Raw genomic sequence first — 51101 nt, 5'->3', positions numbered from 1 at the left:
TATCTGCATAAATAGCATCTCTAAAGAAAGTAACATCAGCGCCAAATCCTCGAGTCCCAAGTCAGTCTCTGAGCCGCAGAGGCCGCGCCACTGCAGTCCCTGCCCCGCCTCTCCCGCGAGAACTTGCCCCGCCCCTCCCTCGAGAACTTGCCCCGCCCCCTCCATGCCCATCGCCGCCTCTCTTTTCCTCTTCCCGGGCCGACTTCCGGCGTGGAGGTTTATCACGTGCCGGGATATGGGAAGTGGTGGCTGAACCGCCCCTTCCGGTTTATCGCTCAGTTGAGGGGCGCGTCTTAGGAGTGGTGGGCGCTCCCGCCCGTCCGCGTCTCGGGTTTGGAGGACGCGCCTCGGCACAGCCGGGCTCAGTCCGGCCTTGCGGTAAGCCTTGGGCCGCGGCTGCCCGGTAGTCCCGGCGGGGGCGGACAGACGAGAGGACTGGCGGGAGCCAGGGTGTGAGGCGGCTCCTCGGTCCCCTGCGCTTTCAGCGCGCGGGGTCAGCGCCTCTCGCTCCGCCGTCGGGCCTCCCTTCCTTTCACCGCCTCTGGGTAGGGCGCAGAGTCTGCTCGGAGCATCCCCTGGCTCCTTGCCCTGGGGCCTGGGAGACCAGTCCCCACACATCTCTTTATGGTTCCGCCCATAGGAACCGTATTTCATTTGGGCAACGACCCCCATCACTTCGCTCTTTGGCGTAGACCGGGCAGGAGGGTATGACAGTTGCCTTCCCCTTCTTTGTCCAAATACACATTTTCTTCTAAATCTCTCAAGTATATTCCCCTGTGTCCGTGCACTGTTTTCTCCTCTGGATGACAATGCTCCACGCGCTGAGGTGTCTTGATAGCCAAGGCGGCCCAGCCCGCACGGAGACTCACTCGGACAAGCTGTTAGCCACACGCTGTCGTGGTCGAACTGAATTTAAGGAAACCAGAACCAACGCAGAGGAAGCAGCGGCTGTCTGCCTGCCTCTGGAACGCGGTCAGACAAGGATTCTTAAATCTGAAAAGTACTTTTAGACGATCTTGACTGATGTATTCACTGTCTTAACAGAAAAGTAGGTTGGAAAGACTGTAGAGCAGGGGTGGGGAACTTCGGCCCTGGGCCGTGCAGGGCCACAAGATCATTTGGTCTGGCCCTGCTGAGGCCTCACCAAAGAGAAGCGGCTCCAGCCATCACATTAGGGGTGAGTTAATTAAATGTTTGACCCAATATGACGGGCTAATTTTTAAGTTGATAATTCTGTGTGGCCTTTGAATGATGTTATAAATAGCCAAACGGCCCTCGGCAGATAAAAGGTTCCCCACCCCTGCTGTAGAGTTAGTCACTTGATCCTTACTTAGAATGTAAATGCCACGGAGGCACTAGTGGCCTTCTCATCATGATCATACTTGCCCTTTTCACTGCTGTCGCCTGGAACAGTACCTTGCATTTAGTATGACATCAGTATTTGCTGAGTGAATGAGGGTCAGGTAGTGCCTTTCATTATGCCTAACTCCTTTATGAGGTATGGGCAGTCTTTTTTTTTTTTTTTTTTTAAACCACTAACCATTTAGTTGGTTGTTGCTTTTAACCAAAGAGGGACTGTGATGTACACGTTGGCCACTAATAGTCATTCATTTGACCAGTTTTTACTATTCAGTTCAGGTTGCCTCAAGAAGTATTTGTTGAGTAACTACTGAGAAAGAACACAGAACTATGCCAGTGTGTGTCTTTCCCTCCCTCCCCCTTCCCCTTCTCTCAAGAAAGTTTTTGAGATCTACAAGCTTCCAATCTCTTGAAGCAATTTGCAGCAAGTGCTTGACTGATCAGTAAATACAGTAAGTGCCATAGCAATTGAGAGGAGACCGTTTGGATTAAGGTCTTTACTGAATCAACTTTATGTAAATCATGAAGTGTAATTAGGGTTTGGATAGATGATATTCTCTGTAGGGAAAAGCACCTAAGCAAAGATTTAAAGACCGGAATAAACAACAGGGCTTGGAGTGGAAGGCTTATGTTTTGGAACACTAGTGAAACGTTGAACAAGAGCATGTTGTGATGAAAGCTGTGCTTTAATATTACTTGTTTGTTGAGGTTTTTGGGGTTGTGGAAGCTTGCAAAGTGATAACCAGATACTGTGCTGTTAAATAAATGTAGTTGATGTGAACCTGGGTCGGTGTGTTGACGGGGAACAAAATAGAAGGATAAATTACGTGTCGATGAGGGGAAGTCAGCGGAATGTGGCAGCAGATTTCGTGTTGACAGTAGAGGAGGGGACTCAAATATGACGGAATTTGAACCTGGACATTGCTCACAGACGTGAGAGTTCTGAAGGGGGAACTAACCTTAGGGTAAGAATAGTTGTCCTGTTATTTGGTAATATCATTTTGGTTAATTTATTAGATGCCTGCTACATCCTTGCCAAGTTGCAGGAATACAAGGATGAGTAAGACTTGGTTCTTGTCTGCAAGGAGCTATTTTTAATGCGGGAGAGAATACAGTGAGCTAGAAAATAATGTTTTAAGTGCTGTGTTAGCACAGTAGAGAGGAAATGTTAGAGAAGTAGAAAGGGAATTAGTGTGTGTGTGTGTGTGTGTGTGTGTGTGTGTGTGACTACACAGATTTTGAGGGGCCGGTTTGACTCTCCCAAGGAGAAAAGCATTCCAGAAAAGGAAATTGCATTAACAAAGCCCAGAGATAGACAAGCAAACTGGCCAGTATCCTGTGTGGCTTGGGGATAGGGTGCAGTAGATCTTTTAGCACAGTGTGTAGGCCCTAGAACATACTAAGGAATTGGTAACAAGGACGTTTTGTAATAGGTGGAAGGGAGGTTAAGATGGGTGAAGATGTAGAGAGAGAGAAAAGAAAACAGTTGGTGAAAATTGTACTTCATGGTGCCTACGTTCTCTGCAGAGTAGATGGCGAAGTCACTTGCAGAGAGGTAGGAGGCTGACACTAGAGTTGGGGGTTGGAAGAGAGAAAGAAGGATTTGCAACAACACTGATGGGGAGTAGGAAGAGGAGTCATCAAAGGAAGTGTTAAGAATTGCTGAGCAACATTGAGTCATTGGATTTAGATATTCATGCAGGGAACAAGGAGGTGTGGCCTTCTTAAGTGCATATGGTAGTACGAGAGAAGTGGAGAAAAATATACTGTTTATGTAGCTTTATAAACAGGGTGAACTGGTCTGCAACAAACAAGAGGAAGATAACTGAAGGGATAGTGTGAGTGTAGGGAAATGGACACTGCTTCCAGGCTAGGTTTGAAAAGAAGCTTGGAGAGATCAGATAGACAAAGCAGGAAGGAGAGCAAGGTAAGAAGATTAGAGGCTGAGATGAGATGAAAGAGGGAATATCCGATTTTTGTGAGAAAGACAATTTTTGAGTTGGAGCAAAGATAAAATTTTCACAGATTGAGTGAAATAGAGGAAATACCTCATTTACAAAAGTGTCATTGTGTTATGAAAATTCATTCTAAGTCATTTATTTAAAACATACTTTCTTCATTTTCCCATAGAAATGGTGTTAGAAGTTAATTTCCTAAGCAAGTTCACGTATATGAAATGCTATATTTGCATTGGAAAATAGTGAGATATATATATACACACATGCTATATTCAAAATATAAGATTGAAAAGATATTTTTAAAAATATTTAACTTAAGCTGATATTTTCAAAAAGATGCTGAATTACATGAGAAGGAGATAAGTGGAAACCTATTTTTTATAGTAGCTTTATTGAGGTAGAATTCAGATACTATAAAATTCACCCTTTTCAAGTGTATAATTCAGTGTTTTTTTAGTATATTCACAGGGTTATACAACTGTCACTACTATAATTCAAGGACATTTTCATCACGCACAAAAGAAACCCCATACCCATTAGCAATTACCCCCCCCATTCCTCTTTCACCCCAGCCCCTGGCAACCACAAATCATTCTGTTGCTATGGATTTGTCTACTCTGGACATTTTATATAAGTAGAATCATAAAATATGCAGTCCTTGGTATCCCTCTTCTTTCACTTAGCATGTTTTCAGGACTTATCAATGTTTTAGCATCTATCCGTACTTTGTTCCTTTTTTTGGTTGTGTAATATTCCACTGTATGGATTACACGTCAGTTTGTTGTATCAGTTCGTGGATATTAGAGTTGTTTCCACTTTTTGGCTATTGTGAATAATACTGCTATGAACATTCATGTACAAGTTTTTGTCTGGACATAAGTTTTCAGTTCTCTTGAGTATATACCTAAGAGTGGAATTGCTGGATCACATGTTAACTCCATATTTAACATTTTGAGGAATCACCACACTGTTTTCCAAAGTGGCTGCACCATTTTACAATCACTAGTATGAGAGTTCCTTTTTCTGCACATCTTTACCAACACTTGGCTTTTTACTTTTACCCATTCTAGTGGGTGTAAAGTGATAGGTATCTCATTGTGGTTTCAATTTACATTTCCCTAATGTTAGTGATGTAGAGACATTTTTTCATGTGCTTATAATCCTTTGCTCAGTTCTTAATTGGGCTGTTTGTCTTTTTACTGTTGAGTTGTAACTGAGTGGTAAGAGGTCTTTATACAAGAAATTTATATTTAGAGATTGAGCATGTGTTTTAAAATTTTTTTCTCAACTCTTTTTTTTTTTGTATTATAATCTTTGGTGAGCACTTCCAAAGACTTTATAGTTTGCTAACTGCTTCTCTAATTTCTTTTCCAACTATACAGCTTTTTATTTTTATGATGTAGTTGTATTAATGCATTAAATCAATCTTCCTATGCTTATTAGCCATAGATAAGGTCATTGTAAATCATAAACAGAACAATGTAAGAGAATGATTTTGAGACTGAGCTTAATATCTATATTCCGATTTTTTTCAGCTGAGTAAAGATGACAGCAATCAAACATGCGTTACAAAGAGACATTTTTACACCAAATGATGAACGCCTGCTGAGTATTGTCAATGTCTGCAAAGCAGGAAAAAAGAAAAAGAACTGTTTTTTATGTGCCACAGGTGGGTATTTAGTAAGAAAAAGTCTTGTTTGCCATTCTTTTATTCCCACGGGGACTTTTCTTCTGTATTCTAAATATTCTCACTATCTCTCTAACTGGAAAAACTGTTGGACCAACAAATTTATTTAAAACATTTTTTTAATTAAGTATTGTGTAGGTACAAAAGAATTCCTATAACATACGGTATGAAGACTAACTATACCGTGATACTTGGGTTTTGACAGACTGCTGACATTTTCAGTCTGGTGGGTTCGAAATAAGATTTCATTGTGGTTTTAAATTGTATTTCCTTAATAATGAGATTGAGCCTCTTTTTACAAATTTATCAGCCATTTAGTTTCCTTGCCTAAGAAATATACCTGCTGGTTAGAGTGTTGTCTGAATATGACAAGGTTGTGGGTTCAATTGCCAGTTGGGGCACTTACAAGAATCAACCAATGAATGCATAAATACGCTTCTTTGTGATCTGTGTCTCCTTCTTGGTGAGGTGTCTGTTGAGGTCTTTGACCCATTTTTTAATCAGATTTTTTTCTTGTTGAGTTTTAAGAGTTTTACTTCTCAAGTACTCTACCTCTGACCCTCTAGTATGATTTAGAATCTTTCATTAGTATTCTGAGCATTCCTCAGTCATAGCATTTGTTATGAAATATTATTCCTTTAGCATTGGGTACAGGCACCTGATAGCTATATTTTAATGAGTGAGTGAATGAAAGAAAAATGAGTAAGTGAATGATATTTCTATTGAAAGTGTGTATTTTATTCAACAGTGACAACTGAACGGCCTGTGCAAGTGAAGGTGGTCAAAGTCAAGAAATCTGATAAAGGAGATTTCTACAAAAGGCAAATTGCGTGGGCTCTTCGAGACCTTGCTGTGGTAGATGCCAAAGATGCTATTAAAGTATGATTTTTTTAGGGTGTTTTTTTTTAACCTGTATTCAAAAAGTGTCTTTCATTTTATAGTGTAGTATTATGTCTTTTAAAATGATCTAATCTTGTTATTTTGTAATCCACTGGTCCATCAACTAACCAAGAATTAGTCTAAACTGTATCACTCAAGCTTTCATTCTCCCACTCCCCACTCTTAGGCTACTGAAAATAGGTACATATGTATGTTTCATTGTTTTTGTTTTTTTTGAGCTACAGTTATGTTTGTGCACAAGACATAAACTAGAGCAAAATAACCTTGACTCTATGCATTTCAGTATTTAAGTCAGGTATACCTAGTATGAAATCCATAAGTTAGTACAGATTTTTAAGTGGTGTATTGTTTGAGTAGTTTTTAAAAAATCATTGTTCCCGTAAAACCTAGTTCAGAAACCACATATAATATAGCAAAGTGCGTCTTTCTTAGTCCTCATGAATTAATATAGAATTGCTAGCTGAGGCAGCCAAGCTGACCTTTTTTTGTTATTGTTAATCCTTACCTGAGGATATTTTTCCCATTGATCTTTAGAGAAAGTGGAAGAGAGGGAGGAGGAAAGAGAGAGAGAGGGAGAGAAAGGAAACATAGATGTGAGAGAGACACATAGATCGGTTGCCTCCTGAACGGGCCAGGGATCAAACCTGCAACCCAGGTATGTGCCCTTGGCCAGGAATCAAACCCAAGACCCTTTAGTTCACGACTAGCACTCTAACCAGTGAGCAAAACCAACCAGGGCCCAAGCTGCCCTTTTGAGGCCATGGTCTGATGTTTGTGGCTCAAGTAAAGGAAATGAGAGTGAGTTAAACACCTTATTTTAAGGAACTTAAAGAGTAAGATATAGGAATACAAATCTTACACTTGTCATTTAAGCCAATTCAAACTCCAAGAAAGGTGAATGAGATCACAACCATGTTAAAGGGCCACCTTTATTCCTGACAATTCGAGGTTTTCCACAGCATTGCCTTTTTCAAAGAAATCAAGTAGAGCTCCTCTGAGTAAGTGCTGCCCCCTCCTCATCTCCCTCCGCAGCCCAGAGGCACCTCCAGAGTGCCAGGGCATGCATAGTACACATCTGCTCATGCTGTCGATGGGGCTAATAGCAAGGCTCATGTCATTACAGGTGCCCTTTGATTTAACTCCTCATGTCTTATACATTTATTAAGAAGGCACAAAGAAGTAAAAACTACCTTTGTAGAGCAATTTGATAACATAAAATTCTGGTTTTACTCTAACCCTGGTACAAACTTGTGAGGAACTAAAAACTAGACAAAATGACAGGCAGTTGAGTCAGGTGCAAAATAATTTTTTAGTGAAGCAAAAACAACTTTAGAAGAGCCCTGTGTATCTGTAGAATTCAGGTTTCTTTCAAATATACAGAATGCCTTTTCTTTAAGTATTTTTGGCAAACTAGGCCTTTGCTTTTATCCCTAAGGAGCACCCAGTTTTTAGAAAAATGTGGAAACAGGGTTTGGCAGGTGCTTTGAGTGTATGTGCTTTGAAAGAATTAAAATGTGATTTTAAAGATACTTTACTAAATTATTTAACAAATAATTTCTGTTACCATGGGGAAGGATCAAGCGTAGAGGCTTTTTTGGTAGGTTTCTGTTTAAGAGAAAACACTTTAAGGGCTATTTAGAAACATAGCTTTATTTAGAAGCCCTTTTTCCTTCAATAGTTTTGTACTTCGTAACCCTGTTGACTTGCATAATTTGCTAACTTGGCTGAATGCTTATTGGAATGCTTTCTCATGGATGACGCCTCATTGCTGACTTGCTTAATGGATTTTTTCTTTTCATTTTATGTAGGCACCTTGATGTGTATATGCTATATATGGATATAAAACATAAAATTTTTATACATAGCCTAACATTAGCAATTTAGTATCACACATTGATTTGTGTGAGTGTTGCCACTGGAGCACTCAGCTTGTTTTATGGCATTATGGGAAATATTCCCAGGGAAGAGACCATTTCCCATCAAGTTTCATATTAGTTGCCAATACTCTTAGATTTTTTTATAAGTAATAATGCAACTATCTATTCATTGTAAGTGTAGGTTTTTAATCTTTCAATGCTCAATTCTGCTTATTGATATATAAATTAAACAAATTAGTAGTTCCATGCTACCATAATATGATTGTGCCACGTACTGGTAAAGTTCTGATCCCGAAATTATCCCAAGTCTTCACAGTATAAGTCTGATATAACTTCCCTTGCTTTTAAGGTCTTTATTTACATTTTGTTCCCCCTAAATAACACTTTAAATTAATTAAATATATTATTAGCCTTCTGTAGAATATTGAGAATGTTTGAGCCTAGATTTTAATTCTTTGATGTGAAGTAAAGTATATGTCCATCTGTGTTCACTTTTTATATTTATGTACTAGTCAAGTTCTACATTCAGGGGACAATTAGCCTGGCATGAAATTATTGCTATAGTGTGGCTCAAGAGACATGTAGAGAGCATAGTGCAATTCCTTCACATCAGTTCAGCTGCTTTTCAACTTTTGAGACACCTTTAATCATTCTATATTTTCAGAATTGAAAACAGTTAGGGGCAGTCTCTGCCTTTTACCAGATTTGTTCTTGAAAACCGCACCAGGATATAGATTGTATTTTTTTCTCATATGGTATAATTAGAAGATATATTCTTTATCAGGAATTAGTGTCAAGTCACAGTTATAAATAATAGTACATCAAAGAAGAGGTATAACTCTAAAACCCCATAAGCAATTTAAAAAGAAAAATTAGTTCCACATCAAAACTAGAGGCCATTGTCATTTACAGATTAGGAAGCTGAGACACAAAGCCTATACTTTTACTCATAGTCTCTGGGGGGATAGGAAGAAAATTACCAAAACTATGTTGTTTTTTATCTTGCTTCTTTTGGGAGGTAAACAACATTTTTGCTCTAAATTGAATTTTCTGAGCCATTCTCTGCAAGTCACTTAGCTGATTTTTAATGGTGATTTCTTTTTCAAGAACAGCTTCAATTTCTTTTTGTTTTATTGAAATGCAGATTTTACAATAATGAAAATGGGATATGATCAAAACAACACCTTGTATATTTTTTTTTTTCAGGAAAATCCTGAATTTGATTTACATTTTGAAAAAGTATATAAATGGGTTGCCAGCAGCACTGCTGAGAAGAATGCATTTATTTCATGCATTTGGAAATTGAATCAGCGCTATCTCCGGAAGAAAATTGATTTTGTCAATGTCAGTTCACAGCTTTTGGAAGGTAACAGTTAAATAAAAATGTAGTAAAATAAAATAAAAGTGTATCTATAACAGAATATATCATTTGACATTATTTAAAGTAAATAGAACACAGTTATCTTTTTTGTAAAGGAATTTAAAAATAATTTTATTGCAGAAATGATTATTCATTATAGAAAATGGTACATTAAATAAATAAAAATTGCATAGATACTCGGAGATAACATTTTGTTAGAATTCTTCTAGTCTTTTCTTCATCCAAATTTAAAATACTCTTTCAAATGAAGAAATTTACATTGTTTTCTAACATACTTTTTTGTATAATGTGTCATGAACATTTTCCATGTTATTAAATTCTTACACAACATTATTTTTAATGGCATCATAGTATTCCATCATATGGGTATGCTGTAATTTATTTAATCATTTATTTTTAATTTTTCAATCTTTGCTTATTTTAAAAAACTCTGAGATGAATACCTTTGTAGCTGTATTTTTGTGCAGAGTGTAGGTGTAGTGATTAAGTACGCAATCCTGGCGGGAGACTGTCTGGGTTCAAATGCTGGCTTTGTCACTTACTAGCTATGTGACTTGAGTTATTCTATGTTTCAGTTTCCCTTATAGCAGAAATAGAGATAATAAAAGTATTTACCCCATAGGATTGTTGTGAGGATTAAATTACTTAATATCTGAACATGATGAGAGCCATGCCAGATATATAGTAAGTACTCAATAAATATGAGCTATAATTATATTATCAGGATAAAAATCCTTAGACTTGAAGTTAATTAAGATAATTTTGATCAGTTATCTCTTCAGAAATGTTACTAGAGATTATTTTATGTTACAAGGCAAAAACTCTGTTGTTAATTATTGAAAATATATGAGATTTTATTCTTTTAAAAACTTCTTTCATCAAGATATAAACATTGTAAGAAAATGGTTCTGTATGCCTTGTAGATGTAATTTCTTTATTTCAAAGCAGTTGAAAGAACAGATTTGTTGCTCCTCTTTATTGAGAAAAAAACTTAGATCTGTCTTAAATTATAAAGAAAACTTAAATTTGGCCTAAGTTGTATATTAACATTTAAAAATAGAAGCTTCTATTCTGTCAGGTGGAAATACCTGAAATTGCCAATATTCAGCCAGTCTGACCTATAAAAATAGCAGTTTCAGATATTTCAAACTATTCCTTTTCTTAGTCACTTGCCTCTGTCTTTTCTTTTTATTGTTTTTATTATTATTATTATTATTATTATTATTATTATTATTATTGGCCATGGATCTTTCTCTCCTTAAATGTAGTATTCTTTCTTATCAGTTATAATTAGTGAGCCTGATAATAGTTTCAGATTTACTGCTTGGAACTGGCAGAGGCAAGTCACACCTGTCAGGCCCTGTGCTCCTCCCCGCAGTGAGGCTGGCCTTGTGTAGGAGCCCTCAGTGTTGACCTCTCACCAAATCAGACCCCAGTGTCTTGGTGACTGAATATGTTGCAGAAATGACCTTCAAAATATTTATGGTAGTTTTTCATGCCTTAAATAGTGGTTTAAATTTTTTTATTGGCTTTTATTTATTTATTTTAATTACAGGGTTGAATATTCTGTTAAGTGAATTTAAAAGCTTGCTGTCCTCTTTTCAAATATTATGTATTTCCAGATGTTATTTATTGCCTAAAATGTATTTTAAACCAATATATTTTATGAAGTCAACAATATAGGAAAATATATACCCTGTCATTATTTACCTCATTAAGAAATATTACCAAACTCAATGAGAAGAGTATTACTGTTATTGAGAATGAAGTGTCTAGCTTAAAAAAAAAAAAGACAATTTTTCAGGGCCTAAAACAAAGGTGTAGATGTTTTCATTTTTATAAATATTAACCCAAATTGAGATAAATTTTAAGAATACTGAGAAGATCTTTTTGGATCTCATTTTGAAAATCACTTTCTATAAATCAAATAACCATTGCTTTGGTTTAGCGGAGTTCACGGAGTAGCTTTTTTAAAGTTTCCAAACCTGTTTTAATGTTTTACTGGACTTTAAAATCATGGCTAAGTCCCATAAAAAAAGAATAGATGTCTCTAAGCTTTGAGTTATGTTAGAAAACAAGTAAATGATCACCATCTCCTGTTAAGAGATAATCATTCAAGTAAGTAAGACTGTTCATTGTGAATGTTAACAGTGGTGACTTTAGTATTTATTGGTGACAGTTGAATGTTCATGCTAATAATTGGGGCTTCTCAGCAGAATATGACTTGTAAAAGAGGACTTTGTTAGCAGCTGAAGTAGACTGAAGTTTTGGTTTGGCCTTTTCTTTTTCTTTTTTGTAACCAGATTTTTAAAAATCTTTGACTTAAATCCTTAAATACCAGCTTGAACTGGTATCTTGGGTGTTTTATAATTGCTTCAATTTTGTCCTTTCTAACAGTGTTTTATGACTAATCCATTGTGAGGGTGTGTCAGTCCGGGTAAAGGTTTTGGGCCTTGAGTGAAAATAACTAGACTAAATGCATGAGTCACAACTGACCTAAAAATCCCCAGGAAGTGGATCTGTTTTCCAGTTTTCTCCTTCAAGGACCAGTCAGTACTATTCCTTAAAAGACTAAGAGAAATTAGAAAGTTAAATGTATTTTTAGTAATTGTCTGAAATGAATTAAAAAAATGAACGCTCGAAATTTAGCTTCTTATGGATCTTTCCACTTTGTAGTTAATTTTGACATTGTCTTTTAAACCTTGATTTAGCATGAAGTTCAAATGAAATATGGGTAGTATTTTAAAATTTTAAGCGTGTATACTTTTCTACCCAGCTAATATTCTTTGCTTACTTTCCTCTGCTTTTTTCATACCTTTTTACTCTCCAGAACTGCCTAAAGTTACAGAAGGTGCGTAACACCTTTTCTTCTTATTCTAGTCTGTATATTTTTATTACTTGCCATTGTTATGTACTATTGGTTGCATATTTTATGAAATTGTGTTCAGGGACAAGTTTATTACTACAAAATCCATACAGTGATAAAATTAATGATACTATTCATTTTTAATTTCCAAAGAACTGTTTCATGGGAGAGAAAATACCTCTGAAGCAGTTATGAACTTTTAAAGTGTTTGTTCATTTTAAATGTCTACTTGTGTAAATAGCTGTACTGAATGTTTTGGGCAGCCCCTGCTCCCTAGTGGCTAATAAGCTGTCACACATGACAGTTTAACATTTCCACAGTGAACTGAAATGGACTCATTCAAAGGATGAGGAGCTTGGTGATGCCTCTCTAATTATATACTGTAATCTGCAATTGCCTGTACCAAGAGTTTTACTCTCTCTCTTTTTGGTCTGGGATATTATATAAATCTGCCTAATGATCAATTCTTAAGAGTAAATACTTTGTTACTTTGAAATAGCTCTTTTTTGTTCTAGGATGAATTAACATGTCAAGCCATACTGAATGTAAATATTCATTTTCATAGAAAATAATGAACATTTAAAGCATCCAGAGTTTGTGATTTAAACTGTGTACCATTAAATTTATGAAAATCAGTACCTTTATTTAGAGATTTATTTAGAGGTTAAAAATTATTTTTTTCATTTTGCCTCTTTTAACCTCAAGCTTTATATAAAATCTCATGTGTTAAGTGTATTAAAAAAATTGAACTGAAACATTTATCTAGAAAGCACCCCAGATTTGACCTCTTGGTCCTTTATTAGAAGCTTTGAAGACTCATGTAAATTTCTGTAATGTCAAGCTCTTTTTACTATAGAGTTGTTGAGAAAACTTCTATGGCTGATCTTCAGAAATTTTATCAATGCGTGTGAATATTTTTAAACAAAGAAATGGAAAATTCAGTTAATATTTTCAGTGTCCAAAATAAATTGTGTATTGTAGCTATATATCATTTCAGTGAAAAATTACTGAAAAACACACACGAAACAAACATTACAAAGATGAAAAGAACAAAAATAACAGAAGAAAAATGTTACCTAGGGAAAAAAGGAAAGCAAATTGTTTTCATGTGTCCTAAATTTATAATTGTTGTTTTGTTAGAGCAACAATCACCTCAGGTAGGAAAAGAAGGTTAGGCTTGTTTCATGTGTTTTGTTTCTGTTTTTGTATTTGTTTTTTAGTTTAGTTGTGTTTTGGGAAATTGTGACTAAAGCCTATTTTAACACAAGTCTGTGAACTAGACTGCATGTTTTTTATTATAATAAACATTAACAGATTCCATTTTTATAAAAATAAGGTTTTTTATTATATTTTGAATCATTTTTTCCTATTTTCCAGCCACTAAATGTGACGTGTACTTATAATTGACCTTACCTATAAGTGCCACTTACTGCCCTTCCTACTGTTTTACTATTTTATTTTTAATTTTTACCCTGTTTAAGAATCTGTTCCAAGTGGAGAAAACCAGAGTGTGGCAGGAGGTGATGAAGAAGCAGTGGATGAATACCAGGAGTTAAATGCGCGAGAGGAGCAGGACATTGAAATAATGGTGGAAGGCTGTGAATATGCAATTTCTAATGCTGAGGCCTTTGCAGAGAGGTTGTCCAGAGAGCTGCAGGTGCTAGATGGGGTAAGACTCTTCTATAATCTGTGATTAGTGCTGTGTAGTGGATTGAGAAGACTGGGGATAATCATATTTTACTGCCTCATGGTGTGATTATTGCTCTTTTTCTATAAGCGCGTTACCAGCTGCCATCAGTTCTTGATCAAATGGCAGAACCATTTCTCTTAGGCCAGTGAAGGCAGTTGGCTAAGGTTCTGGATTTTGAGAGATTCTTGATATGAAATGATGGAAATAAAAAGTAGCCAACCAGAAACTAATTTGGGAGTTGATTCCCCCAGCCTCTGAAACACCTCAGAATAGTTCAATGCAAAAGAGTAGCATTTTTGTGGTTTGAAAAAACAATAGGTGCAAATTAGAGAGAAATTTGGCTGAAATAGATGAATCATTTACCGAAAGGGAGCAGAATAAGTGTGGTGAAAACGGGAGAGTCAGGAGGAAAGGATGTTTGAAATGTTTTGGGATAGATTCTTTAATTTGTATGCATAGTTTGTGAGTCAACATCTAAAATGCACATCTTTTAGAATGGAGAGAGCTAAAAGGAGCAGTGCTGATGTGAAAAAATCTAATATGAACAGTTGGGTTTTTTTGTTTTATTTAGATAAGGTAAGCATTTAAGAAAAACCCTCAGAGAATGAGGAATATTTTAAGGGTTGAAGAATTTTGGTATTTTATACTTGAAAGGTAGAGGAGTTATGAAGTTGAACTCAGGTCCAGAGATTACATGAATAGTCCAAGCTGCCAAGTTTACAAAACTCACTGGAAGTAAAGGCCTAGAAGAGACTTCAAGATGTTAAAGTGGGAATTGTCCTGGACAAATTTAAGCCCCAGCTGTGCTACTTAAGAGGTATCAATGGTTCTGAGCCCTTCTGACCTTTTTATTGTTGGGCTGTACTTATAGTTGAGTTGTTATGAATACTGTATAAAATAACACATATGAAATTACAGCATCAGGTGTACAATATATTCTTGTAATTCTTTGTCCAGGTTTTTTCCTCATGTTACCTGCCTTCTTAATGTGGCTTAGTGGTTTATATTTTCCAATTAATATTGCAGATATGTTCCAAGTCATATTGCTTTGCAGTTTAATTTTGGATTTGGGAACTTCTGTGTTTCAGGGAATTGAAAATTGGTAATCAGGAACGTTTAGAAAACAGTGGTAAGGGGATGGTGGTTTGTTACCGCTTTGCCTAGAGAAAAACATAGTGCAAGCAACAGAAAAAGGAGCGAAGACCCTAGGAGGAGCTGTCTTACACACACCCTCTTCCATCCCATTAGCACACACTGTGTTGGAGTGTCAGGCGGCTCCATCATCGCCAGTGCTCTCCACTAAGGCACTGCATAGATGATTATGCTTTGCTTTAGGGCTTCACGTAAGTGTTAAGTATGGAAAATTCCTAGAGCTGGTAGAATTAGAAAAAATGTTGGAGATGACCTAGTCTAATGCCCCTTAATTTATAGAAATGAGAATATACCATTACTGATGACACGTAGTGAGGCAGAACTGTACTTGTGCAGTCTGTGGAAATAGAAAATACTGAGGCCTTGTCCTTAACCTCAATATAGAGGTAAGTATACCTTCTTGAAATGCTTTGTAAAAAGTGGAATGTAAACATCAAGTGATAAGCCAAAGTAGATTTGTAGATGTACATGTCAATCTTTGTTACTCTGCTGTCAAAGAGATTTGGCTGTATTTCATCTTTATATTTCTTTTACACATTTAAATAATATGCAGTGTTACTTTTGTTTTTAACTTTGCAGGCTAACATTCAGTCAATCATGGCCTCTGAAAAGCAAGTGAACATCCTGATGAAGCTGTTAGATGAGGCTCTAAAGGAGGTGGATCAGATTGAATTTAAACTCAGTAGTTATGAGGAAATGCTCCAAAGTGTAAAAGAACAAATGGATCAGATATCTGAAAGCAACCACCTAATTCATCTTAGCAACACTAATAATGTAAAACTCCTGTCTGAGATAGAATTCCTTGTGGTAAGTGTGGTTATAAATTACCAACAGCAATAAAAAATCTAATCTAATGTGAAACCCATTTGTAAACGTTTTCTAATTTCCTTATGCAAGCAAGATTTAAAATAATTACAAAGACCTAGTGATAGGATTGAATAGCCACTTACCTGTGAATTTCCCAAAATTATATGTGCAAATGTTATATTTACATATATTCCAGAACCACATGGACTTGGCCAAAGGTCATATAAAGGCCCTTCAGGAAGGAGATCTTGCTTCTTCTAGAGGCATTGAGGCCTGCACCAATGCCGCCGATGCCCTTCTGCAGTGCATGAATGTAGCTCTTCGACCAGGTGTGTTCATTGGAGATAATAAAATGTGACCAAGAACCTGAGATTAGTCTGTAATTTAGCAAAATGCTTTTGACAAGAAATAGATGGGGCAAGTGGTTTAGGGTTACATTATTAGCTATCCAAACAAGTTTCACTTACTTCCAAACACTAAGAACTTTTTCATTTCGGTTCCTTCTGATTGACTATCAGTGACCCAAGTTAACACCATGATTTTTCTTCAGCACAGTCCACAGAACCTAGAACAAAGTAGATGCTTTGGTTAGACCAGAGAGCAAATAGTTTTGCTAAGGCCAGTGATTCCAAAACTTGACTTTGCATCAGAGTCACCTGAAAGGCTTGTTAAAATACAGATTGCCAGGCCCCACCCTCTGATTCAGTATGTCTGGGCTGAGGCCTCAAAATCCACATTTCTAATGTTTCTCAGATGATGCTGAGGAAGGACCACTCTTTGAGAACTGCCATGCTATACTATTTTCCCCCTTACCATTCTTTTATAAAAGCAAACAAATCAGTAAAAGCAGGTTCTTCAAAACTGAAATATGGATACTGTTAAATATACTCATGAAACATGGGAGGATCTTTTTTACCCATTAAAGCAAACAAGAAACATTCTGATTTCAGGCCATGACATGCTCCTGGCAGTCAAACAACAGCAGCAGCGCTTCAGTGATTTGCGAGAGCATTTTGCCCGGAGGCTGGCCAGTCACCTCAACAATGTTTTTGTTCAACAGGTAATTTTATTTTATTATTGATACTGGTATGTTCCTGTAGCTTGTTTATATATTACCTTAAGCTTAAATTCCCACCAAAAAAATTAATTTATATCATTGGGATCATAGCATATTCTTCACACATTTATTTGATTTTAAGATTTGTAATTATGTGCATATTTGCTCATAGGTGTATTTTGGGCCTCAACTACCTCCATAGGTAGACAGTTGGTTCCTTTCAGCTAAACGTCTCTGTTTCTAGAAATCACATAAAAAACTATGCTTTCTTACTGTGTATACCATTAAGATAGTCTTATTTATAAAAATAAGTCCAAACTTGTTATATGTTTACTGTTTGGCCTGTTTTATTTTTCAGTATTTTGAGGTGAGAACCAGGACTTGATTCAATGTATGAAACGTTTCATTGGCTCTGTGTCCTTTATACATGAGAAAAATGACTGCAGTGCAATTGTAAATCTCAGTTGATTTCATCGTACATAAACCATTTGTCTACATTTTTATATGGAAGGGGATGTTATAATTAAGGTTGTGGCAATAATATTAAGAGTACCTTACAGAGATTACAATAGAAGGCATTTTAATATCTGGTACAGTAAATTAGGTTTCTTATGTTCTTCCTCTCTTTTATTAGGGTTATTGGGTACGCAAAAAAATTGTGGGAAAGCTTGTTCATCAAGAAATGCTGTCTGAAACATTGGATTCTTATTTTGTTTTCAATTGTATTTACTCTATTTTATTTCTGATTAGTTTACTCAGGCCCTCCTTCAACTCTATAACAGGTCCTACTTTCTTTCGGTGCCTGTGAGTACATCAAATTTGGCTCAAGCTTCTCTGATTTTTTTTTTCCCCATAAAGTTTGCCAAACTTAACAGCAGCAGAATCTTTATAGATTTTAACTTGCTGATTTAAGCTACTTGGTAACCTTATTTGTCGCCGTTTTTTAATGTCCGTAACGAAAGTTTATTTTGGCCAAAAAGGCATTTAATCTCATTCTGCTTGCCTTTCTTCCTGTCATTCTTTTACTCACTCACTCCTTCATTTACTTAGAGATCATTTGCCATTTGATTCATACCAGACATTTATTTGGGATAAACGAGCAGCTGATCCTGCCCTCAAGTAGCTCACAGTCTAAGGAAGGGAGATAGATACTCAGGAAGAGTAAATGTTATGATAGTGGTGTATGGGAGCATAAAAGATGACCTAACTAATAAGCATGCAAGGGGAAAATTAGCAAAGACTCTCTTAACATTTCACTTAACTTGAAAAGTGTCAAGAAAAAAAGTAACTAGAAGTCACATAGGAAATACTAATTCACATTGTTCTTATAGAATGATTTCAATAATATCTTTATCTACACAATTCCTTGGTTTTAAAAAATGACACTTGACAGTGATGTTATCCACATTTGTCAATGGTATTGAAAATACCAGTCCGTAAACAGTAGTCCTTTCTGCACCCTTAATTGTTTGTTGTAACATTCAGATATTTATGACTCTGCTTCTTTGCCTTATAAACTAATGGCTTGTTTAAAATGAATGCTTCGCAGTTCTGAAAATCTAACATGTATTGTTACGTGTGAATGATGCGTGTTAAAAAACATCATGTTGCAATACCTTGGGATATGCTGAAGGAGGTGGAAGAGGATTCCCAAGTACAGAAAAGAGATTTTCTTTGTTTTGAATTCAGTGCATCAGGTCAACTAGCAAAAGAGTCGGGAAACCTAGATATTTCTATTCCTGGTTGTGGGACAAAATATCTGGGAAAATTTGATTACCTTATTATGGTACATTTCTTTGTCAAATTTTCATTGTATGCCTGTTATGTACTCACTCTCATCCATATGTAAGTATAAGAAGTAGCTCCCATCCTCAAGATGCTTGTAAGATTAATGTACTTAAAGCTCTACAGCAATGTGTATATTAAATTGTTTATGTATAACTATGTACCATAGTATGCATATATATAAGTGCTAATGAAGTTTAGTTAAAAGTGAGTTTATTGAGGATCTGAGTAGTTGATGCGGCATCACAGACTTGAAAAGAGTCAATGCAGTGCAGTGTATAGCAAATGTATAGATGTTGTAACATTTATAAGTACTATAACTACTGTACAGAAGAATCCAGTGTAAATAACCTACTGATCAAAATATAACAGTAATTTAAGAGCATTGATTCCCAGTCTTTAAAATTCACACATCACTAATTAAAAGAAGTAAAATTTGGAGACTACGTCACCACTTATTTATTTTACCAAGCAAAAACCTTAAAAAAGAAATACTGCCATCTACTTTTGCATAAAGAATATGTCCTTTTAAATTCTTTTGGTTGTTTTTTGAAAAATTTGTCTTGTCCTCGTCAGTGTGTCTCAGTGGTTAGATCATTGGCACCAAAGGGTCAAGGGTTTGATTCCGGTCAAGGGCACGTACCTGGGTTGCAGGTTTGATTCCGGCCCCAACTGAGGCACTTCCAGGAGGCAACTAATCGATGTGTCTCCCCCCCCCCCCCCCCCCCACACACACACTCTAAGAGTCAATGGAAAAAATATCCTTGGGTGAGGATTAAAAAAAAATTGTCCTGAAAGGATAACTGCTCTCTGCTGTCCCTTCCCCCTCTGGTCCTGCAGAGACCTCATGATTCTGTTCTTTGCTTTTAGCATCATGATGAGACTGATTATGCGCTGAACTAAAAAGGACTTTCAGGAAAAAACTGAAGTTGCAGTGTTTTTTGCTATATGCTTAAGTTTGGAATTTTTCTTTCAACATATATTTATAGAAACATTGTATAGTAAAATAAAACCCGTGTAACAGACCACCAGTGTTCAGTTCATGTCACAAAAATTGTTTCCTTAAGCACATTTCACATAGGTTGTTGATCTGTGGTTAAAAGCTTAGAAAAATTCATTATTATTTAAGATGAGTTTTCATGATGTTTGTTGGAACTTTGCTCAGATTTTCTTTTTTCTTTAAGAAAATAAAAATAAACATGACATGCAATAGATAGAAAGAATTCCCAAATCTTGAAAATATATTTAACATTTCACATGGGCACATTGTTCCTGTTGGACAGTCAGTGTAGCAGTGTGTTTGAGTGTGTTTGTGGACACTGGAGCCAGACTTCCTGGATTTGAAATCCTGACTCTTCTCTGTGACCTCCTCCCTAAGTGATCTTGGGCAAGTTCATTATCCTCCTTGTCCCACCTTAGTTGCTTTATCTGAATGATGAGGTTAATAAAAATACCTACCTCAAAGGGTAGTAATGAGGATTAATGTTGCTGTATGTTTTAAGACAGTGCTTTGGTATAGCAAAGTGTTCAATATTAGCTAATTTTATGTTAATTCTAGTAATACATACATTAACGAAAATTTGTAATTCACTAAGTTTTTAGAAAATATATTAGTCTTAGATTAATTTGAAATTTGGATAAAACCTAATATATTATTTTTAAATTATGGTCATAGTATTTGCTATTTTTTTTAAATGACTTAGAAAAGTACTGCAAGAGGCCTAGCCGGGCTTGGCTCAGCGGTTGAGCATCGACCTAGGATCCAGGCGATCAGGGTTCGATTCCCTGTTAGGTCACATGCCCGGGTTGTGGGCTGCAGCCGATCAGTGACTCTCTCATCATTGATGTTTCTATCTCTCTCTCTCCCTCTCCTTTCCTCTATCTGAAATAAATAAAGATATATTTAAAAAAAAAAAAAAAGTACTGCAAGATTATTGTGAAGATTGTATTTTTATATATATAGTACTGAGCATGATAGTAGGCATTCGATAACTTGTTACTATTTTATTTTTACTAATAAGAAACTTTAAGCAATGTCTTAATTTTAAAAATATATGAAGAATAAAATTTAAAAATATACGAAGGATAAAATTTTTTGCACATTAGAGTTCTAGATATAGTTATCAGTATTATTGATTAATTAAACAATTTAAGTATTTAATTTTTCTATTTTCTAAAGTTATTTTGGAACTTTTTTCTCTAAAATTAAATCTTTTTGTTTATACTAATAATATTTAATCTATCTGAATAGTAATGGTTTGAAGGTAATGATGTTCTTCATATTAGAAGTGAATTTTTCAGGTGATAGTGATCTTAAAAGTTTGTAAAAGAAAGCTTTGAATAATAATATATGTTAAAGAGTTTTGTAAACTATAAAATCCTCTACAAATGTTAATAATGAATTTTCCCATTATCAGGAGAAGGTTTTTAACTGAAGAGCTTTTCTGACACTAAATTAAGTAATGTAACTTATCACATAATGATCTGTGTAAACAATTGTGGAAGTAAACAATAATTTTGAGTCTTGCATCATCTAGAAAAATTAATGGGAAATTGTATTGGATAATAAAAAGATCTAATATTGTTATTAATAATGGCAAACTATGTGGAAAACATTTATAAGCTATAACAAGTCTCAAATATTCTTCCCCTTTCGTCAATGTAACTAATTAAGACACAATTTGGAGACGTTATTTAGACCTAAAACTATTATATCTACCTGTGTTTAGTATCTAATACCTGTGATTTAATAGAATCCCAATCATCCTTCTCATGTGGCCATGAAAAAACATTTCTGGCCCGGCCGGGCGTGGCTCAGCAGTTGAGCGTCGACCTAGGATCCAGGCGAATGGGGTTCGATTCCTGGTCAGGGCACATGCCTGGGTTTCGGGCTCGATCCCCAGTTGGGGGCGTGCAGGAGACAGCCAATCAGTGACTCTCTCATCATTGATGTTTCTCTCTCTCTCTCTCTCCCTCTCCTTTCCTCTCTCTGAAATCAATAAAGATATATTTAAAAAAAAAAAAAGAAAAAACATTTCTGAAATGTGATGCTTGGAATGACCTTTGGCAACTATAATTAGAAGTATGGTATAGCCCAGTGGTAATATCTGCATGTTTTATTTAATATTTTTAATTTTATTCTTATTCATTGTTAGTCTTTATTTCACAGAAAAGATGTAGGTGCCCAGGCATTCCAAATATATAGAATAGTTCCATTTTCCAACACTGTAGCTCTTAGTGCTGGATGATTCTTTGGAGGATGTGATTGTTTTATATTCACTCAGCTATCCAGCAAAGAATGTTCACACAGGTCTGTGCTCCCTTATCCAAACCTCTGGTGTCAGCTGTGTTTTTAGGATTTTTCAGGTTTTAGAAAAATAATACAGTGTATATACTGTATATTATATAACCACTACAGCAGGAGGCTAGAGTAGGGCCTTGTAATCAAACACATAATGTTTCTACAGCAAAAAATAGAAATTGCCACTTTAAACATGTTCTGGAGCAATAAGAAATTATGTTGAAAAAGATGTGTCTAATACTTCCATCTTTCTTACTCTAAGGGTACGTTTCAATTACTAGAGAACTCTGTATTTCCGTAGGCCAGGAATTTTTCTTTCTTGGATACTCTGCATTTAAAAGAAATTGTCTTTAAAAATCCATAAGCACTACATTCTTATTTCGTGTATATAATAAACATATAAATTAGAAGAAAGAAATCTCTTAAATTGAAAGAATTTAAATTCTTTAAATTCTTTTATAAGTTAATGTATGTCAGCTAGTACAGTATACATTGGTTACCTTTAGGGAACTATACCAGGAAATGAGTTAACCAGCCTCAAAATTCCAACGGTCTGTGTCATTTTAGTACAGTTTTCACAAAATGCTAACAAATAATTTCTGACTATCTAAGCAAATCAGATTGAGTCAGAATCATGTCAAATAAATCTTTCCCTTTTTGCCCTTATTCTGGAGAATTTATGCTTTCAAGAGGAATCTACTACTTTTATCTTCCAAATCCTCATCTCTCAGACAGTGGCTTTGAGTTCCATGACAAATATTGACCAAGTAGCAGAGAAGAAGAGCTAGATTGTTTCAAGAGAGAGCTCCGAAGATTTTTATTGTTTATTTTTAGATACCAGTAACTAGGAGGCAGTTGCAACTTTTGAGTCTGGTTAAAATGATTTTGTTTGACATGTTTTTAAAAGAAAATAGAAGTGCAACTCACATGACTAAGATTCCAATTCTAGTTTTCCTTCTGTGTGACTTGAGCAAATGACTTTACTCTGAGTTTCAATTTGTTCTTCTAGAAAGTAAGGTTATTGGATTAGGTAATCTACCAGGTCTGTATTTTCATTAATGAAAGTCAGGATACATCACCTGTCAAAGTCTGTTTGATAACTTACTAATTTACTTATATAAAAGTCTTATCAAGGTTTAAAAATAAAGTAGTATAGTTATTTGTTTAACAAATTAATAGAAAAGTTAAAATTATATTATCATTAGGGGTTATTCTATTTCCTATATTTTATCTGCCATTTTAAATATTGTAGACTAATGGATGTAATTTGTTTTAAATTACTTCCATATTTGGTGTGTTTTTAAATACAATTTATATCATTATGTTTATTTCTTAATAAATTGTAAAATGACATGATATGGGAGAGACAAGCTTGATTAAAACACTCTTTTAGAAGATGAAATGAGTAGTTGATTTCTCAAAGTGCCATTCTTGCATGTTTATGATTATTTTATGGTGGTGGTGTTCAGTTGGTATACACAGGATGATAAAAGAAGAGAAGTAAGTACTCAGTTTTTATTTTTCTTTGTTCTGTTGGCTTTGCTTGGCCACATTTGATCATTGTTTAGAATTTTGAGTTATAACAATGTTTCCTTATACTGTCAATATATTTATTTATTTATTTACTTGCTCACTCTAGGGTCATGATCAGAGTTCAACTCTTGCTCAACACTCTGTTGAACTGACTTTACCCAATCATCATCCATTTCATAGAGACTTGCTCCGATATGCCAAGCTGATGGAGTGGCTGAAGAGTACAGATTACGGAAAATATGAGGGACTAACAAAGGTATGGATTTGAGATCAATTTGACATCACTGAGTATAGAATGTAATCTTTTAGAATCAAGAGATTATATATTCAGTTCCCCATTTGAAATACTCTAGTATATTCTTAGCAAAGCAGAAAATAATTGAGTTTCTGAGTGCTCATTAATGAGGGAGAACATTTATTTTATTTTCTTCGATACAGAAGAGCTATATTTTACACTTAAGTATAATATAGTAGTAGTCCATACTGTATGTAGTCTGAGGCATCATCTAGTTTAGTTAAATGCTATAATTATTTCCTGAGTGTCTTTATGTGCAATATAGAAACTAGAGAGTATGAAGATGTGTGAGTGAGGCATTCACACTTTAAGGTTTTATAATCTGCTCTATTAAACACATGCAGAGCACCTCTTTATTAGCAAGCATTTCTGTATGCCAGGCACGTGTGACCTAACAAACAGGTGCCTACTTCTAAAGAGCTTTAAGTCTGACTGGGAAAGACAATTACACTGAAAACAGTCAGCAAAAAATTAAGTTCAGAACTGGAAATGAGTTTAACCATATGACAGTTTAGAGAAGGGAAATCCATGACCTGAAACTATGGGGAAAAACTTCATGGAAGATATTGGACTTGAATTGAGTTTTAAATAATGAGTGGGATTAGATAAGCCAGAGATAAGAGGAAGGGCATTCCAAGAGTGAGGAGCAAGATGTCCAGACAAAACTGGGGAAATGCCCTGTCCCAGGACAATGAGGAGGCAAGCCTGACTGAAGCAGAAATTTCATGTTCTGGAGCGATGAGAAATTATGTTGAAAAGATGGGCCACGAAACCTAATAGCACTCCTCACACACATCAGAAAACACTATTGGAGGAGGAGCTATGAACCTAATGTAATAATTCAAATGAAATGAAATCCTGAACCAGGAAGATGGTGGTAGGCATAGAGAGAATATAAACCAAAAGAGAGACTCCAGAGACAGGAGGGACAGGATGATGCCAAAGTCATTATCCAAAGTCATAGTATTGCTAGGCTTGGAGAGTAGAAGAGCAGTGGTGTATATATATATATATATATATATATATATATATATATATACACACACATATATATATATATATGTATATATATATATGTATATCCCTAACTGAATGGCAGCCTTTGGGGAAGATAGGAGTCATTCACTCATATTCATTCAGCAGATGAACTGAGCACCTGTTACATACTAAACTAACACTGTTGTAAGTGCTAGAGATGCAGCATTGAAGGAAACAGGCAAACTCTTCCCATCCAAGAGTATATTCTGATGAAGAAAGGCTGACAGAAATGTCAGTTATATAGTATGTTAAAAGGTGCTGCTGAGTGCTCTAGAATAAAATGAAGCAGGCAATGCCAGGACTGGGGGAAGGTTACAATTTCAAATCCATGGTCAGAGAAGGCATCATGAGCTGTGAGGAGCAAGAAGGTGACATTTGAGATGATTTATAAATAAGCACCGGAGAGCAGTGGGAGTTACTGGGGGAAGCTTTCCAGTCACAGCACAGGTGCCCTAAGGCAGGAGCTTGCCTGTGTGCTTGAGCAGTAAGGGGGCCAGTGTGTGGTGGGAGCACAGCAAGCGAGGATCAGGACCTTAGAAGGGCTGGTGGGAGAGGTAAGATGGGGTGGGGCAGGGCAGATTGGAAGGGACTGTGCACCATTGCAAGAATTTGGATTTTACCAGGAGGGATTTGGAGGAAAGGAAGTGTTGATGGACTTTGAGCAGTGGAATGACAGGATCTGACTTAGATTTAATAAATGGCCACTGTAGCAGGAGGCCATGGGTACAGTCCTTTTTTGGGCATTTATCCTGTGACCTTTAGTATTGGAATTGACCTAGCCACTTAGGGAGCTAAAGAATTGCTATCTAATGCAAATATATAAATAGCTATATTTCTATATTACATATAAGAACAGTACAGTTAAAATTTCAAAATACTCTAAGAAACATTTAGAATATTTATCTAAGTTTTTATGAATTTGGAATTTAAAAACAAAAAATCCAAATAACACAAAAGCTATTTTAATAACTAGTAATAATTTAATTATGTGGACAGTATGACCTTAAAAGATGTTCTTGAATTGGAAAGAGTGATGTGTTTTGTCTCTGTAGAGTGAGAATATTGGAATTGTTAATGTAAGGCTCTTCCCCTCCACCCATGTGTTTGTGATGAAAAATTTTCTAACAAAGATTTAGATAGCAAAATCATCTTATTTTTTTGCTAGTTTTGCTAGCAAAAATTTTTCCTAGTTTTTGCCTAGTTTCCTTTTTTCAGAATATTTCATAAGTGAAGATTATTCATTCCCAGGGAATTAATGTTTTTACATGAACCCAATTTATTTTTATATTTACTGAAATAATTATTGTAATTCCTATCCAGTATCATTGGTTCATGGTTCTTAAGAAGTCAAGGGTTAGGTAGAAATTTATGAGAAGTCTGATGGTAAGAGAAAGGCAGATTGTACATTTCTATCAATGTACTGATATCAACATATTTGGCAATAGGCCATTATATATCAGTTTTCATATATTTTCTCTTTAAAGTGCCTTTGTCCATGTAAAGTAAAATCTGGCTCCCTCTTCTAAACTGTGAGCATAAGAAACTGGACATAAACCTGGGTAAAAATATTTTTAAATTAAAATTTTAAAATGCTTTTTAAAAAGAATATGTATCCTGAGGTGTTTACATATATCTTATCTGGCTACTTATTTTAGTTAAGATTATTGTAGTTCTTCAGAATAGGTCTTTTAAGTATTATGCAGCTCTACTGTTGTGTTATATATTTTTTTGTTTTGTTTTCATTCAACAGAATTCTGATTTGGAGATATCTTAAGGAAAAATATTTACATTACTGGAATTCTTTGCCTTTTGAAGTTTTAGGAGGATTAATATTTTGAATAATTAAACATTATTATATCTCCTTAAGAGTTTTGTGCCAACAAGTGCTTTGTCCCCTAGTGAATATTCAAATAAGTAATCAATAAGGTTTTGCCTAATTGTGTCCTCAGTGAGTATCGTTGCCCTATCTTTATACATAATGCAGTATTCATAAGTGTAATTTAAAGTGAAGAAACAAGACTGTAGCCAACCCAGGGATGATTTATGGAATATATATCAAAGTGTGTTTTGGATTGACAATGTTAATGAGCTTTTTAAAATGAAATTGACTTATTTCCCAAGAATGTTACTTGAGCCTGTGGTTTGAACTTTTGACAGACTATGTATTTTACCTCACAATCAAATTTGGTTGCTGAACTGTTGTCAAAAACAGGAGTTTTATTAAAAAGGAAGGAGGGAAGGAATGAAAGAAGAAAAGAAAGAAGGAAGGAAACAGACAAACCAATGTCTCTTTGCTAAGAAAAAAAATAAATCCAGATACTATTTGCACTTGGTTTGGTGTACACAGCTCACACTTTTTGGTGGGAACAGGAAAAGCCCGTTCATATTCTTTAGGGATAAGAATCACTAAGTACTGCTCCAGCTCTGCTTTGGCTGAGTGTAAGAAAAGCCCTGATTTTTGGTATACATAATTAGAGCCTTTGGAAAATAGGGGTGCCTTGGTCATGTAAGGAGCTCAGTTGCCCAGATTCCTTCCTCCCCAAGTCTACAACCCCTACCTGTGGCTCTGGTTTTGCATGTAGGGCAGTTACTAGAGATGGTCCATCCCTGCTTGGGAGGAAATGAGCTTTCCTTTCCTAGTAACTTCCTGAGGTTGATAGTCAGTCTTGAAGATAACACAGACACCTTCCTTCAGCCACTGGTCTACATTTGTGGAATTTGCCTTTTTGTTTCAAGAAAAAGTAAAACATGAGGTCTCCGTAAGACTCTACAGTCAGCACAAAATAAAATTGAAAAGACTGCCTGAGATAAGATTTAAACTAATGATGGTTAAATTTTAAGTTAGGTGCTATATATAAGGTGCAAAGAGGAAGAATACACACAGTGAGAGACATCTTTCAGAATTTGTTAAATGAATGAATTGATAGTCACACTTGTCTGTACCTTGACCACCAGTGAGTTCTGTTGAGTACCTGGGAAAAAGTCATTTGAGTCCCATTGAAAAAGGTGATTTACGATAGTGTTCTGAAGCCACTGTTTTCTAGATAACAAAACAGCTATTTGAAACCATTTAAATTGCTTGGATAGTAATGAGCACTTTAAACAATTTAGGTATCAGAATGTAGTCTCTTGTATTGACTGATTTCAATAGAAAACCACTAATGAAGATTTTACAGGTAATAGAAAACTACTTTCACATTTGTCAGTCATTTATTGATTTGCAGTGATCAATATTTTTATGATAATTTAAACTTGAAAAATGAGACATTGAAAAAGGGAGATAGCCCAATCAACTAGGAGTTAATTTTGGTGTGTATTTTAATTTATATTTGCTTTTAAAGTTAAGCAAAGATCATGGGAAAGAATTGCCCATTTAATTAACTTTTTTTCTTTTTTTCAAATATATCTTTATTGATTTCAGAGAGGAAAGGAGAGGGAGAGAGAGAGAGATAGAAACATCAATGATGAGAGAATCACTGATTGAGCCCGCAACCCGGGCATGTGCCCTGACCGGGAATCGAACCCTGATCACCTGGATCCTAGGTCGACGCTCAACCGCTGAGCCACGCCCGGCTGGGCATAATTACTTTTCTTATGAGAGTAATATGGCCTATAAATTGAAAAACAGTTGTTTATGTTATGTTTTATCCAAATACTATTTCATAAGGATATACCTATAAAATATCTAAGAAAATCAGTGAACTGTGAATCAGTATGCAAATATTTACATAATACACCTTTTAAAAGTTGCACCTGATAGTTAAAGCAAGGTGCTAATTCTAAAACTGGATATATTAATTTGAAATAAAGGAAGTTGAAGCTTGATTTCACAATAAATTTAAAGGAATAGTTATGTACAATTTTTCTGCTATGGATTTATTTCAATTTAGTCAAACTCTGTATATGGCATTTAACTTAGGACTTGGAAAAATACATGGTCTCCCACTGTTGAAGAATCCTTCATGAGGGTATGTGATGATAGGCAGATATGATGAAGAAATAAGTGTTCGTGCTAAATAATAGATATTTTCATTTGAACTACAATAAATCAAATTTGTCACTAAAAATAAATTATTTAGTAATGAAAACTATAAGATGTACTAATTAAATTCTTATTGAAAATAACCTATTTTGGGGTAATACCCCAAGCTCACAGGGTACAGTGAAACTGAATGTACTCCTTTGTTGCCGTTGGCACTGTCCATTGATATAATCGTTTTTAAAACAACGTGGCAGTATGGAGGAAGAATGATAAACTCTTTGGCCCTGTAACTCCACCCTTAAGAAATTATTCCAAGGAAACTGTTCATTGGAGATGAAAAGCTCATTGTAACATTGTCTGTCATAGCAAAACACTGAAACCATGTAAGTGATCTGTGCTAGTGGATTGGTTTACTAAATAGTGGTCCATCAACAAAGTATAATACTTTGCAGTCATTAAGGTGTGAGACTGGAGAAACATGACTGTTCTGACTCAAATATCCTATTCAGTATGATTGCAACTAGATTTAAAATGTGAAAGTTAACATATAAAGATGAAAATGTGATTGTTCCACTTGATATTTTTATAACTTGTTAATGTACAGTTTTTATAAAGACAGAAAATAGCCTACTTTTTATATCCTATGAACTGCATCAAAATTTAGACCACAAAATTTAAAACAAACATGAAGGATTTGGGGGGGGATTAAAAAAATGGAAATTATTATATTTGTTTTATTAATTAAAAGTACATGTTACTTTTATTTAAGAATTACATGGATTATTTATCACGACTGTATGAGAGAGAAATTAAAGATTTCTTTGAAGTTGCAAAGATCAAGATGACCGGCACAACTAAGGAAAGCAAGAAGTTTGGTAAGCGTAGGCGCTCCAGTTCATTGTTTTACATTCTGGTATATATGGCTTTATTTATGACAACTAATCCCAAGTCTTTTTAAGCAAGGAGAAAGAAGATACAGTAGAATTAATGAAAGAGTAAGTCTGATACATTGGTTTGGCTTATAGGTATTTCATAGAAGAAATATTTGTATCTGCAAATGTTTTTTTGCTAATTAAAATTCTGCAGTATGTGAGACTCTGACAGCAATTTTATATTTATGCTATAATTAAAAGTACATGTTCATAGGAAAAGCGGTTGGCCAGAAAATGGAGTGCCGTCTAGTCTGGTAGAGAAAGTATTAGACTAAGAGACATATGTTGAGAGTTCAGTTTCTGACTTTCTAAAAGATGTTCATTTAACAGTGTGGGCAAATCACTGATCTCTTAAGTCATTGCTCTCCACAGGGAAATAAAAGTGATTCCTGGCTTGTTACTTCTCACTGGCTATTTTGAATCAAAAAGAAAGTTTGTGTTTTATGCCCTGCCAAAGGGGCTATATATGAATATGTCACCAAAATTTCTTCTGTGATTATACCTTATTTTTGCAAGATATAATTTTGAAGTGTATTAATTTTTGTAGCTTCTAAATATGTTAAATGGAGAAAAACAACAACAACCACCCCAAAACAAAAACCATGATTTGAAGGGTAACCAGTGAAAGTACCAAGTTGTGAGGAAGGTGATTTGCCAAGGCCACATTCTGCTCTTGCATGTACCCATCTCTGGAGTTCCTTTTGGATGGAGTTCTGTGCCTATGAAGTCAAAACCTGGCCTTAAGTGGCTACAATGTGTATTCCTCAGTGTGTCTGCATAGCTCCCTTTAGAAAAATGAGCTTAGCATTTGCTTGTTGAAAGGAGCCTATGCCCTAAGCAACTTCCGTAATCAGGAACCAGGATTGAAATTGATAGCTCATCTTTCCATTCTTTCTTTAGGACAGAGAAGACTGTCTTTAGTGGGTAATTATTTTGTAATTCACTGGATGGTTTGTTTGTTTGTTTTTAATACAACACTAATATATTGATTATAGTAGTCCAGACTTTTGAAATGGTTTGAATCTGTGTACAAATATGTTACATGTAGGTAAAGATACTGATGAGAATCTTGGGACAATAGGCTTTTGGAAACAGAAATGCTAACTCATCCTAAAGGTTAATTGTTATTAAGCAGCAGTGTGTTTATATCCTTGTTAATGTTTCACTGTGAATACGTTATACTTTTTTTTTTTTTTCAGTAAATACATATTATTAATGCAGTTACATGTTTAATGTTTTCATTTAATATATTTGTCGCCACTTGTTAGTGAATTATTTTATTTTGAGAGTACTCTTCTATAGTATATGAAAACTGTAGGTAAAAGAGAAATCTTCCTAAAATTATCTCCTGAGGAGCCATTAATCCCAGTATCACAATAGATTATCAAGCCTAAAATTCACATTGAGATAAATGACATAATGAAAATATGATTTAAATAAAGTACAATCTCTTTTTTTTTAATCCTCACCTGAGGATATGTTTTTATTGATTTTAGAGACAAAGGAAGGGAGAGAGGGAGAGAGAGAAACATCAGTGTGAGAGGGAAACGTCAGTCGCCTCCTGTACTTGCCCCAGCTGGAGATCAAACCTGCAACCTAGGTGTGTGCCCTCACCAGGATTTGAATCTGCATCCTTTTGGTGTACAGGATGACGCTCCAACCAATTGAGCCACCCAGCCAGGGCCAAGTACAATAGTATATTAATGGTATCATTACATTAACCTGAAACCTAAATTTTTTCATTTCTTACCCCTTGAAAAGTTCTTAAATTATCTTGTTGAAAATATTTTTATATTTACATAATACACATGTAGAAGGTACTTTTATAGCTTTAAAACTTAAAATTACATCTCTTTTATGAATCTATTACATAATAAGGAATAGGGGAGTACTTTGTGGAGGTTGATGGTACCGTAAAATGATATCATTTCAGTGATTTTGATATCAGCTATAACAGAAGAAAGCTTTAAACAAACAGTTCAGACGACACAAACTGTTTGGTCCATCTTTGAAGATCTAACTTGTTATTCAGCATTTAAAAATAAATGTTAAGCTAAATACAGATTACTCAGGTTCTAAATAAGGGTAGAATATAACATTTTAAAAATATCTTTTCAATGATTCAAATTATGTTTAAATCAATTTTAATAGTAAGTATAATTAAAAATCTGACATTTTAGAATGATAACTTTTTAATGAGTCAAAATTAGTAATAATAATATTTAAATGTGTTCTTTTTTTATTTGCTCTGAAAATGCTGGATTATAGATGCTAATAATAATAGAAAGTCAGATGGAATGTGCTTTACAAAAGTAAATTGTAGTAAGTATAGTCATAAAGATTCAGGGGAGTCCTCTCTTTTTGAACCACTATGGACTCAAATCTTTAACATTTACTTAGTTCATATAATAATTCAAAATAAGGTTCAAATGCCAGTAAAGAATCTCTTCTTTGTGATAAGCTTTTTATGTAGGTCATTGCTTTTTTGATTAATAGGTTTACTGTAACATCCTCAGAGGCATGGAATTTTCTCTCCAAGATAGATATTTTAGTGGTTTTTTTCCCTTTTGTATTCCACAACTGTATTTAATGAAATGGCAGGCAGAGGAAATTTGGTATTTATTTTTAAAATCACCAGTTTTTTCTTTCTACAGCTAAGATATCACACACACATCATTTTTTAATTCATTAATGTGCATTTACATAATTACTGCCTCTCTCATATTCCTTTTGCTATTATTCCCAAACCTTTAAAATGGTATGCCAAAATCATTTTTTCATTCTTTGTTTCTCCACTAAACTAAGAAATCTTGTTGATTCCAAAGGAAGTCTTGAATACAAGATGATTCATGGCTGGCTGGAAGATTCAGTAAATATTTATTAATTACCTATTATATAATAAACACTGCAGCATTCTGAGAATGCAGCAATGAGCAGAGATCCTACCCTCATGATGTTTATAGTCTAGTAGGGATTATTTAACAATATTTAAAAGTTTACCTGAAGATTTTTGTTTGTTGCAGATAAATAATATGGACTTTTTATGAGCCCCAAATTATAGTTAATAGCCACTACTAGTAATTCTGTATTCTTTATTGGTTACTAAAAAATGGATTCTATGAAGTATTAGGCCTTGCTTTGGAACTGGTGACATAGTATATTGACACCTTAAGGCCACCAGAGGTATTGTTTAGATTGGCCAGCTGGTAGCTCCAGCGTAATCCTTGCTTGCAGCTTTAATGTCCAGCCTTATTGTTTCATAATCCCTTGAATGGGGGACAAGTTAGTAGCTTATATTTGGGCTTTTGCCTTGAAGTTATGCATTGTTTTGTGTTTTTAAAATATTTCTAGGTTATGTTCTTTAATTTTCTGTTTTATTCTATAATTTCTTCTTTGCCTTTCATAGCTACTTCTAATTTGAGTTTAGAATGTTTCACAAGATGATCTCTACAATTGATCTAATAAATATTATATACAGAAGTTTTAGAATAAAACCAAATGTTCCTTAAAAAGTTTAAATTCCTGTATCAAACCTGTTTCCTCAGCTTTACCCTTCCATCCACTCATCTCTTAATATGTAGTATATTGATCTAAAACTGTCATTCTAGGTGTTCACAAAGCCAGTTACTAAGTAGTGTAGCTTGATATTTTGAAATGGTTTTTAAACCCCAGTCATATAATTTTTATCAGATGTAATATAAAATTATTTAGTACAGTGGAGATTCCTTTCAGGAGCTTTCAGGGAAATTGAAATTGTTGATGCATTTAATGTGTAAATCTACAATTTCATTCTAATAAATTTCCACTGTATTAAATTATTTATTTGAACCATATTTTTTCTTCAGAAACCAAAACTTGCAAATATAATCTTTTAAATATAAGTATACCAGTTTCATAAACTTAAAACAACCATTTAAAAGTATGGAGGTGATTTTACAAATACAGATATTTTTCTCTTAATATTAGAGTAAAAATAGTACATGAAAAGAATTTTCTTTCATATAATTTTTCCAACAGTAGCTGACCAACTAAACATATGTTGCATCTCTTGTTACTTGATGCTCATGGTTCTCTGCATGTGTCTTTTAAACTACAGCTTAACTTCCTCTTGTGCATGGTTTGTGCAAATTGCAGTTTATTAACTTGTCTTTGTCTTTGATGCTTGCAACCTAATCCATCACAGCTACACTTCCTCGAAAAGAAAGTGCTGTCAAACAGGAAACAGAGAGTGAGTATGCTTAGTGTATTAGTAGGTATTCTCAATGCATGTTTGTTTAATGTCTAGAAATTAGTTATTTGTCTTGAAAAAAGTTACACCAAATATATTGATTGCTTTGAGTTGCTGCCAGATATTGGTGAAAGAAAACCAACATGATGGGTAATGATGTGGCTACATCAAAGGAATATCTAATATAGTTAAAAATATCTGATGGGTAACCAGAAACTTATGAAAAGGCTTAACCATTATACTTCTGTTTTCAGGCTGTGGTTAGAAACTATAAAAATTCTTTTACTTGTGGTCAGATTTTACATAACAAAACCAAAATTTGCCTTTAATTGTCCTTATTGTGTATCTTCATTTGTCCCTTCTGACCATCAGCAAATAATACAGATTAACTGAGAAATACTCAAGAAAAATAAAGTAATTTAATTCCTTTATATTTAATTCTGAGTTACAGTATCACATTTTCTTATAAAAATGGAATCCTTTAATTCTTTGATATATGTAAGATATTGTCCAGCCATATTGTTCCAAGTTTTCTTCATGGCTATAATGGATACCTATGTTTATACCTAAACACAGATGCCCCATATTCATATCATTAATGATGTGTTATATTTTAGTTGTATTTTAAATACAACAAATTTTCAGGATTTTTTTTTCTTTTTTGTTTTGTTTTTAAAGAACCGCAGTTAATCAGTTCACTTAATGTAAAAGCAGTGTTTCTGGGTATAGGAATGTATTAAGTTGAATTGTAGGTAAATGACTTTTTTGTAGGGCAGGAATGATCGAGTATTGGCAGTTTCATATGGTTCAGCCTAATACGTTGATTTAACTTGGAGGCGGGTAATATTGGGATATGGCACTTTTCTTCAGAAATATAACAACTCATGTTACGCTAGCACACTAGGGGGTCAGTGACCATCCGTATTCATGTCTTCTTGTCTTTTGAGTGGGAAAGAAGTACATCCTCACCTACTTTAGTCCAGAGATATCATCAGGCAACTTTATATTCATGATAAGACTGGGCAGGGTACAGATTTTGTGATCTTTAAGATCCCTTTCACTCCTATTCTATAGATCTGTGTAGTTTCGCTACTTGTTACAATATACTCAGGAATAGGACATAAATGTTAATGAAACAGAAGAATACTCTACAACCTGTCCCATGTGGTAGACTTGTAATCCTAACAAAGATGTGCCCTGGAAGACCAAAATGGTAGATAGCCCTGATTTATGCTATGGATCTTTTATTCATGAAGGTCACAGCTCTCAAAGTCTTATTATTTCTTAGGTCTTCATGGAAGCTCTGGGAAATTAACTGGATCTACTTCTAGTCTAAATAAGCTCAGTGTTCAGAGTTCAGGGAATCGCAGATCTCAGTCATCTTCCTTGTTGGATATGGGAAACATGTCTGCTTCTGACCTCGATGTTGCCGACAGAACCAAATTTGATAAGGTAAAATAAAATAACAGGTACTTCTTAAACATTGATATTAGCTTTCTAATAGCAGTTTGTTATTGCTTTAAGTGTGTTCAAAGATTTGGGCTCTCTCTTAGTTAACCGTATCTTACTTTCCAAATCCTGAGTCTGAAAAAAATACTAGTCCAGTGGCCACTGAAGTGTGAATCATCAATTAAATGACATAACTTTATTAAATTTTGTTATAAATTGTAAAATACTTGCATCTCAAATCTCTTTGAGGGACTGCAAGGTAAAGAGGAAATAACAGCTTTTATGAAGCTGAACTGTTTTCTGCAATGCATTAAATAAGCTTAAAAAGTTTGTCTGTGTTCCTCTTTCCAGATTTCAAGTGAATAATTATTTTGAGTTTCATTTTAGGTATGTTCTGGCCCTGCTGTGCCTTGATATACTGCACTGTCCTGTCAGTCTTGGAAGTTTCTTTTGAGGATTCTGTTGAGATTATGGATAAAGCATTTATGGTCCTTGCAGAAAAGTGAATTAAATGTGGAATGTTGTTATTTTAAGTATTTGGTGCAGTTCTTTCATTTTGGTTTTCTTCAGATCTTTGAACAGGTACTAAGTGAACTGGAGCCCCTGTGTCTAGCAGAACAGGACTTCATAAGTAAATTTTTTAAACTGCAGCAACATCAAAGTATGCCTGGAACTGTGGTACGGCTTATGTTTATTTATTGGCTAGTATATATGATCTGTAACATAGACTAATTAATATGTTGTCACAGTTTCAATATCAGAACAGAAAAAGAAGGGATTTTTAAAAAATAATTTTTGTCATATCAGAAGATAATAAAAACAGTGATAGTTTGTGCATCCAATTTAATATTTCACACTGTCTTAGGCCTAAACATTGTCTAGAAATTATTGAGGGAGTAAAATGTCTGAATTTATTTTGCAAAAAACATTATTTAAAAAGCAACTTTAGTATTATTTTAGCATTATTTATTTTATTACTAAAATAAATTTTCCAAAAAAAGATGTTTGATGTTTGAGTATATAAACAGTAGTCTAGCAAAAGAAAAAAAAAAGAAGGAAAGATGAGGCCTCAAATCTGATTTTTTTCCTATGGCTTTGTTATTAACTAGCTCTGAGACCTTAAACCAGTTATTTAATCCCCAGTTTCCTCATCTCTCATGTGTTCAATGGATATAATAATGCCTATTCAACATGCCTCTCAGGTGGCAAAAATTTAAGAAAATGAAATATTTGCTAGAATATTTTGAAGAACTTAAAAGCACAATGCAAATAAAGTGATTTTAAAATTAAGGTCATCTTAAAAAAGAACCAACATGTAAAAAGCAGTCATAATGAATGAGAAATTATCTCAAGTGGATGGGGATTTGTTGTTGTAGGTGGTGGTAAATTTGCTTACCTCTTCTGTAAGAATTTTTGGTAGTTTTTTAAAATACCAACATACTATTAGAATGACTGATGAAATTAATTTTTAAAATTCTCTATTGCAAGTTGTTTCTAGATGTTTTCTGTTTTGTGTTGAGCTGCCCACTCATTCTGACCTTCCCACTCCAGCCTCCTGTACCTTCTGTCTTCCCACTTTCCCCTCCTCTGCACACAAACACAACTTCTCCCCATAATTCTCAAAGTGTAAGAACAAAGCATTTCATGAACATTCTTAAATAGCATACTAAATTATATAGTTCTGTCAGTAATGCTGTCTTTAAAAATCATTACTTTTCATAATGTATTCTCTCCTAGGAATTTTAAGACTGAACAGGCTTTTGCTATGTAAACTATTCAAATTGTTGGTCTTTTATTATGTAAAGTACCTGAATAATTTTTGCAGACTGAAGCAGATGATCTAGATGGAGGAACATCATCAAGGCAACATAATTCTGGCACACCACTGCCCATTTCATCCGAGTATGTGTTTGCTACTATCTGTTGTTATTTTGGGAAAAAATAAACTTTAAATTTAGCGTAGAGTGCTGCTTAATGAGGCGTCCAGATGGCTCTCAGTCACCTGACAGCACTCAGCCCAACAAGTGTGTTCAGTGTCTTATTATAAACATATTACTGAATTAAAACCTGTTCTGTTGTATGATTCTGCAACTCTTCTTTGCTCTAGTAATCACAAAAAAATGCAGTCAAATTTTAGTTTGCTGGTAGGAAGTGGCATTTGAATTGCCATGTATTTCTTGGAAATCACAAAGCACATTTATTGTTTTTCTAATCACAAAGCACATTCCAGCTTTACAAATGATAGTTATTTTGAGTGATAAACTTAACTTCAAAAAATATTTTTATATTGGAAACTGCTGTAGAATAATTATTTCATCATATTTGGACATTTTTAATGGAAATATGTTTTAGTAATTTGTATATACCTGGTGGATTAAAGTTAAAGATGAATATACCTGAAGTTTGTAATAACTCTTTACATTTTGTGTGTTTTCTGAACAGGAAAGATATGATCCGCCAAATGATGACTAAAATATTTCGCTGCATTGAGCCAGAACTGAACAACCTAATTGCATTAGGAGACAAAATTGATAGCTTTAACTCTCTTTACATGCTAGTCAAAATGAGTCATCATGTGTGGACTGCACAAAATGTGGACCCTGCTTCTTTTCTGAGTACTACATTGGGAAATGTTTTGGTGACTGTCAAAAGGAACTTTGACAAATGCATTGTAAGTTTTTTAATAACTCAGAATTATAATCATTGCAAAAAATAGATAAATGTATTTAAGTCAAGAGCTTTCCAGCTTTCCGTTGAGGGGTCTACTATTTTTATATCTCCCAGTGCCTTGAGGCAGGGTATTAGCTGCAATATATATGAACAGAGGTAGTTGGATGATACTATGCCACTTAGCTTCTCTTCTACACTGAATCTTGGCAGATTCTGGAGTAGGTGGCATAGAAACTAGCTGTTTACGAGATCCATTAGGTAGTTGAAACCTTAGTTAACTGATTAATGAAATAATTGAAGCTATCATTTGGATTTATTGTTCTAATATATTCTAATAAGAATTAACAATTGGATTATTTTAATTGTTTAAATTAGTTATTCTATGTTTAATAGCTTTAATTAATAATCATATTACTTTTAGAATTATTCTTATAATAACTGCCAGAAATCATCACTCACCTTCTAATAGGAAAGGAAAAGTCATTAACAACTTTATTTTCATCTGTTAGGTTTTGGTAAGCTTGTAGGTATGAATTGGACTGAACCAGATTCTCAAAAAAATTTTTTTTTTTTAATTAATGTACTTGACATGTAAAAGTGGATATATATCATGAATATTTCTCCTGTGTAACCTTTAAGTTATATCCAGCTCTTGAATATTCCTATAATAATGGGAGATGAAAATATTAAGAGCAATTGGAATCCATATAATTTTTCATACTTCAAATTTATTTCTGGCCTGGTGGGCTCAGTTGGTTGGAGCGTCATACACCAGAAGGTTGCAGAGTTTGATCCCCAGTCAGGGCACATACCTAGTTATGGGTTTGATCCCCAGTCTGAGCACATATAGGAGGCAACCAATCAATCGATGTTTCTCTCTCACATCGATGTTCCTCCCTCTCTCTCTACCCCTTCCTCTCTCTCTCAAATCAATAAATGTATCCTCAGATGAGGATTAGAAAAATAAAATTTATTGAGTTGAATGTGTAAAAGCAATCTGTGTCCACTGTAGAAACTGTTGCCTTAGCAGGCTTGTTAATTCCCCTTCCCTACCAAATGATTTCACTTGGCATTTGAAATACTGTGAGATTTGGCCATATAAGACTTACCCTCTTCCCTCGCCCACCTTCTCCAGAGGTGATGATAAACCTGGAAGGTCTGATTGCAAGCTGATGGCCAAAAGGAAGAGCTACCAAAGGCTCTTTGGAAGATGTTGAGTCCTGTGACAAAGCTGGAACACTATATCATGTGAACACTATACATTTCTAGAATATGAAAGCTTTATTGGTTTTATTAGTAAAATATAACTGTATGTAATACCTCTTAACCCCGTAGAACATAATTGTTAAAAGCATAGGATGTAGTGTCAGGTAGATGTAGACTTGGGTTCAAATGAAATGCTTAGCACATTGCCTGGCCCAGAATAAGCTTAACTGATAACTCGTAATGATGGTAGTGGTGGTCGTGGTGGTGGTGATGGTGGAGATGGTGATAGTAATAGTAATAACTAATAGTTTATTAAAGAATGTTCATGTTACCCTCGACAAGGCAGTGGAGAAATGGAGTAAAATTAACCTAGACAATGGTATAAACTCATATTTTCTCCTAAATTGCGTGTATTTCTAAAGGATCTACATTTTGTCACTAAAGGAAAGATGGTTCATTCTTCTGCCTGTCATCTCTGTCTCCTCTTGTTTTAACTCATGTCTTCTCACAGTGTCTGGTAGATAGTATGTGCTCAGTAAGTATATTTTGGTATTTGGGACAAGATCAGGACCTAGAGCATACCTTGAAAAGGTAACGAATAGGTCTGTGTGTATTGAGCCAAAAGCACATTGATGGCTGCAGAAAATGGAAGAGATAGCACCTGAGTTTGACTTTCATCTGGTGGCCGTGCCCACAGTATCTGGTGTTCTTCAAAGAACAGTACCAAGAAAGCTAGCCTAGCCTGAACTAGAGCTGAAATGAGAAAGTAACACATGAAGTACTACCAAGCCAGACTCTGCAGTCCAGTACATGTCTTAACTGCGTTTAATTTGTTTTGAGGATTCCTCACACTATAATGATGTGGATTTGCACTCTTAAACCTTTGAGAATGATATGATTTGGTTAAATTGCCATGGACAAGTAATATAGTGGTATGTGGCTAGCATCAAAGTTGTAGCCTAGACTGAATAACTCCATGTCCTTCTGGTGATGGCCATATGATTGGGCAGTCAGCTGGAAATTATGTATAGCTTTAGCTTGAGAGAAGTGTTGTTTTTGTGAGATTTAGTTCATTACTGGCTCTTTTCTCAAATGAATGCACTGTTTTTCTCCTGCTGGTTACAAAGCAAGAGAAAACAGCTGTCATTTAGAACTTGCCTTATAATCTTAAAGTCTCTTCAGGCATAATTATATTCTTTGTATTTAAATGTCACACAGAACAAAAATCTTCTTGTAGCTTAATAACAATAGACCATCATTCACAAATTAGTACTTGGTATGTACCAGGCACTGGTCTAATACTCCGTACACACTATCTCATCTAATTCTCACAACCTCCTCCCTCCCACTTAAGGTAGATTCTCCAAGAGGTTATGTTACTTTCCCCAGGTCAACAGTTATAAAGTGATGGAGTTGGTATTCATACCCCACAGTCTGGTTTCAGTACCTAAATCTTACACTGCACTCCCTACTGCATCCATTTTTACTCTTCACAGTTGTCAGTACATACTGATGAAGTGGAATAGTAGTAAAGATAATATGAAACAGTTGACAGTAATCACAGGATTTTCTTATACTAATGCTTGTAGCCTAATAATTATGTTTCTAATCGACATATCATTAGTTTTCAAGTTATACCCCCCAAATCTCAACATAATGAAATTTTAGGTAGAAATTGAAAATGGTCCAACAGTGTTTGGCAGTAATTCTTACTGTGAATAGCTCTAGATCCCCTGAGAAGTACACAGAACTGTAATTGAATCCATGGATCTTAATGAACCCGGATGTCTAGATTCTGTCAATATGAAACATCCCTTTCCTACTTTGTCACCGTCATACACAAGCACTTTCCTGAACTAATTTAGAATAAGTAACAAGTACATACATGGAAAACTATATAATCTAAATCCATAGTAGAAATGCCTGTTCTCCCTTTCTGTTCCCACACCCAAAAAATACAGAACTTGTCTATCCAAACAGAAATTTTAGGCTGATGAGAATTGGAAGTGGCTATGGTTCTCAACTTGGCCACATGACCACCAGCCAGAAGAAATATGAAGAGATCCTGCGTGTGATTGGGTATTGGCTGTGCCCCAGAATGGGCAATCGCTTATACTCCCATAAATGATAAAAAGGTTTATTGGTTGTTTTTACTTTGAACAAAGAACCTGAGGTTCATAGGCCTTGATTATATCTTGTTTTAAATAATTTGGATTTTTTTCCTTGACTTTATTTTCTTAAATAAAATATATGTACTTTTTAATCTATAGAAATAGTTTTTCTTAGTTATCCCTATTTATTAACCTTTAATTAGTAAGCAGCCAAATTGATCTAGGTACTAAATTATATCCTATGATGTATACATTTGGTTATATGTTTTTAAGTTGCTTGCCTATTTCTCTCCCTTGTTTTCTGCCTAATTTTAGAGTAACCAAATAAGGCAAATGGAAGAAGTAAAGATCTCAAAGAAGAGTAAAGTAGGAATTCTTCCATTTGTTGCTGAATTTGAAGAATTTGCTGGGCTTGCAGAATCAATCTTTAAAAATGCTGAACGTCGTGGAGATCTAGATAAAGCATATACTAAACTTATCAGAGGAGTATTTGTTAACGGTAAGCTTTTGTTATGTTCTAAAGAATTTTTTGGTTGGTTTTTATTATTTCTAGTAACTCAGAAGCTGGGGGGCAGATTATGTTCATTATTTTTCATATTCTGTAGTCTTTTATAAGTTTTCTGAAATTAAAGATTTCTTAAATTTGAAAAACAAGCAGTACATAAAACTCATTCATATTCATGAGGAAGCACGTACATTTTAGAGTTCATAGGGGCTTATCACTATGCAAAATTGAGTTCATTTTTAAACACAAAAAATGACCTCCCAGATTACATTTGCATTTTAGCCAGTCTTCCGAAGATGATAGGCAGTGATGTCTGTGTGACCTGAAGCAAATCAATTCACTTCTGTAGACCTCGGTTTTCATGAGGTAGATTAATGCTAAATTTCTATAATTCACTGTCTTCCTGTGTCAGAACCCACAATTAAGTTACAGAGAAACAGCGTGGATGTGTCATTTAATTTGAAATAAATTATCTCATTGCATATATTTAGGAATTTTAAAAGCTAAAATATTGACAGGAGGTAGGATCATCTCACCAGTTACATGTAACATATTTTCAGTGGAAGCAGGTCCAGGGGGAATGGTTGGTATTTCTTTTAAAATTCAAAGTAGCTTTACTTTGTCTGATTTTGAAGTAGCATATGCTCATTACACAACCTCAAAAATCAGAAGACAGATTTTAAAAATCAGATCATTTGTAATCTCATCATCTAGAGATACCATTTAATTTTCATCCTTCATATAAACTTTTCAATATGTCTCTCTCCCTCTTATAAATGTGCATATATTACATATGTTCTCTAATATAAAACTTGTATCATACCTTATTCGTTGTCTTGGAGCCTGCTAGATTATAATCGGAGTCATTCCTTGTCAATTAGTATTGATAACCATAATCATTTATAACAATTGCATAGTATTCCATGTATCAGTATTTATTACCAAATCCCCCATTAATAGGCATTTAGTTTGTTTCTAGTTACTCACATATATTTTTGTATACTTGTCCAATAATTTCCTTAGGGTAAACTACTAGAAATGGAATTGCAGGGTCAGAAGGTTTGTATATATCTCAAACTTTTGCCAAATTGCCATTCTGAGAGGTAATACTTGTTTAGTGCTATGAGCAGTTGGTGAAAGTTTCTGTCACATCTACACCAATGATGAAAATTACTACGTATTATCAATTCTTTTAGTCTTTGTCAGATTAACAGGCTATAAATTTATTTTGCTTATGATATTTTTTACAGTGCAAGAGCTTCAAATTTTATTTCAAATTTATCCACCTTTCCCATTATGACTTATAAGTTTTGGGGCATTCTTAGGAAGGTCATACTTTCACAGAATTATTTTTTAAATTAGCTTTATTTTTCCTTAGTTCTTATGATTGTATTCACTTTTTTTTTTTTTTTTTTTTAACATTTTAAGTACTTGAGCAATTTAAAATGTATTTGGCTGAAAGATGTGAAATCGTAATTCAAATGTATTTAGCTGATTGTCCTAACACATTTTGAATAACCACCATTTCCCCACAGATTTGAAAAGCCACCTTTATTACATACTAATTTATATAGGGCTGTATTAGAATGGTTTTTTAAATTAGGCTTAGGTGGATGTGAAGATCCTTCAGTGCAATATATTTTATTCAGTCCAGAAATGTGCTTCTTAAACTTATAAGTGAAAGAAATCACATAAATATTTTTATAGCTAAATATGGTCATACTTATATCAGGATGTTTTTCCTGTTTTTATTTAGTGGAGAAAGTAGCAAATGAAAGCCAGAAGACTCCCAGGGATGTAGTTATGATGGAAAACTTTCACCATATTTTTGCAACACTTTCTCGTTTGAAAATCTCATGTCTAGAAGCTGAGAAAAAAGAAGCCAAACAAAAATACACAGACCACCTTCAGTCTTATGTCATTTACTCTTTAGGACAACCTCTTGAAAAACTAAATGTAAGTATATTTTCATGTAATATATTTTTCCTGTTTTATAAACACATAAACATAAGTTTACATATGAAAAAGATGACGGACACTTATCCTCAATTTCCTCATGTGTGGATGCAGGAGGCTAAGGAAGGAGGGACTCAGTTGCTGATGCTGCCAGGACACTGCTAGATGTTTTGTATACATTATTTCTTTTAATTCCTGTAAACAATGATATGGGGTAAGATAATATTATCCCTATTGTACAAATGAAGAAACTGAAAGTAAATAAACTTGCTTGAAGCTATAAGTGGTAAGTAGCAAAGCAGGAGGATGAACCCTAAATCGGGCTTTTCCATTATACCAGACTTTCCCATTTATTACCTAATAAATGGCTAATCTTTTTCTCTAGTTCAGATGAAGATTTTGAAACTTTATCAAGATAAAAGGAAAGCCAAAACTTGTTTTGTTTGTTGCCTTTTCCTTTCCTGACTTCAGTCATTCCCCAGTGAGGACAGTCATTAAAATTAAGAAATAATGGTTTTAGAAAACTTTGCTACATAGTATATCAGGTCCTTAAGTAATGTTGTTTCATTCAATGTTGTGTATAACGTTGATGAGATGCCAGAAACTTAATTCTTGTTTATATTAATTAGCCTACAGTAGAATTGGTTGGTCTCATTATGCATCATTTCACTTAGTCGATGCACTGTTTCACGTAGTCACAGAACCTCTAGGGACATTAAGACTCACTGTGTAAGCTGAAATGGACCCTGCTAACTAGCTTTATCCACAATGTGATTAGTCATCTTTTATAAATTTTTAACTTGAAATTAGAGGCAAATAAAAAATATGTATCTGTCATCAACAATTCAAAGAAATATTTAAGAGACATTTAACCAAATGCAGGATCAATACCTTATAAAACTTAAGGACAGATATTCCTTTAGGGGAAAAGGTCTGTCTCAGACCTAAAGCAATATGATACTTAACTATAACATTAGAAGCATTCACTGAAATAAAATTAAAGCAGAAATATTGCTAGATCCTTTATTATTTAACATTGTTATGGAAGCCCTAGCCAATGCATAAATAAAAGATAGAGAGTCACGATTATAGTTACCTATATGTAATCTGCTGAAATGATTGGTCTCTGGTAAAATGGTAGGAATCAAAATAAATATATGAAAAAATAATTCCTTTATGTCATAACAGCCAACTAAAAGTTTATGTAGAAACAAAGTTTTTAAAGCCCCAGGAATAGACTTGTTAAAAAATTATTATCAAACAATAACTTACTGAAGAATAAACAAATGATAATTGCTAAGAAAATTTTAGAGAAGAGTAATGAGAGAGGATTTAGCTTGTCAGTATTAAATCATAGTGTATAGTGCACGAATAAATGCATGCCAACCAATAAAATTACATATTAAAAAACAAATATACTTAAAAGATGACCTGAGAAGAATATTTGTAACAATAAAACAGGCCCAGCCGGGTGTAGCTCAGCAGTTGAGCATCAACCTAGGATCCAGGAGACTGCAGTTCGATTCCCGGAGAGGGCACGTGCCTGGGTTGCAGGCTCAGTCCCCTCAGTAGGGGGCGTGCAGAAGGCAGCCGATAATGACTCTCTCATCATTGATATTTCTCTCTCTCTCTCTGAAATCAATAAAGATATATTTTTAAAAAGACCACACACGATATAATAGTCAGTATATTTAAAATACAAGATCTTTTTAAGATAAATTAGAAAAGTGCTAAGACCCCAACATATAAGTGGGCAGGCATTCTGCATATACTACTAAGCATGCAAAAGCAAGTTAACTTCACTTGAAGCAAAAAAGGGGGGAATAAAACAACAAATAACCCTCCTCACTCAGGAAATGGCAGCTGTGTTTTAATTTCGACAACCCTCGTGGTAACGCAAGACAGCCATCTGTGTACTGCTGACACAAATATAAATGGGTTGAACTTTTCTTGGAAGCAATTTGTGTATATGAAGAACTTGAGAATATGTTTACGAGTATGCTCCTCAACTGAGGAACTATAGTCCTAGAAATTTATGCTGCAAAGTAATCAGTAATGTGGGTAAATACTGATGAACAAAAGATATTTATGACAACTGTATTTATAATAGAGTGTTTTAAATCTGAGTAGATTTTGCCAACTCTGAAAAAAAAGTGAAAAATACTAACTATCCAATACTGGAGGAATGAATAAATAAATTGTAGTTCAGTTATTGGATAGAATACAATGCAGCCATTAAAATTTATACTTCGGGGGGGGATCAAAAATATTAAATGGAAAATACAACATACAAAATTATAAACTCATTTATATATCCACACCTCAGAAGAGTGGAAGGAAATCTAAAATGTTAACAGCAGTTATCTCTGAGTGGTATCATCATAGATGATTATTATTTTATCATTTATACTTTTACACATTGCCTGGTTTTTACACAGTGAATATATACTATTTTATAATCTTATTTTTTTTAAGTGAAAGTAAAAGCAGTTCTTAGCCATTATTTCTTTTCATTTCCTTGAAGCATTTCTTTGAAGGCGTTGAAGCTCGTGTAGCACAGGGTATAAGAGAGGAGGAAGTAAGCTATCAACTTGCTTTTAACAAACAAGAACTTCGTAAAGTTATTAAAGAGTATCCTGGAAAGGAAGTGAAAAAAGGTCTAGATAACCTCTACAAGAAGGTTGATAAACATTTGTGTGAAGAGGAGAACTTACTTCAGGTAAGCTTAGTTCTTTTAACCATCCTAGATTACATGTCCTTACATATATTGCTTTTCTCCAAAATACTCTTCTAGAAATGCTGCAGATTTTTAAGTTTTAGGGCAGGAGGAGAGTTCCATAAAGTATAGACCAGACTAACGAATTCTGTGAGAGAAAAAAAGGAATAATATTTATATAAGTTTATATGGCTTTTCCTATTTACTTTATGTTTTATTGTTTTGAGGCATTACATTGTTTTTGTCTTGTTTGGGGATGGGTTTTTTGTGAGTTTGGGGGATTTTTCATATTTGAGAGGAGTAAGTAAATAACACAGTGGAATGATTCTGAGTTGGGGGTTGAAGTTAGAAATGGGTTCTTAACCTGGATCCAGATTATACTACATGGCTTTGGGTGAGTTAGTTATCCTCTCTGAGCCTCAATTTTCTTATTTGAAAAGTGAAAATGATACCTCCCTCATATAGTAGACATTACTATTATTGTCATGCTATTTTATAGATGAGAAAATCAGAGCTCAAAAAGGTGGAGTAATGTGACCAAGCTCCTATAGCAAATGGGTGGAGAGAGTGATCGAAACCCCATATCGAGCCATTATTCTTTACAAACCATACTGAAAGGCCCAGAGTGAGAATAGTTCTGATTTCAACATCACCAAAGGCTTCATGTGGGATATTATATATGCGTTAGCCTTTGAAAGTCGAATAGTAATTTAACAGATAAAGTAGGAGGAGTGGTACTCCAGGTGGCAGACATATCATGAGCTAAAAGATGAAAAGCAAAAAGTATAATACTGTTTAGTAAATAGTCTTAAATTGGCAGGAATTTGGGATATGAGATTTAGTGTTTATGAGGAAAATTCCTGGAAGTATACATTCCCTCAGCTATCAGGCAGGGATGATAATATAGACCCTCTCCCACTAGGCTGTCATGGGACTTGAGTGGGATAATATGTACTGTGCTGATACAGAGTGAGCATCAATAAATGTAGCCTACTAGTATTAGCTAATATGGCAGTGTGTGTATCAGATTTTATCTCAATGGTTGTCTATAGATTATAAATTCCTTGGATTGTAGATAATCCTTCTGTCTCATCTTGGTATGTCTACCATGGCATCAGGTAATGTTTTGTATCATCAGTTTTAGATAAAGAAATTTTAAACTTTCATTTGAAATGAAATTTAAGCATTGACTATTGCATTTCATTTAGTCACTAGTCTTAGTTCCATACATAATTGTGCATCTCCACATCTGGGTTGGATATTGTAGTAGATGTAATAATAGCTAAAACGTAATGAGTGCTTACTGTGTCAGACACTGTTCTAAGCACTTGTTCCATTCACTCATTTAATCCTCACAAGAAACTTATGAGAAAGGTATTACCCCAGTTTACAGATGAAGAACTTGAGGTAACAGAGTGATGGTGTAGCATACTTGAGGTCACATATCTTGTAAGTAGAAGGATCTAGGATGCATGTTTTTCACTGTTATACTCTGCTTAATTCTGCCTTCACATTATTTCTGCATACTTGATTGTGTATTATTTCCATTCATAGTTTACTTACTTTTATTTTTGTTTTTATAATAGGTGGTGTGGCACTCCATGCAAGATGAATTTATACGCCAGTACAAGCACTTTGAAGGTTTGATAGCTCGCTGTTATCCTGGTTCTGGTGTTACAATGGAATTCACTATTCAGGACATTCTAGATTATTGCTCCAGCATTGCACAGTCCCACTAAACCTTATGGAAGAAGAAAAGATAAATGAAGAAAGCACTCTGAGTATACTAGACACTATAAAAAATATCAGCAACTGTTTTGAGAACTGAGACTTGAAATTTATGTAGTGTTAAATAGTTAATACCATACTACAAATATTCAAGAGCAAAAGTACCAACTTATATAACAGTTTTATTTTATCAATAGTTTGTATACTAACTTAAAACATTTATCTTATAAAATGTCATAGCATTTTTCTATGACTGACCAGGAAATTTTCCTTTATTGCCTAGTTTCTTGTATTTGTGAGTGGTTGTTCTATGAGTAGTGCATTAGGAGTTTTCAGCTTCCACTAATTCACTATTGCTTACAAATCATGTATGCACTAAACATTGTACAGAATTTTTCCCCTGTCTAATGTGTATATTGATGAGGGCTCTCAAAACAATCAATTGTAAACTTGAATTTTGAGGATTATGTGACTAGTAGCAATGATTCTGAAATAAAAGAAACATTTTCAAAAAAGTTTAAATTTGATAATATTAGATCTGTTACATGCTTAACAGATCAATACACAAAAATTAATTACATGTTCATTTACTATAAAACACTTAAAAACATAAGAAGAAAAATAAAATCATTTATGATAGCATAAAAATATTTAGTATTTAGGACTAAATTGTTTCCCTCCCTGAGATTCGTATATGAAAGTCCCCCCATACGACTGTGTTAGAGATGGGGCCTTTAAGGAGGTGATTAAGATTAAATGAGGTCATGAGGGTAGAGCCCTGATCCAATAGAACTGGTCCCGGTAGGAGAAGAGATACCAGAGCTCTCTCTGACATCTGAGGAGATAGCAAGAAGGCAGCCATTAGCAAGCTAGGAAGAGAGCTCCCACCAGAACCCTAATATGGCACCCTAATCTCAGACTTCTAGCCTACAAAATTGAGAAAGTAAATTTCTGGTTTTTAAGCTACCCAGTCTATGGTATTTTGTTATGGAGTTTAAGACCTTTATGGAGAAAATTATAAAACTATTGAAAGATATTAAAGAAGACCTAAATAAGTGGAGGAATATTTCATGTTTCTAAATAAGAACATGTAATAGTAGATATGGCAGTTATCCCCAAATTTAAAGATTCAGTGCAGATTTCCAGTTTCCAGTCCAGCACATAAGAAGCTTGGAAGTCACTTCTCCATCCTAACAAGTCAAAAGCTGAACAAACTGAAAAATCAACTCTTCTTAGATCTGTAAAAGAAGCGAGGTCACAAGGCAAGCAAACCACTGCTACAACTGGAGAGACCGACAATACAGAGAAACAGCAGAGCTTAGAAACACACAAGCTGAAATACCCACAGGAACCAGTGCTGAGGTAGGTAAAACTGATAAACTATAATTAACTAATTGCTGGAGCCTATGTGGATAAGTCTCACAAATAAAAAATCCAGGGGGACCCAGTCATTGGGATCCCCCCTACACTTTGAATTTTTACCTCCTATAGTTCTACCGGGTCTCACAGTGAATGTCAAGAGAAAAATCTGTGCTCTGGCAGGGGAAGGGGAAAGGAACCATTTTGAAATATGCCAGAGCATTCTGGTTTTAACAAGTTCTGCCCTCAGGAGAAACTATATACCCAAAGCCTAACTGACCTGGGAGAAAGGAAATACTCAACTCCAGCTAGCTGAGCACTTCTACATGGAGGAAGAGAAATACCCAACTTCAACCCACTCTAGTTATCCTTTCCCACCTAAACGGGGAAAGGTGAAATTCACAGTATAGAAGTACAGGCTCACTAAAAGACATACCTATTTATAGGACTGGAGAACACTTCCCCCCTCCCCACAACTTACCACTTTTTACTAAAGTTCTATTGATAGCAGCTCATTTTATCCAGCATCATGTCCAACTATCAAGAAAAAACTACAAGACATACTAAAAGGCCGAACAACACAGTTTAAGAGAGAGCAAGCATCAGAACAAAACTCAGATATGGCAGGGATGTTAGAATCATCAGACCAGGAATTTACAATAACTACGATCAATACGCTAAGCACTGCAATGGATGAAGAGCATGTAAGAACAGATGGGCAGTGTTAGCAGAGAGATGGAAATTCTAAAGTACCAGAAGAAAATGCTGAAGTACCAAAACACTAACAGAAATGAAGAATGCCTTATTATAATGTACACTGCTCATGGCTGGGGGAAAAAAATCTCTGAGGTACAGGATATATCAACAGAAACCTCCCAAACCAAAAAGCAAAGAACAAAGACCAAAAAAAAAAAAAAAAATCCAAGGACTGTGGGACAACTACAAAAGGGGTAACATGCATGTAATGAGAATACAGGGAGAGAAAAACGGAAGAAATATTGGAGACGATAATGACAGAATTTTGCCAAGTTAATGTCTGACACCAAACCACAGATCTAGGAAGCTTAGAGAATACCAAGCAGAATGAGTGCCTGAAAAACTACGTCTATGCATATCATTTTCAAGCTATAGATAATCAAAGATAAAAAAATCCTAAAAGAAGCCAGAGGTAAACACTACAGAGCAGGGGTGAGAAACATCTGGCCTGCAGGCTGTATATGGCCAGCGAAATCATCTGGTCCGGCCCTGCCACAGCAACCATAGGCAGGACTCGAAATTCAGTAAATCTAGGAGTTTTTTCCAGAGCTAATTTTTAAGTTGATAATTTAGTATGGCCCTTGAATGATGTTATAAATACCCAAATTGCCCTTGCAGAAAAAAGGTTCCTATAATATAGAGGAACAAAGATAAGAATTGCATCTGACTTCCCAGAAAATGTGCAGGCAAGAAGAGAGTGGGATGAAATATTTATAGTATTCAGAAAAGAAAACCACCAACCTAGAATTCTGTGTCCTGTGAAATTATCCTTCAAAAGTGAATGAGAGATACTTTCTCAGACAAACAAATATTGAGG

At 34.7% G+C, this 51101-nt stretch overlaps 1 protein-coding gene across 5 annotated transcripts; it reads left to right on the top strand.

Annotated features, from left to right (window-relative positions):
• Positions 1-289: 289 nt before the first annotated feature.
• Positions 290-48684, top strand: EXOC1 (exocyst complex component 1). 5 transcript variants are annotated; one of them, XM_016207397.2, is made up of 20 exons: positions 290-378; positions 4853-4986; positions 5753-5883; positions 8988-9147; positions 11993-12013; positions 13510-13697; positions 15450-15677; positions 15874-16006; positions 16628-16737; positions 23460-23609; positions 29438-29543; positions 33784-33828; positions 35117-35280; positions 35848-35955; positions 37103-37179; positions 37720-37948; positions 41580-41763; positions 43526-43725; positions 46250-46444; positions 48028-48684. In XM_016207397.2, the coding sequence occupies exons 2-20, from the start codon at positions 4863-4865 to the stop codon at positions 48178-48180; spliced, it is 2706 nt and encodes a 901-aa protein (XP_016062883.1). In that variant the 5' UTR covers positions 290-378; positions 4853-4862; the 3' UTR covers positions 48181-48684. The 5 variants fall into 5 exon arrangements, with proteins under 5 accessions (XP_016062883.1, XP_016062901.1, XP_016062910.1 ...); XM_087827318.1 differs by lacking the exon at positions 290-378 and adding an exon at positions 792-1177; XM_016207415.2 differs by lacking the exon at positions 11993-12013.
• Positions 48685-51101: the final 2417 nt, after the last annotated feature.

Source organism: Miniopterus natalensis, chromosome 1, assembly GCF_054644295.1.
Source record: "Miniopterus natalensis isolate mMinNat1 chromosome 1, mMinNat1.hap1, whole genome shotgun sequence".
NCBI classification, from domain to species: Eukaryota; Metazoa; Chordata; class Mammalia; order Chiroptera; family Miniopteridae; genus Miniopterus; species Miniopterus natalensis.
This window is presented reverse-complemented; position numbering and strand designations above follow the sequence as displayed.

What these genes read in the sequence shown, in the direction of transcription:
- EXOC1 (XM_016207397.2), top strand. Translation starts at nt 4,863, where the DNA reads ATGACAGCAATCAAACATGCGTTACAAAGAGACATTTTTACACCAAAT. An exon ending in CTGTTTTTTATGTGCCACAG is followed by an intron (nt 4,987 to 5,752) that starts GTGGGTATTTAG and finishes TTTATTCAACAG; the next exon opens with TGACAACTGAACGGCCTGTG. An exon ending in ACAATGTTTTTGTTCAACAG is followed by an intron (nt 16,738 to 23,459) that starts GTAATTTTATTT and finishes TGCTCACTCTAG; the next exon opens with GGTCATGATCAGAGTTCAAC.